Source organism: Rattus norvegicus, chromosome 17 (genome assembly GCF_021556685.1).
Source record: "Rattus norvegicus strain SHRSP/BbbUtx chromosome 17, alternate assembly SHRSP_T2T, whole genome shotgun sequence".
Taxonomy (NCBI): Eukaryota; Metazoa; Chordata; class Mammalia; order Rodentia; family Muridae; genus Rattus; species Rattus norvegicus.
The window spans coordinates 2,767,590-2,839,678 of NC_141550.1; the positions used below are offsets into that span (position 1 = coordinate 2,767,590).

At 40.5% G+C, this 72,089-nt stretch overlaps 1 protein-coding gene and 1 pseudogene across 5 annotated transcripts; one reads left to right on the plus strand and one right to left on the minus strand.

Moving 5' to 3' along the window:
- The first annotated feature begins 2,609 nt into the window (after positions 1-2,609).
- Positions 2,610-39,723, plus strand: Znf431l2 (zinc finger protein 431 like 2). 5 transcript variants are annotated; one of them, XM_087589635.1, is made up of 6 exons: positions 2,632-2,751; positions 3,079-3,148; positions 16,006-16,087; positions 25,178-25,304; positions 25,500-25,560; positions 26,806-29,456. In XM_087589635.1, the coding sequence occupies exons 4-6, from the start codon at positions 25,271-25,273 to the stop codon at positions 28,907-28,909; spliced, it is 2,199 nt and encodes a 732-aa protein (XP_087445761.1). In that variant the 5' UTR covers positions 2,632-2,751; positions 3,079-3,148; positions 16,006-16,087; positions 25,178-25,270; the 3' UTR covers positions 28,910-29,456.
- A 27,190-nt stretch (positions 39,724-66,913) lies between these two features.
- Positions 66,914-67,757, minus strand: LOC134482658 (zinc finger protein 120-like; annotated as a pseudogene).
- Positions 67,758-72,089: the final 4,332 nt, after the last annotated feature.

Genomic DNA, 72,089 nt, shown 5'->3' on the forward strand with positions numbered 1-72,089 from the left:
TTCTAATTAGGAGCAATATTGTTTTCCTTTATCATGTCTGTTATAAGTCACCAAAGGACTAGGGCAGAGTTCTGTCCTTTTCTGCAGATGGTGAAACCCAGACACAGAATTTTCTGTCATTACTGCATAGATACTTAAGTTTGGGAGCCCAAACTTAAAAGAGACTTATGGATGACAGCACACGTGGAAGTCAAAACCTGTCCTAGGCTGCCTCTTCTTTAGGCATCAGCCAGAGGGGAATGAGTGATCTCTCCCTGGGAAAGGATGTTAATTCTACACCAGCTGTACATCCAGCCTTTTAGAACATTGTTTCTGAGACAAGCGTTCCCATGGCGAGTCACAGAGCCCTCATTCCACTATGTTATTTCCCACGTCAGTAACATTGCTGTCCTACTGATAACACCAGCTGAATCTTAAGTTAACATCTGTACCATCACTGTGTTTTAAAAGTTCACATTTGAGTCATATAATCAACTGTTTATTGCATCCAGAGGGAAAGGATTTGCATGAGGGGCATAGCCTCTGCATTCAGACCAGAATAGGAGGAAGTTTATTGGGTACACTACTGGGGCGGTGGGCACAATCAGCTACTGGAGTAGCCATTTAAAAAAAGGACCTGATCATGGCAGGGTGGTGATTTAGTAATTTTACAGAATGTATTAATTCCTGTTGGGTGAATGAAAACAGACTAGATCCGTGGGTGTAGGATTTGTGATGTCAGTGAAGCCCATGAGTATTCAAATTGCTCTTAGGTTACTGTCCTGGGGAGATATGTGCAGTCAGCATTGACATAGAGAAGTCAACTCAGAAATGTGAAACACAGGCCTTCATTGCCCGTAGTTGTTTGTGCCAAGTTCCAGGTCCCAGCAGCCAACACTCCAGATAGAGACAAGGTCAAACGGTATTTGATAAATGCTTTTCCAGGAAAAGGGCCGCTCTTTTTCTAAGTCAGAATGCCTATGTGTTTTTCAATTCTATTTATGTTTGTGAAAAGTCCTCCACTGGTTCCCTTTAATGCAGCACTGCTCTGAACTCTTACTTGTTTGCATTCTGTGATGTGTCCCAGGCACAAGAATTTCTTTCCCCTTTTTACAAGTTCTGCTTAGGACAAGGTCTGCTGAAGCCCAGGCTGAGTCATGCTACGTAATAGAGAATTGCTTTGAAGCTTTAGTCCTGTCTCTAAGGTCACATGATGGGAGGACAGTCCTGCATCTCTTCCAGGCTTGGCTCTGAAGGTGAAAATTTTCCTGTATTGGCAGTACTTGACATTAGCAATGAGTAGTGACGTCATCCATTTCCCTTGGTCGATAATCACCCTGACTGACCATTACTCTGGTCCACAGACCAGGCAATGAAGAATCTGGAAAGTGTATTGCCAGGGCGTTAAGTTTGGAATCGATGTGTGGGGGTGGGAGCATCCTCATAGAAGCAAGGGTAGGGGGCAGGGGTATAGGAGAGGGGGAAAAGGAGATAACATTTGAAATGTAAATACATAAAATATCTAAGAAAATAAATAAAGTAGAAACAAATGTAAAGAAAGAAGAATATGGACAAAGACCTGAACTTACTGTGAACTGTTGTTGACACTAATGCAGCTAGTTCAAATTACTCTAGTTACACGAGTTCAGTTCCCTAAAACCAAACAGATGGGCACTCTGAGGGATTGTTATTATTTGCAATATTCAAGATGGGAAATCTCTTCTTTAATCTGGAGGTATTGATTGACAAGAAAAAATTAGTCTAGGCCATAGCTTGTGGTGGGCGCTTCCATGTATAAAGGATATTGAGGTTGGTAGTTCTTTCTCTTCTTCCCCTACACTGGCTAGAAAGATCATTTTATTTTTCTGGCATTAGCATCTCCTTCTCTTTAATTCTGGCATATGGTAAAGACGAGCTGAGACACACAGCTACTGCTGTATTCTTCAAATTTCTTCCAATACAGTTTTTGTTTTACTAGTTGGACCACATTCTGCGAGCCATTCTTATATATCCACTCCATGCACACATAGACAGATCCACTGTATTAGTTCTGTTTATCTGGAAAACCTTTACTAACACAGATATGATGTTTCACCTTCCCACTGAGGAAGATGTGCTTCTAACATTAGTGCTCCGTAGCGGTCGGCATCCATTCCCTGCTTTTATCCCAGGGTTGTTTGCAGTCTCACATGTAGCAGTTGAATATTAGCTGCAATTTTCCTGATGTCAGCGTCCAATGAGAGAAACAAATATCACACTTTGTGTCCTAAAGTCTCTCTTTAATTGTTACTATCCTTGGAACCTATACTTCACTCTGCTCCAAGCTGAATACTGTACCTTGCAAGTTATCCCTCTTGATTGAGGAGCAGCAACAGCAGCAAGAGCAGGAAGAAGAAACTCCTGCTGAGTGCTGGAAGTCAAAAAGGTAGGTTATTGGAAGACACGCTAAAGAGATACTGAAATAAAAATCTTGCAGCTCTGAGAAGGGTAAGCTCCTGGACTAGAATCCTGGGCCAGGAAACGCTATGCTGTGTGCTTTCAGCGCACTCTAATCCTACGGGATGGGTTCACGTCACTCAAGATTCACTGGCCAATCAGGGCCTCCATGCAGGGCGTCCACTAGTAGAAGAGGGTTGTACTTCCTGGTGCCCTGTTTCCAGCAGCGGATTTACCGGAGTTGCTTGGCGGTCTTGAATGATTGGCCTGATGTGTTTTGATGTCGGCTGCCGGGTGTCTTATGGACGTGCTGGCAATCTACTAAGTCGGGACATGGTGAGTAGGTGACCGCTGCCCAAAACGAGAAGGAGTGGGCGGCTCAGCCGCAGGACTCGGTGTGGTGGGATGCAGGGGGCCAACCCTGGCTGTTCTTTCTTTTTGGTTTCTTTTGAGGCAGCGGAGGGGAAGAATGTCCGCGGGGGCAAGACTTGGTCTTGCGAGATATTTAGGGTTGCCGTTTTACCTATTTTAAGTCTACGGCGTTTTGCAGCTGTAGCTGACTTTCCTGAGTTCCTCAGAGGCCAGACTGTAAAGTGCAATCTCTGGTGTGTAGCCCCTCACCTTAAAACATCAGGGGTAACGTAGCCTTTCTTCTATCTCCAGGGAACTGGGCTGCTCTAACTTCCAGCCTGGTAGTTGAAGTCACAGGGAGAAAAGTGACACACTTTGAAAGGTGACGTTAATGTTTGTTTCCAAGTTTTTCTCAAACGTTGTCTACTAAAAGGGAATCGGGTAATTGAGTAAAGGATTGATTGCTAGATCCTTTCCCTCAAGTACAGATGCACTCACTTGATAGGCTTGGGGGAAGTTTGGAGAATAAACTTCTATGAGCCAGGAGAAGAGAGACACCCTCAGAGAAGAAAGACTTTTATACAGGCAAATATGGATAAACTCACCTAAGTTCTATACAAAATCATGTTTTGGGGAGGTTGGCTTGATCAATGCATATTGAATTTCCAACTGGAGGGTACCCCTTTGCAGCTGTGTCCAATCCACGTGCACAATTACTTCAGCTTAGTGGGTTGAGAAGAATGCCGTATGTTCCAGCTGTGTGTTATGTTACATATCTAGCACCTAACATTGCACATAGGGTCCAGGTCAAAGCCATTCTCTCTGCCAGGGAATGGCCCTTACTTATTCAAAATTGGTTCGCATATGTGGGGATTTTCTCATTATTAATAATGTTTTTCTTTTGAAAGAGTCAACGATTGATTTCACATTTTATACTTCATTTCTTATTAATTCGTTCATTTTTATTGGTTATTTGATTTATTTACATTTCAAATGTTATCCCTCTTCCTGGTTTCCCCTCTGCAAACCCCCTATGATATCCCTCCCCCGTACCCCCACCAACTCCTGCCTCACCTCCCTAGGAGTCCTCTACCTAGGGGCAGCGTCTCCACAGGACCAAGGGCCTTCCCTGCTCCCATTGATGGCAGATAAGGCCATCCTCTGCTATGTGAACAGCTGGGGCCATGGATCCCTCCAGGTGTTCTCTTTGGTTGGTGGTTTATCCCTGGTAGCTCTAGGGGAATCTGGTTGGTGATAATGTTGTTCTTGCTATGGGGTTGCAAACCCCTTCAGCTTCTTCAGTCTTTCCCCTAAGTCCTCTCTGCTGTCCTAGTGCTCACTCAGTCCGATGGTTGTCTTTGAGCATCCACATCTGTATTGATCAGGCTCTGGCCGAGCCCCTCAGGGAGCAGCCGTAGCAGGTTCCTGTCAGCGCATGCTTCTTGGCATCAGCAATAGTGTCTGGGTTTGGTGTCTGCAGATAACATGGATCAGCATGGGGGGGGGGCAGTCTCTGGATGGCCTTTCCTTCAGTCTCTGCTCCATTCTCTGTCCCTGCATTTCCCTTAGACAGGAACAATTGTGTGTTAATATTTTTGAGATGTGTGTGTGGCCCCATCCCTCAACTGGGTCTGCATATGGTCTCTACAGGTTCTCTTTCCCCTTTGTTGGGTATTTCAGCCAATGCCATCCCAGTTGTGTGCTGGGAGCCTCTTGCTTTCCTAGCATCTAGGGCTTTCTAGTGGCTACTCCCAGTTCCTCATTCCCCACTGCTACACACTCCCCTTCCATTTCCTGACTCTCTGTACTTCTTCCTGTCTCTCCCCACAACTAATGCTCTCCCACCCCCACTGCCCGCCCACCCTTTCCCTCTCCCTCTTTCTGCCTCCTGTAATTATTTTATTCCCTCTTCTAAGTAGGACTGAAGCATCCACATTGGTCTTCCTTCTTGCATTTCATATGGTCTGTGAGTTGTATCGTATGTATTCTGAGCTTTTTGTCTAACCTCTAGTTATCAATGAGTACATACCATATTTATTCTTTTGTGACTGGGTTACCTCACTCAGGAAGATATTTTCTTCTTTCCTTCTTTTTTTTTCGGAGCTGGGGATCGAACCCAGGGCCTTGCGCTTGCTAGGCAAGCGCTCTACCACTGAGCTAAATCCCCAACCCCCAGGAAGATATTTTCTACTTCCATCCATTTGCCTGTGAGTTTCATGATGTCATTGTTTTTAATAGCTGAGTAGTACTCCATTGTGTAGATGTACCACATTTTCTGTATCCATTCCTCTGCTGAGGGACATCTGGGTTCTTTCCAGCTTCTGGTATTATCAATAAGGCTGCTATGAACATAGTGGAGCATGTACCTTTGTTATATGTTGCAACATCTTTTCGGTATATGCCCAGGAGTGATATACCTAGGTCTACAAGGACGACTATGTCCAATTTTCTGAAGAACAGTCAGAATGATTTCCAGAGTGTTTGTACCGGCTTGCAAACCCACCATCAACTGAGGAGTGTTTCTCTTCTCCACATCCTTACCAGCATGTGCTGTCACATGAGGTTTTGATCTTAGCCATTCTGACTGGTGTGAGGTAGAATCTCATGGTCATTTTGATTTTCATTTCTCTGATGACTAAGAATGTTGAACATTTTTTTAAATGAAATTTCCCTCTCTCTTTTTAAAATTTTTTAAAAGATTTTACTATATATCAGTACACTGTAACTGTCTTCAGGCACACCAGAAGAGGGCGTCTGCTCTTATTTTAGATGGTTTTGCGCCACCAGGTGGTTGCTGGAATTTGAACTTGGGACCTCTGGAAGAGCAGTCAGTGCTCTTAAGCACTGAGCCATCTCTCCAGCCCCAGTGTTTGGATTGTTAGTACTTAAATGACAGATTTGGTTTGAGGCTCTCACAATTTTCTCATATATTCTTGTCTCTGCCTCCTAATTTGCTCATTGTCAGCAATTCAGACCATATGATCATTTGATGGAGGCAATTTAGGGGTTGCCTCCGAGCCATTCGAGATTCATCATTTGAGAATCCTTTGTTTAGCTGTATACCCCCAAAGAAGTTGATAACATTGCTGTTGTGACAGTATTTAATATTAGGGATGAACAGTGCCTTTGTTATAAAGTCAAAAGACAATTTCTAAGAAATGATAGTCTGGTTCCTAGGACTTGTGAACACTGCATATTGTTTTGCCTGCTACATTTTACTAATTGTTTAGAAACTGATAGACAGGCGGTGATGGGAAGCACTCTTGAGAGAAATATCAGTAGCCACTGACGGTAAGAAATAAACAGATTAGAGGGCAGTTTGAGGTATTTTTGTGGTGGCTGTGAAGTCTGTGTTCTTTTTAAATTTTTCACACATACAATCATAGGTAATAATGGTCAAGTTGACATTATTCCTGGCAGAGTCTCCTTAAGTGTTTGATGAAAGCCTGACTATATTTTGTGCTTTTGTTCATGGCTTTTTCTCTCCGTTCCCTCATTATATCAGCAAGACTGCACACAGTCTTGATTATTGTATCTTTGTGTCTTACTGTGTCTGTGTGTTTTCTATTTCTTTATTATCCCATTGATAACTCTGTGTTCTATAAGATGGCACATACCCTGGGATCAGCTTCCCCATCATAAATTGTTGGAATGTTTCTAAAAATACATTTTTTAAAAGAATTATTTATTTTATGTGTATGCATACACTGTAGCTGTCTTCAGATAAACCAGTAGAGGGCATCAGATCCCAATACAGATGGTAGTGAGCCACCCTGTGGTAGCTGGGAATTGAATTCAGTCTACCTGGAAAAGCAGTCAGTGCTCTTAACCACCGAACCATCTTACCAGTGCCAATTGTTTGATATTTTAATTTATAGTTTTTTTAAAATCTGAGTTGCTGACTCCATCCTGCCTGAGATTCAACCAGTGAGCTCTTTGGTCTTCTTGTCGCCATGTGCCTCCATTGCTGTCATGGACTCTAATCCTTTAGAAGTGCAAGTCCAATTCAATGCTTTCAATACTGATTCCTCTTGGCCATGACCTATTTTATGATATCAGTGAAAATTAACCATACAGTATGGTTGTGTGGATGATTGGAACACAGTAAATTTCCCCTTCCAACTACACAAACCAGGGAGGACTTTCTTCTACATTAGCTGTAGAGCAGTTAGCATCAGTGCAAATCCTTTAAGGGTTGGAGTGATCCCAAGATTGACAAGTTTAGGCTGCCGTGAGGAATAATCCTGTTAAGAACATTCTCCTTTACTAATAATGAGACCAACGTCAGGTGACTTCTCAGCTCTCTCTTCTGTAGAAGATTCCGATGCTAGGAATATTTGTTGAAAGGCGCTTGCTTAAACACAGACTGCTATCTACTATACTTTTAATATGTGTTATACATTATAGTGTGCTCATCAAATCAAAGTCAGCTGGGGTTCTAAATCAGACCCTGTCTCAAACAAAGGAAATAATCAGAACTTTATTTGTGATAGGCTAGCATATTTCGGTTTTTCTTTCCTTTACTAATTAATCTTAATGGTAAAATTTGATTCCAAGGTAAATGTTACCTTTTTTTTTTTGACTTGTTCTTCATGTACATTCTTGTGATTTCCACATCATACATGGTTTCCAGTGTTCCTGGTATGTTCTGTTAACTGGGTGATAGTGAACTAAGTTACTAACTGAAAAGAGATTCTACTTCTGTAAGCACATGCTATGTACTTAGGCCTTGAGCTTGAGTATAAAAGCCATTCCCTGCATTTTAATAAACTGATTTATTTCTTTTATGTATTCAGTTTACATTCTGCACACTGCCCTCCTCCCAGTTACACCCTCCCATAATTCTTCCCCCAGCTGCCTCTCCTTTTCTCCTCTGAGTCGATGGGCCACATTGCATTATGCAGATCTTCTATTTCGTAGGACTAGTGTAACTACAGTATCGGTTTCATGCTAAGTTCAATGTTTTATTCAGATTCTTGATAGCCTGGTGTGTAGACCCAAAAATGGGCCAGTCAGACGCTCATCAATCATCTAAAATTGATTACCTTAGTGTTCATTTGTAATATTAAGTATTGTCAAAGAAGGGAAATTATCAACTTCCTTTTATTATGTCCCTTTCTGGACTGTGACTTTACCACTTTCAAAGTTCCTGGAGTAGACATTTATATTAAGCTGTGATGAAAAGAGTACAGAATCTTTGATGTAAAGGATTTTCCAATGCCTGGGAAATAGTGAATCACACTGAGTAGAGTTTACCTCAGGGAGAGACTGCCTCCCTCAGGTACGTAGCATGGTAACCAAGCATCTTACAGATTAGGATGCTAGGATGCACATGGTTGTTCACCCGGATTGTCAGAAAATATGGCTTCAGAAGGTAAAACAGGAGACAGCCATGATTAACCAACAGCCAGTAGGCCCATCCCCAGATCACAGAGCAGCCCTTTAACAAGCAGCTTCATGGACCATTGCAGGGTCACAACCACCACTAAGGCCTGGTGTGCCATAAAGGACCGCTTTTCTTCTTGAGAAAAGCATAGTTCCGTCAGGTGGGCAGGACATCAGGTGACACCATTTGAAAAGGAAAAACACTGTTGTGGTGAGGACTGGCCTGACTGAGCAAGGCTTTCCATGAGGACTTCATGGATAGAGAATTACATTGCTCCTTCTCAAACTCAGCCACATCTTAGAACCTGTAAGGGCCTGGGGCCTAGGGCCTGGGGCCTTTCCCAAAGGCCTTGAGGTATATATTAAAAAAGCAGAGCTTCTTCTCTAAAACCAGGCATATGCTTTTGAGATCTGTTAATGGTCTGGGGCCACGTCCTTTGGAGAGGGGTTGTCTCTGATGCTGAGATTCCAAAAATTTCTACCACTTGGGGCTGAAGACATGAGTTCCAAAGTAGTGGAGGCATGGTCTTTAATGTTAATGAGATGGCCCTTTACTCAGTGAGCAACATTGTTAGATCAGACAGATCACTCCTTAATTTGTCCATTGTATGGTTGATTCTGCTGACTTCATGGAAGTCTCCCATTTCTTTCCATTTTCCTTGTAGGTAGTATAAATGCTGCTATTGTTCTGAAGAAGGTTCCTTAGCAGAAGCCTTAGCTCCTTGCTACCCCACCCCAGCTTTCATACTTTCTATCTCTTACTTTTTCTATCTTTTGCATCCTCTGAAGCCTTCCACTTAGGATTCTGTCCCTGAAGAATGGCCCGCTCTTTCAGAGTATTGGTGTAGTTAAGAAATGATTGGTGAAATATATTTGCTATGTAAATCTCCTAACTTCCAAGTGGCTAAAACAAGTAGTCACCACTCTATCCTTAAATTGTTCAGAATCAACCTTAGGGTGTCTCTGAATTGTTGTCTTTATGCAGGTGAGGCCTAAATGAGTCCATTTGTGCATTTGGGAAAGTGAGTCTTTTGTTTATTCGCTGGGTAGTATAACTTTACCCTTGAGTGTGCCACTGCCCTTCCTCTTCTAAGCAATTTGGGCCCTTTCTTCTGCTGTATATTCTAAATGAGCCCATCCTTTAGTCTAATCCCGGTTCCCAGCAGGTGTCTCTTGCTGGCCCAAAACTGGGATAGTCCCTTGCATAACCATTTCTGGAGCCACCTGATCTGCCTGGTTATTGTCCAGTGCCATTGAGTCTCTTTCCATCTGATGTCTTGGGTAATGAATGCTCATAGTTGTTACCTTCATCATGACATCCAAGAGACCCAAGATTTTGGCTTTGAAAGACCCCCAGAGCAGGGAGACCCTCACTCAAGTCTTGGGATGATGCGACCCCCCAAGAAGTCACGTGAGACTGTCCTTGCTGTAATAAACATGAGGTTTATTGATAGGAACCAGTGCACTGGGGTCGAGACTCATATCCCATGCAGGGGCAGTGGAGTTCAACCCTGAGATGCTGGGAGAAAGGATATTTAAACGGAGAAACCACAACCCAAGGGGGCAGGGGTAGTGTCATTGGAAAATCACAAGAAGCTTCCTGTCAAAATTGCTTAAATTTTTGTTCCCTTTAGTTCCTAGGAGAAGCTTCCGGCTTCTCAAGGTTGTTTGTTCTTTTAAGATTTTAATCTAACTTAATGGTCAGCTAGTTCCTGGAAGAAGCTTCCTCTTATCTTTACTAGGTTGGGATCACCTATCTAAGGGACTTATCTTAAACCCTTTTATCTGGATCCTGGGAGAACAGGCTCAAGAAATGGGATCCTTTACTTACTTACAGGTAGAGGGCAGGGTCTGGAATTTGAGGTATTTAGCACTTCTTAGGGGTGAGATTCTATTTTTAAACTTCTGATTTTTGGCTATTTTTTATTCTTTGAGCTTCTTTTTCTACCTTGGTATATAGCCCGGTGGACGGGAGCTGTGGCAAAGGCATCTGTGCTGATGTGCTGAGGGATAAAATGCTAAAGAATGGAAAGTTCCTCCCTATTTGAAGGCAGATTGCTTGGGTGGGATCTTGTGGTCTTTTCTGGATGTCTTGAGGCAAAGTCAGAAGTTGAAAAGAACCCAGATGTCTTCAACAGAGGAATGGATGCAGAAAATGTGGTACATTTACACAATTGAGTATAACTCAGTTATTAAAACAATGACTTCGTGAAATACTTAGGCAAATGGATGGAAGTAGAAAATATCATCCTGAGTGAGGTAACCAAACCACAAAGGAACACACATGGTATGCACAACTGATAAGTGGATATTAGCCCAAAAGCTCAGAATACCCAGAATACAATTCACTGACTATCTGAAGCTCAAGAAGGAGGAAGACCAAAGTGTGGATGCTTCAGTCTTTCTTAGAAGGAGGAACAAAATACACACGGAAGGAAATAAGGAGACAAAGTGTGGAGCAGAGACTGAAGGAAAGGCCATCCAGAGACTGACCCACCTGGGGATCCATCCCATATACAGTCACCAGACTCAGACACTATTGCAGATGCCATGAAGTGCCTGCCGACAGGAGCCTGATACAGCTTTCTCCTGAGAGGCTCGGCCATAGCTTGACAAATATAGAGTTGGAGGCTCACAGCCAACTACTGGACTGGGTCCGGGGTCCGCAATGGAGGAGTTAAAGAAAGATTTGGAGGAGCTGAAGGGGTTTGCATCCCCACAGGAAGAACAACAATATCAATGGAGCAGACCCCCCCAGAGCTCCCAGGGACTAAACAACCAACAAAAGAGTACACATGGAGTGACCCTTTGCTTCAGCTACATATGTAGCAGAGAATGGCCTTGTTGGACATCAGTGGGAGGAGTGGCACTTGGGCCTGCGAAGGCTTGATGATTCAGTGTAGGGTAATACCAGGAAGGCAGGTGAGAGTGGGTGGGTTTTTCAGAGCACCCTCAGAGAAGCAGGGGAGGGGCTATGTGATAGGGTGTTTCTGAAGGGGAAAACAGGAAAGGTGATAACATATGAAGTGTAAATAAAGTGAATATCAAGTAAAAGAAGGGAAAAGAAAAAAAAAAAAGAAAAGGAATTTTCTACAGAAGATTCCTTGAGACACAGAGCATTCAGGATGAGGATAAATGCACTTCAGGTCAAATGACTGCAGTCAGTTCCTTAAACTGAAACAGGTGTGCACTCTGAGGGATTTTTCTTATTGGAATATTTACTATGGGAACCCATCCCCCTTTTTTTGAAGCTCATGAGTTGATAAGAAAAATCTTTATCTAGGCCATATCTTCTGGTGGAAGCTTACATATGTAAGGATGATGAAGATGGGAACTCTTTTTCTTTTTCTTCCACCATACTCTGGCAAGAGAGATCACTATTTTTCTAGCATTAGAGGTTCCGTGTTAGGAATTCTGTAATATGCTGAAGACCAGCTGAGACATATAGACACGACTGTATTCTTCAACTTGCCATTGTTAGAGTCATTGTCTTACTCGTGGACAACATTCCATGAGACATTTCTCTATATCCACTTCATCCATACATAGAGAGAGCCATGCTTTGGGTTCTGTTCATCTGGAAAACCTCTGCTAATGCAGATATGTGTTTTCACCTCCCACTAAGGAATATGTGCTGGCTACCAATAGTGCTCCACTGTGATTGGCATCCACTTCCTGCTTTTCTCCCAGGGTTGTCTAGAGTCTCATATTGAAACGGCAAGATAAATGCCATTTCTGGAGAATCATTTTGAAGAGAAAGATAAACCCCATTTATCTCCACTGAGGCAACTCTTTTGTATCCATTTGTAAGACCAGGCCTAATTTAAAAAACAGCCATAAAGCACCAGCTTAAGAAGTAGAGCCTAATTAATATAGAGAAAGTCCTGAGACACCAGCTCTAGGAACAGACCATAAAATCTAGAACAAATTCATAAAACCATACCCCCAGAGACCAGCCAGGGGATAACCACAAAAGATGGGAAATATTCTTTCTCAGGATAGGTTATCTGCACTGGGCAGCCCTATTTCATTATATGGTTAGAAGTTCATGAGGAAGGCATGCAAACCAATGACAACCTGTGGCTCCAGAGCGTCATTTGTCTGGGGTTGCTATTTCAAATTATGATTGACCCCTGAATGATGATTGTTTCTGCACAATAACCCTCTTTGTATAGTATCAGAGTCTGGGGTCTTCAACAATTTTCAGACCCTTACATTGTATAGCAGATGAATATTAGCTACAATTTTCCTTATGCAAATGTGAAATAACAGAAACAAACATCATATTTTGTGTCCTAAAAGCTCTCTTTAATTATTAATATCCTTGGAACCATTCTGCCAAGGGGTCATGTAGTGAAAATTGGACTTTAGAAGCTATCCATCTTGATTCAAGGGGGTTTAGCATGAGTGGAGGAGGAGGGGCAGAAAGAGGGTGGCAGAAAAGAAGAGGAAGGGGAAAAAGAACAAGAAGAGGAACAAAAATGACAAGGAGTAGGAGAAAAAGAAGATGAGGAAGAGGAGGAGAAGAAATACACCAGGAAGAGGAGGAGCAGCACTAGGAAGAGGAAGATGAGGACAAGGAGTAGAAGAAGGAGGGGAATAAATTTCTGCTTAGTGCTGGAAGACAGAAAGGTCGGCTATTGGAGGACAGACAAATGGGATACTGAAACACAAATCTTGCAAATCCAAAAAGGGTCATCTCCTAGAGTACAATGATGGGCCAGAAAACTTGCTACTCTGTGCCTTTACTGCACTCTAATCCTAATAGAGGTGCTCATATCAGTCAAGATTCACTGGCCATTCAGGGCGTTTTTAACGACCCTCCAATCAGGAGAAAAGGAGTGTTGTTCCGGGTTCTTTTTTTCCTGCTGCAAGTTCTACTCTATTACGGAGCAGGCTTGAATGGTTGGTGGGACATTCTTTGAACTCTGCTGCTGAATGCCTTACCGCAGTGCCAACCCTGAACTACCAAGTCCAATCATGGTGAGCATGTGACCACTGCCCCTAACCTGAATTAGCAGTGGACTGAGAAGGGGGAGGCAGGGAGGTGGTCCTCCCATGCATGGGCTTGGTGGGAACTAGCAGCCATCTTGTAGATTCCGTGTGGTCCTAGTCATTAGGTGTTCTCATGTGTTCCGTTTGGGAGCTGCATCTGTGCAAAGCCTTTGGAGCAAGGGGTTTCTGTCAGAAACATCATGGGCAGGATGCCAAATGCGGAGACCTAGCTTCTCAGTGTCCTCCAGAACTTGTCCCTTGCCATTTAAAATCAATTTGGAGTGAATTTTGTGGGTGTTATTAACCACACCTCAAAGGCTGGGTAGTACTGGAATGTAATCTGTTAAGGGAACAGGAGAATCTATGATGTAGGATCTTCCAGTGCTTAGGAAATAGAGGCACTGTGGATTGCTCTGGTGCTGTTTGTAGTTTGATGTTAATTCCACTTTTCCCAGAGGGGCTGCCTAGCATGAGGAGTATTCACATATTCAGGTGACTTCGTTGGATACTTGTCCCCATTTTAACATGTAAAATATAGGCTACAGCAGGTTATTGGGCTGGGGAGGGGAAGGTGGAGCTGAAAAGCTTTAGGGAGGAGAGACATGAGGGAAGATGGGGAAGGAAAATGGAAGTGAAGCAGGTGGCCTACAGCATGTGTATTGGTCCCCAGAGCAATGGCCTTCCTTCCTCTTGATTTAAGTTTCTAAATTCTTAAGGTAAAGGGCAGTACCACAACCGAGTTTTAAAATTACCTATTTGAGTCATGTACTGTACTGTGCATTGCAGTAACAGGGAAAGGATTTGTATGTGGAGCAGGACTTCTGTCCTCAGAACAGTGCAGGAGGACCAGTGTCCTGTGTACAGTGCAGAGTGAAACAGGGTAGGCAACAGCTAGATCACAGACTAATTGAAGTTTAAAGCCTTCATCTGCAAGGCTCACCTTTATGAATAAAGTCCTGCCTGACTTAGGGTGTGTGATTTTGTAATTTCCTAACGAGTGTTAATTCATACCTTTTAATGTAAACACACAAGATTGGTGGGTGAGACTCTGGGACCCACTCCTGAAAGACAGTCTTACAACACCTTCCAAGATGTTCCAAGAGTGGACAGTAGGAAGGAGAAAGGACCTTTCATTAGTGTTCTCTGAGGTCTCTGTCCTTGGCGTGGGGGGGGGGGTAACTACAAACAAAGAGGATCCTGTGTATGAATTGACTTCACTGACAACTTCGTGTGGAAGTGTGGATTACAGGAGACCTGTTTTCTCTCAGTTGCTTGACCAGCATAGCTCCAGTAGGGGAGATGCTAGGTTCCTAAGACTTAGCTGTGTGGTTCAAGCTAATGAGGGATATGAGGAGGCTGAGCAGTCAGACACACCAGTGGGAGACAGCAAGCAGTGTGTTCTAGGATTCCCCTTAGACACATCCATTAGGAAATCTGAGGGAGATCACAGTCCCACCGTGATGAGTGTGAGGACTCCAGACCCCAGACCCCAGACGTGGAAGAGTACACTGGTGGATCTATCAGAGTCTAATGTGTTAGTCTAGGATGAGCTGTGATCCACACTGTTTTGTTGGTATATGTGTGGGTCTGGGGAGATGCACTGGGCTTTCTTTCCTCAGTGAGAGGGCATTCCTTGAGGAGGGGAGAATCTGGATTTCTAGCCATTGCTGTGTTGCTGCCATTCTCTCTATGCAGTGCACACACTGAAGCTTATACTGTGTGGTACACAGACCTGTAGGGAATATTGAGTTCCAGTTTGTAGAAGTTCCAAATGAAATAACTCGACAAGTTCTGTAGGAGTGAAATCAAATTTGTGGCTTATCCAGAACAAAATTAGTTTCAAATGACCATCAAGTGCTGAAAGGAAAGCATAAATTGAAATGCAAGGAGATTATCACCTTTAAGCAGAAGATCCTTTCTATGGACTTGAAATCTTAGAAGATGCCATGAGAGTAACACGCTTTCCTACTAACCCTCCAATTAATGGAAGGAGTAGGCAAAGTGATTCTTAGTCCCAGTAAAAGATTCTACAACTGTTATTCATCTGTGATGGGGTCCAGCCCAGTTTAGAAGCCAGACTCAACAAGACCACTTATTTCTTGTGGGTTGGAAACAAGGATGCAAAGGTCATGGATGCTTGCTCTGTGGTTCCAATTCAGCACTCTTCCAGCCATCTGTGTTCTGCAGAGTCAGAGCCCCATAGATGAGCCTGTTGAGTTCATTACTTGAGGTCATGAGGATGAAGCTTCAGTTGTATTTCCTGACCACATGACGTTGAGATACAAAACATGAGACATCTGCTATGGAGAGCTGCATACACAATGTAGAAGTAACTAAAACAACAGCTATGTTACAAGTTGCCCCTTAAAATGTAAGCCACATATGTCTGAGACAGAGCCATAGGACTTGCCTTTGACCTGCAGGTTTCTTGCTCCATCTACTGATGTACCCATCCCTGTTTATTGCAATGGGAAGTGATATTCTGTGCCATTTTTTTCTTTTATTGGATACTTTTTTGTTTACATTTCAAATGTTATTCCCTTTCCCAGATTCCCGGACGTAAGCCCCCTATGCTATCCCCCTCTCCTTCATTATAAGGGTGTTCCCCACCCCAACCACCCTCCCTTCCCACCCTCCTGAATTTCCCTTATACTGGGGGGGTTCACCCTTGGTAGGACCAAGGGATTTTCCTGCTATTGTTGCCCAGCAAGGCCATCCTCTGGTACATTATCAAGCTGGAGCCATGGGTTAGTTCATGTATAGTCTTTGGTAGTGGTTCAGTTCCTGGGAGCTCTGTTGTTTTTATGAGGTGGAAAGCCCCTTCAGCATTTTCAGTTTTTTCTCTAATTCCTCCAACAGGGATCCCATTTCAGTTCTGTGGTTTGCTGCCTGCATTTGCCTCTGTATTGGACATGCTCTTTCTGTGCCTCTGAGGAGACAGGTATATTTGGCTCCTGTCAGCATGCAGTTCTTAGCTTCATTAATCTTAGTTTTGTTGGATATATATGGCTCTGAATGGCTGTTCCTTCTGTCTCTTCTTCAAGCTTTTCTTCCATATACCCTCCTTTTAAGAAGGAGTTAAGCATCCACACTTTGCTTGTCCTCCTTGAACATCATGTGGTCTGTGGATTGCATCTTGGGTAATTTGAGCTTTTAGGCTAATATCCACTTATCAGTGAGTGCATACCATGTGTATTTTTCTGTGATTGGGTTACTTCACTCAGGATGATATTTCCTAGTTCAATCTATTTGCCTACAATTTTCATGAAGTCAATATTTTGATAGCTGAGTGGTACTCCATGGTGTAGATATACCACAGTTTCTGTATCCATTCCTCTGTTGAAGGGCATCTGATTTCATTCCAGCATTTGCTATTATAAATAAGACTGCTATCAACATAGTACAGTATGTCTTTTTTGTATGTTGTAGTATCTCTACTGAACATGCCCAGGAGAGGTATACTGGGTCCTCATGTAGTGGAATGACCAATTTTCTGAGGACCTTTCAGATTGATTTCGAGCGTGGTTGTACCAGTTTGCAATCCCACCAACAATGGAGGACTGTTCCTGTTTCTCCACATCCTCGCCAGCATTTGTGGTCTTAGCCATTAGGTTTTGATCTTAGCCATTCTGAGTGGTGTGAAGTGGAATCTTAGGGTTGTTTTGATTTTGTTTTCCATTATGAGTAAGGATTCCAATGTCACTAAGCTGAGTATTCTTTATTCAGCTCTGTACTCCATCTTTAATAGGGTTATTTGACTCCCTGGGGTCTAATTTCTTGAATGCTCTGTATATTTTGGATTTTAGCCTTCTATCAGATGTAGGATTGGCAAAGATCTTTTCCCAATCTCTTCGTTGCTGTTTTGTACTATTGACAGTGTCCTCTGCCTTACATAAGCTCTACAATTTTATGAGCCCTATTTGTTGATTCTTGAACTTGGAGCTTAAGCCATTGGTGTTTTGTTTAGGAAAATTTCCCCAGTGCCCATGTGATCGAGACTCTTCCTCACCTTTTACCTATTACTATATCTGGCTTCATGTGGCGGTCCTTGATCCACTTGAACTTAAGCTATGGACAGGGTGATAAGAATGGTTCCATTTGGTTGGGGATTTAGCTCAGTGGTAGAGCGCTTGCCTAGCAAGCACAAGGCCCTGGGTTCAGTCCCCAGCTCCGGGGGAAAAAAAAAAAAGAATGGTTCCATTTGCATTCCTGTACATGCTGACCTCCAGCTGAACTGGCACAAATTGTTAGAAATGGTATCTTTTTTCTATTGAATGTTTTTAGCTTTTTATCCAAAGATCGAGTGACCATAGGTCTGTGGGTTCATTTCTGTGTCTTCAATTCTGTTCTACTGATCTACCTACCTGTCTCTGTACCAATTCTATACAGTTTTTATCACTATTTTTCTGTAATACTGTTTGAGGTCAGAGATGATGATTCCCACAGAAGTTCTCTTATTGTTAAGGATAGTTTTCACTTTCCTCGGTTTTTTGTTATTCCAAATGAATTTGCAAATTGCTCTTTCTAACTCTATAAAGAATTGAGTTGGAATTTTGATGGGGATTGCATTCCGTCTGTAGATTGCTTTTAGGAAGATGGCCATTTTTAACCTATTAATCTTTCCAATCCATGAACATAGGAGATCTTTCCATCTTTTGAGATTTTCCACAATTTCTTTCTTCAGAGACTTGAAGAGACTTTCACTTGCTTGGATAGAGTCACACCAAGGTATTTTATGTTATTTGGGACTATTGTGAAGGAATGCCTTTTCTCTAATTTCTTTCTCAGCCTGTTTATCCTTTGAGTAGAGGAAGGCTACTGATTTGTTTGAGTTACTTTTATACCACGCCACTTTGCTGAAGTTGTATATCAGGCTTACTAGTTCTCTGGTGAAACTTTTGGGGTCACTACAGTATATTATCATATCATCTGCACATACTGATATTTTGACCTCTTCCTTTCCAATTTGCATTCCTTTGACCACCTTTTGTTGTCCGATTGCTCTGGCTAGGACTTCGAGTAGTATATTGAAGAGGTAGGGAGAGATTGGGCAGCCTTGTCTAGTTCCCGATTTTAGTGGGATTGCTTCAAGTTTCTCTCCATTTAGTTTACTGTTGGCTACTGGTTTCCTGTGTATTGCTTTTACTATGTTTATGTATGGGCCTTAAATTCCAGGTATTTACAGGACTTTTATTGTAAAGGGGTGTTGAATTTTCACAAATGCTTTCTGAGCATCTAATGAAATGATCATGTAGTTTTTTTCTTTGAGTTTGTTTATATAGTGGATTACGTTGATGGTTTTCTGTATGTTGAAACATCCCTGCATCCCTGGGATGAAGCCTACTTTATCATGATGGATGATCATTTTGATGTGTTCTTGGATTAGGTTTGCAAGAATTTTATTGAATTATTTTGTGTCAATATTCACAAAGGAAATTTGTCTGAAGTTCTCTTTCTTTGTTGGGTTTTTGTGTGGTTTGTGTCTGTTTGTATTTTGTGGAATAGTTTGGACAGTACTGGTATGATATCTTCTATGAAGGTCTGAGAGAATTCTGCAAAAAACCCATGTGGTCCTGGGCTCTTTTTGGTTGGGAGACTTTTAATACCTGCTGCTGTTTCTTTAGGAGGGATAGGATTGTTTAGATGGTTTAGCTGATGATGATTTAACTTTGGTATCTGGTACTTGTCTAGAAAATTGTCCATTTCCCCCAGATTTTCCAGTTTTATTGAATATAGGCTTTTGTAATGGGATCTGATGATTATTTTAATTTCCTCAGATTCTGTTGTTATATCTCCCTTTTCATTTCTGATGTTGTGAATTTGGATATACTGTCTGTGCCCTCTGGTTAGTCTGGCTAAGTGATAATCTATCTTGTTGATTTTCTCAAAGAAGCAGTTCCTGATTCTGGGGATTCTTTGTATGGTCCTTTTTGTTTCTACTTGGTTGATTTCAGCCCTGAGTTTGATCATTTTCTGCCTTCTACTCCTCTTGGATGTATTTGCTTTCGTTTGTTCTAGAACTTTTCTGTGTGCTGTTAAGCTGCTGATTGATGTATGCTCTCTCCTATTCCTTTTTGGAGGCACTCAGAGCTATGAGTTTTCCTCTTAGAACTGCTTTCATAGTGTCCCATAAGTTTGAATATATTGTGCCTTCTTTTTCATTAATTTCTAAAAGGTCTTTAATTTCTTTCTTTCTTTGTTTCTTCCTTGTTATCATTGAGTAGAGCTTTGTTCAACTTCCATGTATATGTGGGCTTTCTGTCATTTTTGTTGTTATTGAAGACCAGTCTTAGTCTATGGTGATCTGATTGGATGCATGGGATTATTTTAATCTTTTTATATCTGTTGAAGTCTGTTTTGTGACTGATTATATGGTCAATTTTGGAGAAGGTACCAGGAGGTGCTGAGATGAAGGTTTTAGGATGAAATGTTCTATAAATATTTCTTCAGTCCATTTGGTTCATAACTTCTGTTACTTCCTCTATGTCTCTGTTTAACTTTATTTCCATGATCTATTTATTGATGAGAGTGGGGTTCTCCTACTATTATTATTGTGTGAGGTGCAATGTATGCTTTGAGCTTCAGTAAGTTTTTTTTTTTTGTTTTTTGTTTTTTAATATGAATGTAGGTGCCATTGCATTTGGAGCATAGATATTTAGGATTGAGAGTTTGTCTTGGTGGATTTTTCCTTTGATGAGTATGAAGTTTTCTTCCTTATTTTCTTTGATAACTTTTGGTTGCAAGTTGATTTTACTCGATATTACAATGGTAGTCCAGCTTGTTTTTTCGAATCAATTGCTTGGAAAGTTGTTTTCCAGCCTTTTACTCTGAAGTAGTGTCTGTCTTTGTCTCTGAATTGTGTTTCCTGTATGCAGCAAAATGCTGGGTCCTCTTTACATATCCAGTCTGTTAGTCTACATCTTTTTATCGGGGAGTCCAGTCCATTGATGTTAAACTATATTAAGGAATAGTGATTTATGTTTCCTGTTAGTTTTGTTGTTAGAGGTGGAATTATGTTTGTTTGGTTCTCTGCTTTTGGGTTCATTGCATGAGATTTTTCTAGGATTTAGTTATCTTCCTTGTGTTGGAGTTTTCCACATATTGTCCTTTGTAGGGCTGGCTTTTTAGAAAGAAATTGTGTAAATTTCATTTTGTAATAGAATATCTTGGTTTCTCCATCTATATTAATTGAGAGTTTTGCTGGATACAGTAGCATCTGCTAGCATTTGTGTTCTCCTAGTGTTTGTATTACATCTGCCCAGGATCTTCTGGCTTTCATAGTCTCTGGTGAGAAGTCTGGTGTAATCCTTATAGGTCTGCCTTTATATGTGACTTGACCTTTTTTCCTTACTGCTTTTAATATTCTTTCTTTGTTGTGTGCATTTGGCCTTTTAAGTATAATGTGACAGGAGCAATTTCTTTTCTGGTCCATCCTATTTGGAGTTTTGTAGTCTTCTTGTATATTTATGAGCATCTCTTTCTTTACATTAGGGACGTTTTCTTCTATAATTGTGTTGAAGATATTTACTGGCCCTTTAAGTTAGGAGTCTTCACTTTCTTCTATACCTGCTGTCCTTAGGTTTAATCTTCTCATTCTGTCCTAGATTTCCTGGGTGTTTTGGACTAGGAGATTTTTGCATTTTACATTATATTTGATGGTTGTGTCAGTGTTTTCTATGGTACCTTCTGTCCCTGAGATTCTCTCTTCTATCTATTGTATTCCGTTGGTGACACTTGCACCTATGACTCCTGAACTCTTTCCTAGGTTTTCTATCTCCAGGGTTATCTCGCTTTGTGCTTTCTATGTTTCTATTTCCATTTTTAAATCATGCAGGGTTTGATTCAATTCCTTTACCTGCATGATTGTATTTTCCTGTAATTCTTGAAGGGATTTTTGTGTTTCCTCTTTAAGGGCTTCTACTTGTTTACTTGTTCTGGCCTGTGTTTCTTTCTTTTTTTTTTTTTTTAAAGATTTATTCATTTTTCATTTTTATTCATTATTATATAAGTACACTGTAGCTGTCTTCAGACACACCAGAAGAGGGCATCAGATTTCATTACAGATGGTTGTGAACCACAATGTGGTTGCTGGGAATTGAACTCAGGACCTCTGGAAGAGCAGTCGGTGCTCTTAACCGCTGAGCCATCTCTCGAGCCCCCCGTATTTCTTTAAGGGAGTTATTTATGTTCTCCATCATCATCGTAAAATGTGATTTTAAATCCAAATCTTGCTTTTCCAGTGTGTTTGGAAATACAGAGTTTGTTTTGCTCAGAGAACTGGGCTCTGATGATGCCAAATAGTCTTGGTTCCTGTTGTTTAGGATTCTGTGCTGGTTGTCTCTGGTGTTAGCTTGTGTTGCTGTCTCTGACAGTGGCTTGACCCTCCTGCAGGCCTGTTTTCTTTCAGCTGAATCTGGGAACAGAGACCTACTCCTGGGTTTGTTTGACCTGAAGCCTCTAGGCGGGTTGCTGGCACAGAAGTGTTGGTCTTACCTCTGCTCATGGTGTGTAGGCTATCCTGGTGACTGGCTTTCAGCTTTTGGCACAAGCAGAAACCAGAAGGTTCCTGCCCCTGACTGCTTCTAGGTCCCTGTGCCCAAAGGGCACAGATGGCTCTAAGCAATTTCCTCTTGTGTGAAGAATGTGGTTGGAAAGTAGTTGGTTCCCCTGAGTTCTAAGGATTGTTTGCACTTCTGAGGGTCCAGTTTTCTCCCCTACAGGTTTTGGGTAGAGGGAACTGTGGGACCAGTTCAGTTCAGTTCCAGGCTCCAGCAGAGCCTACTAGCAGGTTCCTGCCACTGACAGCAGCTCTATTCCTATATCCAGAGGCTACTATGCAAGTTCCCCTTGGGCCAGGAATGTGATGAAAAGTGGACAGAAGTGGCGGCCTGTCCTAAGGTCTCAGATTTTTCCTCATTTCTGGGAATTTAGCTCTCTCCCCTATGGGATTTGGGTGCTGGGACCTGTGGGATTCATTCAGTTCAGTTCTGGGCACAGCCAGAAACCAGAAGTGTCCTGTCCCAGAAGTCTTCTGCCTTGTGTGTCCTGAGACCACCAGACGGGTTGATTGGAGCAGAAAAGTTGATCTCACCTCTGCTCTCAGGTGTGACTCCTTGTGACTGCCTTTCAGCTCTCAGCACAGGCAGAAACTCGAAGGGTCCTGTCCCTGACTGCTCCTAGGTCCCTGTGCCCAGGGGGCACAGATGTCACTAGGAGGTTTAATCTTTGGTCAGATAGGTGTGCAGTAAGTAGTTGTCTCCTGTGAGTTCTCGGGATTGTCCACACTTCTGAGGGTCCAACTGTCCCACCCACAAGATGTGGGTGGAGGGAGCTCTGGTACTGGTTCAGTTCAGTTCCACTTCAGTTCAGGAATCAGCAGGTTCCTGCCAGTGACCACTCCTGTATTCCTGTATCCAGGGGACACTATGCAGGTTCCTTTTGGTTGAGGAATGTGAACAGAAGTGGGCAGAAGTGGCGGTCTCCCCTGAGGTCTCAGGATTGTCCACACTTCTGGGAATTCAGCTCTCTACCCCATGGGATTTGCCATTTTATGTGATAAAGATATAACTTGCTTTCAGACTTTAGAGTATGTGACAGTCTAAAGATTGTCTTGAGGGTGACAGGAGACTTTGGACATTTGAACACTGTACATGCTGTAACAGACTTTAAGGGTCCTTGATGTTAGATTAAATGCATTTTTGTTATGGAATGACCATGAGCCTATAGAGAGCATGGTCTAGCGTAGTTAGGTGGATGGAAGAGCATCCAGATAGTATATTGACTTTAAACATTTGTCTCTTATTGGTGGACTTGTTGGTGAGAATATGTGGAGAAGGACTCCTACAAGAGGCAATTCCTTATTGGGATAGGATTTGAGTGTCTATAGACTTAATCAATATCCATTTATTTCTGTTATTCTGTTTTCCTTGAAATTCATCCTTCAGCTTACTCCTCGTGTCCTTCCTTCCTGTCGTGCCTTCCTTTTAATAGACTCTGTCCTTAAATCATATGAGATACAGAAGAAGCAATGCTAAGCTATTTTGCTTAACTAATGTTTTCATATTTTTCAAATTTGCTTTTGTTTTGTTTCTCTTTGTGGCCATGGGTATCCTCAAAGTAGGCCTATATGCTAGCAAGGCCTTGAATGTAGGGATCAAATTGATTCTGGGTTCTGGTGCTGGAATCAAATGTGGGCCAACATGCCTGGCATTTCTCTTTTATTGATATAAATTGGCCTGGAATGATTGTGTATTTATATGTCAAGCATATGCTTTTGTGCTGAACTTACCCCACATTTTGATTTTTGAAATTTCTTAGTCATTATCATTCTATTTCCTAGGGTACCATGTACTCATGATGTTAATACTTCTGAGTCTTCTCAGTCATTGCAGGGCATTCACTGACCTTCTTTCTACCTGTCATGTTTGTTGTGACTTTATGTTAGAAAGACTATGAGTCTTTTGGCTATATGCATGAATATATCCCTCAGGTGTGTCTAGTCCTCAGAGTAGCCAGACAATGGTCTGACACCTGCTGCAAGTAGAATAATGGATGGCTGTGATCCTGCTGTAAATACAAGCAATTCACCTCACTTATTTGTAGGACCTGCAAGAGCTCTTCCTGAAGCATGTAACCTTTTCACTACCCGGCCTTAAGTTCCTGACAGGTACACTTCCAGTTCCTGCCCTGGTTCCCTTGTATCGGGGAACAGTGTCACACAATAGAACACACACACACACACACACACACACACACACACTGTTTATCCTAACTTATGTCTCATCCAAGCTTCCCACAGCTAGTGTGTCCTCTCCATTACTCTTTTCTCGACGCTCTATATCTGCCCTTAGCTTAGTTGCCCAGTTACCTTTTCATTGCTCACCACCATAAAACTACTCTCAGCCTAATTGCATCTCTAATCTCCAACCTGGGATTGCGGCCAATGAACACTCCTCTGGACATCTTACATGGTTTTCAGCTCTCTCTCCAAAGCAAGACAAATCTCTCTTTCCTGTCTCCTGCTTCTCTTTCCTCACCTTTGGGAACCTGGATTTCTCACCTTTTCTACCCTTTCCATTGGCTGCTGTCAATGGATCTTGATCGATCAAAATCCAATTAGAGACAAGGAACTGCATAATTTACATGCAGAATCCCAGTCAAAGCATGAGATCCATGCCCTGTACTTCACTGCTGAGCCCTCCATCCTGCACTGTGTTGTTTACATCTAATCAATTTTCATATAGCTAAGATTTTCTTCTGCCTAATTGTAAAGTTCTTTTTTTTCCCCCGGAGCTGAGGACCCGAACCCAGGGCCTTGCACTTGCTAGGCAAGTGCTCTACCACTGAGATAAATCACCACCCTCCTGCCTAATTGTAAATGTTTAAACATATATTCCCTGTTGGCAATATCTTGTTAATGTTATAATTTGTACCTGTGGACCTCACGTTTCTGGAAGATGACTACAGAACTGGATTTTATGTATAATTCTCTCAGGAATTTAAGGAAAAACCTGAGGTTTTTCTATATTTCTGGTTTGGTTAGTCAATTCTGGTAGAGGATACAGGGTCTTACTATGTACCTTTGGCTGTTCTAGAACTCATTGTATACCCCACACTGGCATCCGATTCAATGTGATAATTCTGCTTTTGTCTCCTGACTGCAGTGTTAAAGGCACAGGACAATAGACCCAGCTTTTAACTGATTTTTACAGTTAGTAATGGTTAGTGTTAATATAATTTCTTCGGTGTGTGGTAAGCACTATTGATCTTGCAGAGCTTGTGTCCTCTTTACATATGTAGGTGACATTTCACTAGAAAGGGTACATCCTATTGAACAGGCTGTGACATGACAGGGTTGAACCTCATTAATACATTTCCTTCAAGTATGTATTGGTAGTTACAGTAGAACTTCAGAGTCAAGAAATAAGTCTGATAGTCCCCATAATTATATGAACACATTGTCTATGAAGAATACATTCCCAATGTTGTCTCTATCATGCTTTCTTTTGTACCCATGTATGGGATATTCAAGAAGACAGTGACTTATGAGGATGTGCATGTGAACTTCACGCGGGAAGAGTGGGCTTTGCTGGATCCCTTCCAGAAGAAGCTCTACAAAGATGTCATGCTGGAGACCTACAGGAACCTCAATGCTATAGGTAAGAGTATAAATTCCCTTTCCTGTTTTAAAATTGGAGAAAACACTTTATTTCTTTTGAAGCACTTGTGTAATTTCAATTGAGATGGGTAGAGAATTTGGTGAGTAAAGGATGCATGACTTTAAGATTTACTGAACATTGTCACTTACATTTTTCATAATTTCCATTCATCGTTTTTCTCTTACTCTATTTCAGGCTTTAATTGGGAAGACCAAAATATTGAGGAACACTGTCAAAGATCTAGAAGACAGAGAAGGTACTTCTTAAATGCAAGCTCATACAAATATGCCTCTGAAGAAATTTTAATGTGTTTTGAAAGTTTGAAAGTAAAGCAACAGTGTAAATAAGAACTGCTTTAAGTATATTGGTGATCAATACATTCTAACAAAACCATGGTATTCCATGTGCTTTTATCTTATTTGTTTTCAATGCAATTTTTTTAATAAAGTGGACTTTTAAACAGTGCCTTAGTGTATATCAGCATTTGAAACACAGCCCTATTACAACTACTCTGTACAACTGGCAGTAAATTTCTGTTAATTTTTTAAAAGCTCCACATGTTGAATAGTTGACAAATACATGTTGAAAAGCTTCTAATAAGCTTATTCAGATATTAGTAATGACATTGTAAAAAAAATAGTGACATTGGTAGATTTAGTGAAATGGGCAGATTATTTGTTGTAAGAAGGATGTTGGCCATTAACCTCAATCCCTATATCACTTGTCTATAAGAAGAAAATGTTAAATTATGTGAATGCAATGTGTTTGTCTTCCTTTCATAGATATGTCATATATCTTGATGAATGCAAACCATGTATATAAAAGGGATATTGAAGGAAACAGTGTACCTCTCTCTCTGTTTATCTCTGTCCATCTATGTATCTATCTTTATCTATCATATCTATCCATCCATCCATCCTTCCATCTATTTATCTTTCTACCTATCTTTCTATCTATGTATCTCAATCTTTTTCTGACACTCTCTCTCCCATAACAATGAGAAGACATATAGTGGGTGACTGTTATACTAGACTGTTTCAACACAATAAATGTTTACAATCAATTATTTTTCCAACTTCATTGGCAATACATATGGAACCTCGATTTGTAATAAATTCTCTTGAGTACTAGGAATGGAGAAATGCTTCTGTTTCTCCTGGATTACTTCCCAAATATAGTATGAACAACACTACATAAATATTGGAAAACACTTAGTGTGTTAAAGCTCTGAGCTCTTTTGCTTTTCTTCAAATTTGGAAAACCTTTTATAGAAAAAGGATATGTAAATCTGAGCTATGTTATAAATGGTCATGCCATTTCAGGTATGTTCCAACCTGCAAAACAGCCAATAGTGAAGGGGAAAGCTTGAACGTGAACAAAATGAAAAAAATTTGAGGCCAGATGCCTCTTTATTATTTAGAGAAACAATAACATTAAATTATCCAGATGAAAGTGTTCATCAGTGTGGTAAACCTTTCACATGTGCATATTATCTTCTCAGGCATGAAAGAAGTCAGAGTGCAGAGATTCCCTCCGAATATACTCACTGTGGAAAACCCTTTGCTTTACATGCTCACAGTCATCCTCAAAGGAATGAAGAGATTCATTCAGAAAAGAAGCCCTCTGAAGTTATTCAGTGTGTTGAAGCCATTGCTCCTTACACAAGTCTCCAAATATATAAAAGAACACAAGCTAGACAGAAACCTTATGAATGTAGTCAATGTGGTAAAGTTTTTGCAAATCACAGTAAACTTAAAAAGCATGAAAGACTTCATACTGAAAAGAAACACTACAAATGTCATGAATGTGATAAAGCTTTTTCACAACCCATTAGACTCCAGAAGCATCAAAGAGTTCACACTGGAGAGAAACCCTATAAATGCAATGAATGTGATAAACCCTTTTCACGACATAGTAGACTCCAGAAGCATCAAAGAGTTAATACTGGAGAGAAACGCTACAAATGTCATGAATGTGATAAAGCCTTTTCACGATGCAGTAGCCTCCAGAAGCATAAAAGAGTTCACACTGGAGAGAAACGCTACAGATGTCATGAATGTGATAAAGCCTTTTCACAACCCAGTATACTCTATAGGCATAAAAGAGTTCACACTGGAGAGAAACCCTACAAATGTAGGGAATGTGATAAAGCGTTTTCACGACCCAGTGGACTCCAGATGCATAATAGAGTTCATACTGGAGAGAAACCCTACAAATGCAATGAATGTGATAAAGCCTTTTCACGACCCAGTAACCTCCAGACGCATAAAAGAGTTCATACTGGAGAGAAACCCTACAAATGTAATGAATGTGATAAAGCCTTTTCACGACACAGTAGCCTCCAGAAGCATAATGGAGTTCACACTGGAGAAAAACCCTACAAATGTAATGAATGTGATAAAGCCTTTTCAGAACCCAGTAGCCTCCAGATGCATAAAAGAGTTCACACTGGAGAGAAACCGTACAAATGTAATGAATGTGATAAAGCCTTTTCAGTACACAGTAACCTCCAGATGCATAAAAGTGTTCATACTGGAAAGAAACCCTACAAATGTAATGAATGTGATAAAGCCTTTTCACGACCCAGTAGCCTCCAGAAGCATAAAAGAGTTCACACTGGAGAGAAACCCTACAAATGTATTGAATGTGATAAAGCCTTTTCACAATCCAGTATACTCTACAGCCATAAAAGAACTCATACAGGAGAGAAACCCTACAAATGTAATGAATGTGATAAAGCCTTTGCAGACCACAGTAGCCTATGGAAGCATAAAAGAGTTCACACTGGAGAGAAACCCTACAAATGTAATGAATGTGATAAAGCCTTTTCACGACCCAGTAACCTCCAGACGCATAAAAGAGTTCACACTGGAGAGAAACCCTACAAATGTAATGAATGTGATAAAGCCTTTTCAGACCACAGTAGCCTCCGGATGCATAAAAGAGTTCACACTGGAGAGAAACCGTACCAATGTAGGGAATGTGATAAAGACTTTTCAGGACCCAGTAGCCTCCAAAAGCATAAAAGAGTTCACACTGGAGAGAAACCCTACAAATGTATTGAATGTGATAAAGCCTTTTCACAACCCAGTATACTCTACAGCCATAAAAGAATTCATACTGGAGAGAAACCCTACAAATGTAATGAATGTGATAAAGCCTTTGCAAACCACAGTAGGCTACGGAAGCATAAAAGAATTCACACTGGAGAGAAACCCTACAAATGTAATGAATGTGATAAAGCCTTTTCAGAACACAGTAACCTCCAGACGCATAAAAGAGTTCACACTGGAGAGAAACCCTACAAATGTAAGGAATGTGATAAAGCCTTTTCAGACCACAGTAGCCTCAGGACGCATAAAAGAGTTCACACTGGAGAGAAACCCTACCAATGCAGGGAATGTGATAAAGACTTTTCAGGACCCAGTGGACTCCAGATGCATAATAGAGTTCATACTGGAGAGAAACCCTACAAATGTAATGAATGTGATAAAACCTTTTCACAACACAGTAGCCTCTGGAGGCATAATAGAATTCATATCAGAGAGAAACCCAGAAATGTAATGAATGTGATAAATCCTTTTCAGACCACAGCAGCCTACTGAGGCATAAAAGAATCCACACTGAAGACAAACCCTACAAATGTAGTGACTGTGGTGAAGCCTTTTCACAACACAATAGACTCCTGATGCATAGAAGGATTCATACTGGAGAGAAACCCTACAAATGTAAGGAATGTGATAAAGCCTTTTCACAACACAGTAGACTCCAGATGCATAGAAGAATTCATACAGGAGCAAAACCCATCAAATGTAATGAATGTGTTAAACCCTTTTCACAACAAAGTAGTCTCTAGACACAGAGTTCATACTGGAGAGAAACCCTACAAACGTAAGCAATGTGATAAAGCCTTTCACAACACTGTAATCTCCAAATACATTAAAAAACACACACAGGAGAGATACCCTCCAAATGTAACCAATGTGACAAAGCCTTTTCCCAACATAATAGTCTCCAAATACATAGAAAAATACATACTGGAGAGAAACCCTACAAGTTAACAATGGTGATAAAAGTTTTCCAATCCACATTCATCTTTTTTTGTTTGTTTGTTTTCTTCTGTTAAGAATTAAAGACAGATTTTATTTTAAACTCTGTGATTTACCAAATTAGCTTTTCCTACCAACTCTCAGAGCAGAGACTTACACAGGATTCACAATCTTTTGTTTATTGACTGGGTTTATGGGTGCCTTGGCAGCCAACATTGCTGTCTTTGATACCCGCTTAGCCTTTTTTTGTTTTCTTCTCAGGCCTTTTAGTCTGCTCTCAATGAGCCTTCCTGACTCCGGGTTTCTGATTCTTCTTAGCATTATATCAGCAGGAGACACCCAGGGATGACTCCCTGGAACATGACTGTACTGAGGGTTCTTTTCTTTTGAATTTCTTCAGCCTGTGTTTCGTGTTTGTGTGTGTGTGTGTGTGTGTGTGTGTGTGTGTGTGTGTGTGTGTGTGTGTGTGTTTCTGTAAAGGACAGTCTAGTTCATCTGCCTAGGATTCCTTTTGGAAAGGAATGCAGACTCACTTTTGCCAGTAAGAAAAATGGAAAACTTTCCAGTCTGTCTTGGCATAATGCTACCCATGTCCCAGGTAGATCTTGTACCCACTGAAACTGAACAGCTCAGCCTTCATGGTGAGAGATGCTCACCTGCCAGGGAGAGACAGCAAAGAGCACAGTCATCTTAAAAGGCTTGGGTGAGTGTGTGATGTCATTAAGCAAGTGAAGACAGGTACAAGATACAACGAGGCCTGTCATTGGATGAGAGGGAAGGATGAAAGGCAGAAAAGTTTGAGGGAAGAGGATCTTATCAATTGGATCAGAGGTTATTGTGTGTTGTTTCTTGTGGGGAATTAAGTTTAATAGAGTATGTATCAGCTGGGACTCTAAGCCACCATGGAATTGAGAGGTATATTTCTGGCATTGTGAAAGCCTGCCTTGGGGACTGCATTGGTAGACAGATTGTTGCCAGGCTCAGAGAGAGGCCATAGGCAGTGTTATAGGGGCTAGAGCAAAGCAGGTGAGAGGCTTTGCTGATTGAGATTAAGATATCTACCAGATATCTTGGGACACTGTGGTGCCGACCAAGTGGGCGTAAAAGACAGCATTCCATTTTTTTATAATTTTACAGCAACACATACACCTGGAGAGAAGCCATTGGTATTTTGTTCAGTAAATTTTCCCCTTTTCCCATGTATTTGAGGCTCATCCCCAAGTTTTCTTCTATTAGTTTGAGTATCTGGTTTTATGTGGAGTTCCTTGATCCACTTGAATTTAAGCTTTGTCCCGGGTGATAAGAATGGGTCAATTTGCATTCTTCTACATCTTAACCTCCAGGTGAACAAGCACCATTTGTTGAAATGTTATCTTTTTTCCACCTGATGCTTTTAGTTCCTTTGTCAAACATCAGTTGACCACATGAGTGTGGGTTCATTTCTTGGCCTTCAATGCGGTTCCACTGATCTGCCTGTCTCTGTACCAATACCATACACTTTTTATCCTCATTGCTCTGTATTACTGCTTGGGAATGATGATTTCCACAGAAGTTCTTTTATTGGTGAGTATTTTGTATGCTATTCTGGTTTTTTTTTTTGTTATTCCAAATGAATGTGCAAATTCCTCTAAGTCATTGAATAATTGAGTTGGAAATTTGGTGGAGATTTCATTGAATCTGTAGATTTCTTTTGGCCAAATGGCCATTTTTGCAATATTAATCTTGCCAATCCCTGAGCATGGGAGATCTTTCCATCTTCTGAGATCTTCAATTTTTCTTCAGAGCCTTAAAGTTCTTGTCATGCAGACATTTCACTTGCTTGGTTAATGTCACAACAATGTATTTTATATGTTTGTGACTACTGTCAAGGGTGTCATTTCCCAAGGACACATGCTGCTCTATGTTTATCGAAGCCTTATTTAAAAGAACTCAGATGGCCTCGAACACAGGAACGGATACAGAAAATGTGGTAAGTTTACACAATGGAGTACTACATGGCCATTAAATACAATGACTGCATAAAATTCTTAGGCAAATCGTTGAACTATAAAATATCATAGTAACTGAGGTAACTCAGTCACAAACAAACACACATGATATCCACAAACTGATAAATGGATATTATCCCAAAAGCTCAGATTACCCACAATAAAATTAACACATCCTATGAAACCCATGAAGAAGGAAGACCAAAGTGTGGATGCTTCAGTCCGTAGAAGGGGAAACAAAATACCCACAGAAGGAAATAAGGAGACAAAGTATGGAGTAGAGACTGAAGGGAAGACATCAAGAGAATACTCCACCGGGTGTTCACCCCACATACAGTCACCAAACAGATACTATTGCAGATGCCAAGAAATGCTTGCTGACTGGAGCCTGATAAAGCTGTCTCGTGAAAGGCTCAGCTAGAGCCTGGCAAATACAGAGGTGGATTTTTAAAGCAAACCATTGGGCTGAGTACGGGGTCCCCAATGGAGGAGTTAGAAACAGGATTGGAGGACCTAAAGAGGTTTCCAACCCCATAGGAAGAATCCCACAGAGCTGATCCCACAGAGCTTCCAGGCACTAAACGCTCAACAAAAGAGCCACCCATGACTCCAGTTACATATGTAGCAGAGGATGGCCCTATTGGAAATCAGTGGGAGGAGAGACCCTTGGTCCTGTCAAGCTGCAATGCTTCAGTGTAGTGGAATGCCAGGAAGGCAAGCAAGAGTGGGTGGGTTTGTGAGAGCACCCTCAGAGAAGCAGGGGAGAGGCTATGTGATAGTGGGTTTCTGGAGTAGAATCTGGGAAAGGGGATAACGTTTGAAGTGTAAATAAAGAAAATATCCTTTGACAGAAAAGGAGAAAAAGAAATGGAGTCTTCTTTAGAATGTCACAGCCTTCAGACACACAGCACTCAGGATGAGGTAAAATGCCTTTCACGTCAAATTACTGCAGTCAACTACCTAATCTGAAACAGGTGGTTAATGTGAGGTCTTTCTCTTATTTGGAATATATAACATGGCAAAGCACTTCTTTTTTTTCTGGAGCTTTTGAGTTGACAAGAAAAATCTTTATCTAGGCCATATCTTCTGGTAGAAGTTTACATATGTAAGGATGATGAAGATGGGAACTCTTTCTTTTTCTTCCTGCCATACTCTGGTAAGAGAGATCACTATTTTTCCAGCATTAGAGGTTTCCTGTTAAGAATTCTGGAATATGCTGAAGACCAGCTAAGACATACAGACACGACTGTATTCTTCAACTTGCCATTGTTACACAGTCATTGTTTTACTCGTGGACAATATTCAAAGAGACTTTTCTCTATATCCACTTCATCCATACATAGAGAGATCCATGCTTTGGGTTCCGTCCATCTGGAAAACCTCCTCTAATGCAGATATGTGTTTTCACCTCCCACTGAGGAAGATGTGCTGGCTACCAATAGTGTTCCACTGTGATTGGCATCCACTTCCTGCTTTTCTCCCAGGGTTGTCTGGATTCTCTTATTGAAAGAACAAGATAAACCCCATTTCTGGAGAATTATTTTGAAAGTGAAGGATAAACCCCTTTTATCTCCACTGAAACAACCCTTGTATCCATTTTGGAACACCAGGCCTGTTTGAAAAAACAGCCATAAAGCACCAGCTTCAGGATAGACCACAATTAACAGAGGAAGTCATGAGACACCAGCTCTAGGAACAGGCAATAAAATCTAGAAAAAAATTCATAAGCACACACCCCCAGAGACCAGTCCAGGGATAACTATAAATATGGGAAATAACTTTTCTCTGAATGTGCCATCTGCACTGGGCAGCCCTATTTCATTACATGGTTAAAAGTTCTTGACATAGGGATGCAGAACACTGACAACCTGTGACCTCATAGCATCCACCAAAGAAATATTTTATTATGCTAGAGATTTTACCTGGTTCCCTATAAAATGATTTTGTGGTTTTCCTGGGGTTGGTATTTCAAAGAATGGTTGACCTCTGTATGAAGACCATCTCTGCACAATAAGCCCTCTTTGTTTTTGCATACTATGTAAGTCTGGGCTCTTCAGCGATATTCAGACCCTTACATTATATAGCAGATGAATATTAGCTACAGTGTGAAGTTACAGAAACAAACATATTTTGTGTTCAAAAAGCTCTTTTAAATTGGGAAGACCCAATCTTTCAAGGGTCATATAGTGAATCATGGACTTTAGAAGCTATCCATCTTGATTCAAGGAGGTATAGTTTGAGTGGAGGAGGAGGGGGAGGAAAAAGGGGTGGTAGAAAAGAAAAGGAAGAGGAAGAGTGAAAAGAAGAACAAGAAGAGGAACAAGACAAGAAGAAGAACAAGATGAGGAAGGAGGAGGAAGAGGCAGAGCAGAAGAAACTGAACAGGAAGAGGAGGAGGAACAGCATGAGAAGGAAAAGCAGGAGCAGTATATATGGAAGAGGATGGTGAGGACAAGAATAAGGAGTGGGAGGAGGAGGGGGAAGAAATTCCTGCTGGAAGATAGAAAGGTAGGATAACGGAGGACAGGCATATTTGATACTGAAACACAAATTTGCAGATCATAAAAGGGTCAACTCCTGGATTAGAATGGTGGCCCAGGAAACCTTAAGCTGATGTGTCCCTTCAGCACAATCTAGCCCTAAGAGAGGTGCTTATGTCACTCAGGATTCGCTGGCCAATCAGGGCCTCCAGGAAGACCCTCCAAGCAGAAGAAGAGGGTTCTTCTTGGTGCTTTGTTCCCTGCTGCTGGTTCAGCTCTATTGCTGAGCAGGCATTTAAGGTTGGTGTAATGTGTTTTGACATCTCCAGTGAGTGCTTTCCGGAGTGCCAGCCCTGAGCTACTAAGTCTCATCATGGTGAGCATGTGACCACTGCCCCTAACCTGAATTATCAGAGGACTGAGGATGGGGAGGTGGCCCTCCGTGGGCTGGGTGGAAATTAGCAGCCATTTTGGAGGTTCCTTATGGTCCTAGCCACTAGGTGTTTTCATGCGTTTCAAATGAATAACTTCAGTATGGGAGCTGCATCTGCACAAAGCATTTGGTACAAGGGATTTCGCATAGACCCGTCTTTGACAAGATTCCAAATTCGGAGATCTAGTTCTTTAGTATCCTGTAGACATTATTCCTTGCCATTTAAGATCTATGTGGAGTTAATTTTGTGTGTGTGGATAGAGGGGGTGTTGAAAACCACATCTCACAGGTTGGTTAGCACACGAAATTTAATCTGCGGTGGGAAGAGTAGAATCTTTGATGTAAAGGATTTTGCACTGCTTAGGAAATAGTAAGAGGCACTGTGGATTGCTCTAATGCTGTTTGTATTTTGATGCTAATTCCACTTCACCAAGAGGGGCTGCCTAGAATGAGGACTATTTCACATACTCAAGTGACTTTATTGGAATCTTCTCCACATTTTAACTTGTAAAATAAAGGCTAGTGCAGGTGATTGGAAAGGTAGAGCTGAAAAGCTTTTGGGAGAAGGAGAGAAGTGAGGGAAGGTGAGAATTCAGGAAGGAAAATGGAGCTGAAGCGCCTGGCCTAGAGAAACCTCCATTTTAAGGGATCTCAGCTGGGGACTATAGTAATGTAATGGTAGATCTGCCCAATCGAGACATGTAACTTGTATTCATATGTTATGTTTCCTTTGCATGGGCTTATTTGGTTTGCACTATTCACAGTGCACAAGTTGAATTTAGCTGAGGAAATTTGATTGCCTCTAAAACAGACACAGGTAAGTAGCATGGTACCCCAGCTTGTTAGAGATTAGGGTGGTAGGATACACATAGTTGTTCACCAGAATTGTGGGGAAATAAGACTCCAGGTCACAACAAAAGAGACAGTAGTTATTAACAAACAGCCACTAGGCTCATCTCCAGATATAGGTCCCTGTTTGAAAAATACTAAGGCCTCACAGTATTCAGACAATTGTTTGAAACCTCCTGAAAGAGGATTAAAGGAAATGTGTGATCCTCCTGTAAATACAGGCAATCGAGATCACTTATTTGTAGGACCAGCAGAGCTCTTCCTATAGTATGTATCCTATTAACTACCCTGCCTTAAGCTCCTGACAGGCACACTTCCAGTCCTTGCTCTGGTTCCCATATATGTGGGACCAAAGTCACACAATACAACACACACACACATACATACACACACACACACACACACACACACACACACACACACACATTAATATGTTTACCCTGACTTATGTCTCACTCACTGTGCTTTTCCAAGCCTCCCACAGCTAGTGTGTCTTTCCCATTACTCTTTGCCTTCCCTCTGTTCCTAGGAGAGCTCTAAAAAGTTTTTCTCTTTTGAGTCTGTAGCTTCACAGGAATGCCATCTGCGTGAAGCTGCTGTGGACTGGGGAACTCTGCCCTGGTTATGTAGATCTCAGACATGGTTCCATTGCCTGCTGGTTGTTCCAGGGAAGAATGGCTGATCCTGAACTGTCCTGGAAAAGATCTCGTTTTCGCTACTATTGTAGCAGCCATTACTGCTGCAGCCATTGTGTCTACAGTGGCTGGAGTTACCCTCCCCCCATTCTTTTGTTAGGCAAGCATAGTGGGTGAACTTTCTGGAGTAGTTGCTAACAATTGGGAATTCTAAATTTTATTACAAGAGCAGGTTGACTGTGGCCCTTGATGCTATGGCCCTCCGAGTTTGACCCTAAGGCCCTTGTGCTTCTTTTCACATGCTGAGGAGAACCAGTAAGGCAATGTACTTGATTAGGTGGCCACTACATATCGGGAGAGGCTCAACTTCCACAATCTCCTAAATTATTATCAACTGGCTCCTACTTTTTCGCCCCTGGGCTCAAGTAAGAGGAATGAGAAGATGACCCGATGTAGTTTCCTCAGCGACGGGCAACTTCCTCTGACCCTTGACCAATCTAGACACGAACCCTTGAGGGCAACAAGGTGATCCTATGTCAGATAGGCTGGGGTTCGAGAGGTCGATCCTCAGACAGAGGTGACTACGCCCCTTTTAAACGTATGGGCCGGTCAAATGCTCCTCTGCCCAGTTTCTCCCTCCTTAAACACACACGTATATCCCAGAACGGTGTGTTACAACATAATTTCATTCCTAACCATTGATGTACAGTCCTAACTGCAAGAGTGGCTCACCATGGCCGAGCTGGGCACTCTGTGAGGCATGTCTGATCTCTCTCAGACCACTACTTCCACCTAATGGTCTTTTATAAAAGAAATATGGAGGAGTTGTGGGAGCCGAATTGGATTTGGGCCTAGTTGCCTTGTCACTGTTTGGCTTTAGTCTTTGATTGTAGGATCAAATGCCTCTCCCTGTAATTTTCGGCACAAGAAGTTTGCATTCACGGAATGTTTCCAGCCGGAACAAGACCCTTCCGGGTCTCCAGCAAGGTTTGACCCCTGCTGAGCCCTGCCCTTGCATGTGGAAGCTTTTTGTCCCCAACTGGGAACAGTCTGGCCAGGTACTTCTCACCTGACTCAAAGAATTAGGTTGGCCTTCCTGGTTATTTTCCTAATTTATTCAGGTCACATAGCCGGTCCTTTGTTACCAAAGTCTCAGCCAGGGTTCCCCACTGTGCTTGGCAGATACCTGCTAAGTGGTGTTCTGTGGATATATAGTTTGGTCAATAAAGAAACCAGAGGCTCTCTTCCTCTTCTGGCTTGACACGAATAACCTGTGTGTGTGTGTTTCTTTCATCCCACAGGCTTTTTCCCGATTCTTGGTACCCTGTTGGTACAGGCGCCGACAGTGATTATTGCTTCCTGTTATATTCATATTTGGATGTGAGGTTATGTTTGTGTGCTTTTCTTCTCTTTGTTTTGTTGCCAAGACGATTAGTTTCTTGGTTTTTCTAGGGTGTAGCTTGCCTCCTTATGTTGGGCTTTACCATTTATTATCCTTTGTAGGGCTGGATTTATAGAAAGATATTGCATAAATTTGGTTTTGTCATGGAATATCTTGGTTTCTCCATCTATGTTAATTGAGAGTTTTGCAGGATACAGTAACCTGGGCTGGCATTTGTGCTCTCTTAGGGTCTGTATGACATCTGTCCAGGATCTTCTGGCTTTCATAGTCTCTGGCGAGAAGTCTGGTGTGATTCTGGTAGGTCTGCCTTTATATGTTACTTGACCTTTTCCCCTTACTGCTCTTAATATTCTTTCTTTATTTTGTGCATTTGGTGTTTTGACTATTATGTGACGGGAGGAGTTTCTTTTAGGTCCAATCTATTTGGAATTCTGTAGGCTTCTTGTATGTTTATGGGCATCTCTTTCTTTAGGTTAGGGAACTTTTCTTCTATGATTTTGTTGAAGATATTTACTGGTCCTTTGAGCTGGGAGTCTTCACTCTCTTCTATACCTATTATTCTTAGGTTTGATCTTCTCATTGATTTCCTGTATGTTTTGGACCAGTACATTTTTCCGTTTTACATTATCTTTGACAGTTGTGTTGATGATTTCTATGGAATCTTCTGCTCCTGAGATTCTCTCTTCTCTCTTGTATTCTGTTGGTGATGCTTATGTCTATGGCTCCTTGTCTCTTCCTTTGGTTTTCTATATCCAGGGTTGTTTCCCTGTGCTCTTTCTTCATTGCTTCTATTTCCATTTTTAATTCCTTCAACTGTTTGATTATGTTTTCCTGGAATTCTTTCAGGGATTTTTGTGATTCTTCTCTATAGGCTTCTACTTGTTTATTTATGTTTTCCTGCGTTTCTCTAAAGGAGTTCTTCATGTCTTTCTTGAAGTCCTCCAGCATCATGATCAAATATGATTTTAAATCTAGATCTTGCTTTTCTGGTGTGTTTGGATATTCAGTGTTTGCTTTGTTAGGAGAATTGGGCTCCGACGATGCCATGTAGTCGTGGTTTCTGTTGGTTGAGTTCCTGCGCTTGCCTCTCGCCATCAGATTATCTCTGGTGTTACTTTGTTCTGCTATCACTGACAGTGGCTAGACTGTCCTATAGGCCTGTGTGTCAGGAGTGCTGTAGACCTGTTTTCCTGTTTTCTTTTAGCCAGTTATGGGAACAGAGTGTTCTGCTTTCGGGCGTGTAGTCTTTCCTGTCTATAGGTCTTCAGCTGTCCCTGTGGGCCTGTGTCCTGAGTTCACCAGGCAGGTCGGTTGGAGCAGAAAAGTTGGTCTTACCTGTGGTCCTGTGACTCAGGTTTGCTCGTGGGCTGTTGCTTTTGAGCTCTTCCTGAAGGCACTGCGCTGCCTTTTCCGGGAGCACCCGTGCACCGGGGTCCCAGATGGCGTAAGGTGTTTTCCTCTGGAGTCAGAAATGTGGGCAGAGTGTAGTCTCTTCTGGCCTCCCAGGTGTGTCTGCCTCTGTGAAGGTTTAGCTCTCCCTCCCACAGGATTTGGGTAAAGTGAACTGCTGATCCGGTCTCTTCAGGTCCCAGTGGTGTCTTCTATCCATATTTTTTCTGTTACTCTAATTTCGGCTGTAATTGAGAAGACCAAAATATTGAGGAACATTGTCAAATATCTAGAAGACAAAGAAGGTAATTCTTGTGTGCAAGCTTGTACAACTATGACTCTGAAGAAATTTAAATGTGTGCTGAAAATTTTAAAGTAAAGCAACAATGTAAATAAGCACAACTCTAAGTGTATTGATGGTTGATACATTCTAAAAAAACCATGGTCCTCAGTGTCCCGTATCTAATTGTTTTTCCAAGGCATTCCTTTAAGTAAGAGGACTTGGAAACAATGCCTTAGTGTATATCACCATTTGAAACACAACCCTTTTTGAATTACACTGTTCAACTGACAAAATGTTTCTGCTATAAAAGCTACACACATTAAATAATTGACAAATATATTTCTCAAAGCTTCTAATAAGCAAATAGTCTATAGTAAAGCTAGTGTTACTCATATATTAGTAGTGACTTCATTATATTTAGCGAGATGGGCAGATTATTGGTGTTAAGAAGGATGTCGTGCAGTAATCCCTGTATGTGTTAATCCCTCTCTCACATGTCTATGAAGAACAAAATGGTAAACTATGTGAGTGCACTGTGTTAGTCTTCCTTTCATAGGTATATCAGATATCATAGTGAATACAAACCATATTATATACATGTAAAAGGGATATTGAAAAAACCAATGTACATATCTGGCTCTCTCTGTATCTATCGAATTCAATCTTTTTCTCTCACTCTCTTTCCCATAACAATGTGAAGATATATAGTGGGTAGCAGTTATAGTGGGATATTTCAGCATGATACACATTTTCAAATAATTGGTTTTCCAACTTTATTGTCAACACATAAGCAACCTCATTCCATAGAAAATTCTCTTGAGTACCAGAAAGGTAGAAATGCTTCTATTTCTCATGGATCACTTTGCAAATATAGTATGACCAGTTCAATAAAAAGTTTATAGTGTGTAAAACTCTGAACTCTTTATTTTCTTCAAATTTGGGAAAAGCCTTTTATAGAAAAAGGATATGTAAAGCTGAGCTATGTAATAAATGCTCTGCTATCTGAGGCATCTTGGAAGATGCAAAACAATCCACAGTCAAGGGAAAGCTTGAATGTGAACCAAATGGTAAAATCTTAAGGTCAGATGCCTCTTTATCTTTAGACAAATAGTAACATTAAATCATCCAGATGAAAGTGTTCATCAGTGTGGTAAAGCTTTCACATGTGCATATTATCTTCTCAGGCATGAAAGATGTCAGAGTGCAGAGATTCCCTCCGAATATACTCACTGTGGAAAACCCTTTGCTTTGCATGCTCACAGTCATCCTCAAAGGAATGAAAGGATCCATTCAGAAAAGAAGCCCTCTGAAGTTATTCAGTGTGTTGAAGCCTTTGCTCCTTACACAGTTCTCCAAATATATAAAAGAACAGAAGCTAGACAGAAACCTTATGAATGTAGTCAATGTGGGAAAGCTTTTGCAAATCACAGTAATCTTAAAAGACATAAAAAAATCATACTGGAGAGAAACCCTACAAATGTAATGAATGTGATAAAGCCTTTTCACTACACAGTATCCTCCATAAGCATGAAAGAATTCATACTAGAGAGAAACCCTACAAATGTAATGAATGTGATAAGATCTTTTCACACTGCTATAGACTCCAGACACATAAAGGAATTCATAGTGGAGAGAAACCATACAAATGTAATGAATGTGATAAAGCCTTTTCAGATCATAGTAACCTCCTGATGCATAATAGAATTCATACTGGAGAGAAACCCTACAAATGGAATTAAAAATACTCAAGTTAATAAAGATAAAAAAATAATAAAATTATGGGCGAAGTAAAACCCCATCTTCCTAATTCCATTCTCCCTGCTAGGGTCTGCCCTGCTCCTTCTCCAAATCAGTACTGATATGTGGGGACTTTTCAGTGATGTTTCTTTTTTTAAAGAGTCATGAACTGATTTCAGTGTTCAAATTTCAATTCCTTTAAAGGAATCTCTGTTATTGTTTCTTAAATGCTTTCATTCTCCACTGCTTCTAATTTCTTTCCATTTAATTTGATGTTGGCTTCTCGCGGTATTCCTGCTCATTCTAGTTGCTTCCACCGGTGTCTGTCAATTCAGTGCATCCTGAATTGGTAGAATCTACTAGCCTGGCACCTTGGGGTCCTTCAGACAATGAACCACTAGCAAAAGAATGAGCATAAGCTGGACCTAGCTGTGCTCCTTGTCCACCCCTGCAACCAGCACATATATACCAGAAGTACAGCTTGGTCCTCATGTGGGTCCACTAAGAAATGGAATGGCGACTGTTCCTGAATATGTTGACTGCCTGTAGATCCAATTCCTCCAACTGGGCAGCATTATCTGGACTCAGTGAGAGGGTGTTTCTTTTTTTCTTTTTTTTTTTTTTCCCGGGGCTGGGGACCGAACTCAGGAGAGAGGGTGTTTCTAGTCCTGCATTGACTGATGTGTGTGGATTTAGAGATTAGGGGTATGGGAGGAGGTTGATGGGGTAGTTGGGGGTCATACCCTGGGATGGCTACCCCTTCTCTGAGAAGGGGGGGGGGAAATAAGGGAAGTAGTTGGGGAAGAGGGGAGCTAATATTGGAATGGAAAGAGAATAAATAAATTACTTTTAAAAAGTGAAATAAATTACTTTTAAAGTGACTCTTTAAAAAAGATAAATATCATTGGAAAAAACGCACATAGCTAGACTCTCTTTGGAAAAGAGCAAGTCACTTTTTGGCAGAGAGAATGGCATAAGAAGATACTGTTTGACCTTGCCCATATGTGTAATATTAGCTGCTGAGTTGTGTAAGCTAACAAAGAGCTAAAACCAATGGATCAATCCTTTGAGCTGAAGAAACTGTACAAGTAAATTGGGCTTATATGGAAAAGTGCCCTCTTATTGGAAATTCAATATTCACTGGATTAAGCTAATTTCTCTAAAATTTATTCCTACAAATCTGGTCTGATTTCATTCACATGACCTGAATTATTACATGCTGGGAAATTTTAAAGTCCCTCACCCTGCCACAATCAGGTATTTCTTCATAACAGTAAGTCTAGCAGGTGATTGCTTACCCAAATTCGTCCTGTGAATTACACAATAACCTTGTCCTCCTGTTCTGGTCTAAAGGTTAAAAAAAAAAGTCATACTCCACATGCAAATCTTTTTCCTCTTACTGCAATATAAAATTGACAACATGACTCAAATCGGTAATTTTAAAACTGAGTGGTTATGGGGTTGGGGATTTGACTCAGTGGTAGAGCGCTTGCCTAGCAAGCGCAAGGCCCTGGGTTCAATCCCCAGCTCAAAAAACAAAAAAAAAAAAAAAAACAAAAAACTGAGTGGTTATACAGCCAGTTAATCTCAGAACTCAGCTCCCTTAATCAAAATAACATGTTATTGCCCTGTGGAGCAATAATTGGGATCAAGGTCACCTGGGTCAACATAGAAGAGCTTGTCTGAGAAACATCTTTCTAGCCTGGGAGTAACTGTTCGAGAACTCACATGCCTCTCTGGGAAGAAATTACTCCACACAATTAAATGATTATTTTAAAAATCTTTTTGGGGTTGGGAATTTAGCTCAGTGGTAGAGCGCTTGCCTAGGAAGCGCAAGGTCCTGGGTTCGGTCCCCAGCTCCGAAAAAAAAAAGAACCAAAAAAAAAAAAAAAATCTTTTTAACAACAGCCTACATTCAGCTCTGGCTAATGCTCAGAGAAAAGCCAAGCCAGAACTTATTATGCATTCCACCTATGCTGTCATTCTGAAGTTTCTTTACTTTTCAAGACCTGGTTATCCTTTACATTAAACAGGGATATGAGCCTTCAAGTTCCACTACAGAAGCAGATGGAGATAAAAGATGGGTTTAAAAGATGTATCAAAGCCACAACCCTCCACATGCAAAAAACGAAGAACACAAATACAGGAAACATCAAAGAAAAATCACCTAACAACACTGTTGTTACTGTTCTTACATGAACAGCTTTGCTGAGGTATTGTAACCTCAGAATAAGGCTGCTTTTCTTGCTGGGCAAGGTGTTTCTGGGGAAGGCCACAGTTGTTTTCATGCTGGACCAGAAAGGAGTTTCATTTTAACTAGCCCTGACTACGACTATATGTCTCAAGGCATATTGTAGAGAATTTCATTTTTACTTGTGTTTATTTTAGGTGTATGGTTGTTTTGCCTGTATTTGTTGTGTACAATATCCCCAGAGGCCAGAGGGGGCATGAGATTCCTCATGGAGATAGTTAGCAACCCAATGGTTTCTGGCCATCTCTCCAGCCCCTTGTCTTTTCTTTATGCATTCCCAAATTCTTCTTTCCAATTTCCTCCTTGTTAAGCATGTGTGAAAAAGTATGCCCAAATATATGAATATAAGTATGCATTTCTGTTGGGTGTATATATGGTTTCAGGGATGAACACTTTGCATGGGATATGCCATTAGGGAGCTCATTCCTGCCTGAGGATAATTTTCCTACTTGCTGTAGAGTCTGATGGAGAAGTAACCTAGGATCTCTTAGACAGGTAACAGAAAACTTGGAGTGTGGGCTGGAGTACTGATTGCTCTTCTAGAGGTCATGAGTTCAATTCCCAGCAACCACATGGTGGCTCACAACCATATGTAATGGGATATGATGCCCTCTTCTGGTGCATCTGAAGACAGCTATAGTGTACTCATACATTCATAAATCTTTAAAAAGAAAAAAGAAAGCTTGGAATGGTAAGTACCTCAGCTCACACTTAACTGGTGTCATTACCCTGAACTTCTGGAGCTGCAGGGAATAAATTGTATATTGGTCTGAGCCAATCACAGTCTGCCTTGGCTCTCTGGGCCTACCATCATACCCCATCTGTAGAATAAGGACAGAACTCTGCCCTAGTCTTTTGGTGACTTATAACAGACATTATGATAAAGCAAATCAATACTGTTCTCAATTTGAAGACAGTGGATTGTAAGACAGAGGGCTGCATATGATGGGAGACTTCTTTTGTTAATATTGGGACAAAAGCCCATATGTTGGCTACCCTACTCAACTATTCTTAGTCACTCATCCTCATTAAGCCAATTATTTTATTTTATTTATATAAGTATACTGTTGCTATCTTCAGACCCACCAGAAGCGGGCATCGAATTCCATACAGATGGTTGTCAGTCATTATGTGGTTGTTGGGAATTGAACTCAGGACCTGTGGAAGAGCAGTCAGTACTCCTAACTGCCAAGTCATGACTCCAGCCCCCATTAAGTCAATTAAAAGAACTGAGTTATCTAGCTGTGACATGCCAATCTATAATGCAGGGACTCTCTAGGCAAGGTGGGCAGATTTCTCTGATGTACCAACACAGTATAGTCTATATACTGAGATTCCAGGCCAGCCAGCCAGTGACACTGAAACTATCCTTTAAAATAAAACAAGGGCTGGAGATATGGCTCAGTGGTTAAGAGCACTGACTGCTCTCCCAGAGGTCCTGAGTTCAATTCCCAGCAACCACATGGTGGCTCACAACCATCTGTAATGGGACCTGATAACCCTTTTTTGGCGTATCTGAAGAGAGCAACAGTGTATTCACATACATGAAATAAATAAATCTTAAAAAAATAAAATAAAACAAGAAGGAAAAAACACAAATGGTTAATGAAAATTGAAAACACATTAACATTGTTTCAGTGTGACTAATTTGGAACTGTGATGAATAAGATAACTAAACCATCCTTGTGGTCCTAACATGCTTACATGTTGTGACTATATGTAAACTGACCAATCCCTATAGATTTTCTCCCAGCTGTAAATCCCTTCCCAGGTTTTAGCTTCTTTATGTATTGTATTCAGATGATGAGTAAATATTTATTCGGCAGAAACGTTCTCATATGGAGGAATCAGGTTTTTGCCAGAATGAGATTCCAGGTCAAAATTCTAATTTCACAAGGTCCATCATATCACTAGATGTTAGCTACAAGGAAAGATATTTCTCTTTAGAATATCCAATTCCTACTGGGCAGGCAGGTAACAGTGTAAGTTGGGGAGTGAGTACTTTTAAGGTCCAATTGGAGTCTGCTACATGATGCCTGCAGGATGCAATCACTGACAGCTCCATGTAGTTGCCAAGAAATAAGAGTGGAAGACCTGGACGGTGCCCACCCACCACAGCTAAGTATAGTTAGGAGCCAGCTGGTTCTCAGGTACACCCTAAACACTACACTCTGTTTCACCCTCTTCCTTTCAGATCCAGCGCTCCTACCTAATAGTTCATCAATAGCCCATGGCTCTTTGTAAATGTCTGATTTCCCCAGTTTCAGAGTGACTTCTGTTTGAGGTTAGGGTTCTTCCTGACAACACCTAGAGAAATTAATCACCACTCAGAACTCCTAACTGAATATTTTGCTGGCATCAGGGAAGCAGAACATGGTTCCAATCAGACGGGTCAGTCTTTTCTCTCCTTACAGGAATTGTAAATTACAGCAGGGCACTTCTGTCATTCTGGCTGCAATGCTGCCAAAGAGGTTCAGAGTCTAGTCAAATTATACTAGGAAAACTTCTATAATACAAGACATCCTCTTACTTCTGAGAATTTTTTTTTTGAGAGAGTATCTCTATATAACAAAGATGTCCAGAAACTCAATGTGTGCACCAAGCTGGCCTCAAACTCAGAAAGATTGGTAGGCCACTGTCCTCAGTGTGGTGGGATTACTGACATGCACCTCTCAGCCTGCTGAGATGTATATAAATGAATTATCTCTGAATAGGAGAATGTAAGGATAAGGAAGAATCAAAAAGGAACCATCATGGTTTTGATGAACAATAATATTTATTGAGTTTTTTATAGTAGTAAACTGGTAAATCATTTCATATGTTCTCAATAATTTAGATATTTTCTGTGCTTTATTAATTTCCTATATTAAAACATGTTTGAAATGTGTTTTGTGGGTACAACTGCGCCATGATGTTAATGTGACAGTGACTGAACACCTTCAGGCATCCATAATCTACTTCTGCTACGCGAGTTCTAGAAATAAAGCCCAAGAAGCATCTGGCTACATTGACCTCATTATTCCATATTTGGGTTTACAAATATTAATGTAACTGCTGGTCTGTCAACATATGTATGACGGGGCCTAAGTGTAGAAATAAGAGAACATTTTGTAGATAATATGGGTCTCTCAGAGACTGAACTCAGGTTATCATGCTTAGCAATAACCAAATTTACCCAACGAACCAATTCTCTGGCATTCACTTGTGGTTCTGGCATAAATGTTACAAAGAAATGTTTCTTCCTAAGAATGAACTAACACATTCCAAGGGGCGGGGAGAGGGAGGGAGGGAAGAAGAGAGAGAGAGGAGAGGTTTATTTGCAAATAGGATTTATTATTCAACTTGTTCTGTTTTCCTCCATCCTTAGATAACAATGTTTACAAACATTACAAACAGATTGTTTTCAAAATCTGAAAAGACAGCATTTACTTATGTGATGTCTTAACTAATCTTATTTGAGCATCAGTGAGAAGGCTCAGTGAGAAACATCTATGGTGTGTGAAGCTGGCAACCTGACCTTGATCACCAAGTAAAGATGGCCAAAAGTAGACATGCCAAAATCCTTTCAGTTTCCATATATGTGGTCGCCTAAAAACCACCATTCCATTACAAACACAAACAACAGAAAAAAATTAAAATGAAATAAATCATTGATCTTACATAATAAAGCATCTATAGATAATTGCTGTAGAAGGCAGAACTTCAAGATGAATTGCAAAAATGGTAACTATTGGGGACATGAAGAAGTAAGGATCATGAAATGTATATATGCATCCATAGCACATGGAGAAATATTGTGAGATATATATTTGATTGTGGATTATCCTATGTTATGACATCTCTACAGTAGTCATGAAAATGACGCTTTGGGTACACACAAGAGGTATTTAATATTTTTCTATATTTCCTTCTATGAAGCATTTTAACATTACTATTATTAGGATGTTCGGATAAAACAGCACATGTTGGATTGTACTCAGGAGGCTGACACATGAGAGTCAAGACTTAAAAAGTAACCCTGACTAATGACTGACACCCAAGCCAGGCTTAACAAACAACATCTCAAAGAAATTTGTGAAAATATGAAAACCAAAACAAGGAACAAGAGCCTATCATCCATTTACAGGCGCCCTTACTTGAAAAGTGTGATCACACACACAGCCTGGTATTTAAATAAACAATGGATCATTAGATATTGGGCATCGCATTCTATTCATTGCAGCAAAAACCTACCCATCACTAAGTAACATACAGTAGAGGATGAACAGTAGCCACAGAAGAATACAAGAACAGCATAAGGAACGTCTGTAAATTGATTCTTCCCCACACATAGCAGGCTTCCATACCTACTCCCAGCGTGTCAAAATATAAACCACTATTATTTTTATTGGATAATTTACATATTTACATGTCAAATGTTATCCCCTTTCCCAGCTCCCTCCCCATTTCCCAGTGCCCCTCCCCCTGCTTCTATGAGGGTGCTCCCCTCCCACACACCCACTCCCACCTCAACACCCTGGCATCCCCTACACTGGGGAAATGAGCCTTCACAGGACCAAGGGCTTCTCCTCCTATTGGTGCCAGACAATGCCCTCCTCTGCTACATATGAAGCTGGAACCATGGGTCCCCTCATGTGTATTCTTTGGCTTAAACCACCTCTATAATTGGTGATTTTTTTCAAAAGACTTGAGTAATTTGATAAACAATTTACTTCTTTCAAGGTTGTGAGGAAGAAGAGATGAAAAAGGTTATTTTCTTGAAATTGAAGACAATGGTGATATGTCTGTTGTCTGGTATTTACATGGATAGGGGTTTTTGCCTTTTATGAGTTTTTTTTCCTATTTCTTGACATCAAGATGATATTAAAAAAAAAACCTTAAAATATTTACAGGGTGCTTAGTCAGGGTTTCCTGCACAAAACATCATGACCAAAAAGCAAATTGGGGTGGGGGAGTTATTCATCTTACATTGTATATTAAATGTATACATTAAATATATCCACAGGCTTTTTTTACATTATGAATTCTTTTATGCCTTTGAAGATGACTATAACATGCAAACGTTTTACCACATTGACTACATCCATAGGGTTTCTCTCCTGTATGTGTTCTTTCATGCATTCTGAGATGACTGTGTTGTGAAAAGGTTTTATCACATTGATTACATTTGTAAGGTTTTTCTCCAGTATGAGTTCTTTTATGCAGTTGAAGATTACTGTGCCGTGAGAAGGCTTTATCACATTGATTGCATAGGTAGGGTTTCTCTCCGGTATGAATTCTTTCATGCATTTGAAGACTCCTGTGGTATGAAAAGGCTTTGTCACATTGGTTACATTCATATGGTTTCTCTCCAGTATGTGTTCTTTTATGCATTAGGAGATTATAGTGTTGTGAAAAGGTTTTACCACACTGGTTACATTCATAGGGTTTCTCTCCACTATGTGTTCTTTTATGTCTTAGGAGACCAGTGTGATTTGTAAAGGCTTTATCACATTGATTACATTTGTAGGGTTTCTCTCCAGTATGAATTCTTTCATGTATTTGAAGACTCCTGTGGTATGGGAAGGACTGCCCACATTGGTTACATTCATATGGTTTCTCTCCAGTATGAATGACTTCATGCCTTTGAAGATGACTGTGATTTACAAAGACTTTACCACACTGATTACATTCATAGAATTTCTCTCTATTATGAATTCTTTCATGGCTTTTAAGATTACTGTAATTTGCAAAGGCTTTACCACATCGATTACATGAATAGGGATTCTGGACAGGTTGTGTTCTTTCACGTATTTGCAGACTACTGTGATGTGCAAAGGCTTCAACACACTGAATAACTTCAAAGGCTTTCTTTTCAATATGAATGCTTTCATGCCTTTGACCATGACGGTGATATGTAAAGGCTTTACATGGATAATATTTAGAGGCTTTCTCTCCAGTATGACTTCTTTCATGCCTGTGAAGATAATTAGCACATGTGAAAGCTTTACCATTCATTACACTGATGAATCTTTTCATCAATATGAAATAATTTTACAATTTGTCTAAGTATAGAAAGGGAACAGCACGTAACGTTTTATCACTTTGTTTAAATTCATGGGATTCCCCTTCGTTATGGGTAGTTTTTCAACTTTGAAGATACTTATGATGGTAAGAGCATGTATTGTATGCCTCAAATTTATGCATTTTCTTCTAAGGAGAGTTTTTCAAATATTTTAAGGGAATTGGAAGAATGAAAAGCCACTCTGATGGCATTCACAAATTTTCCTGTGGTTAGTACCAACCGTTTGCAAAGTGAACCAGGACAATTAGAAGGATTTCCATATTCCTAGCACTCAAGATTATTTTCTGTAGTATGAGCTTGTTGATGTATTCTCAACAAAGTAGGAAAAACAATTAATTGTAATCTTGTTTCAAACCCAATAAATGTACTCTAACTGAGGACTACTATGAATCTTGTAATTGTTCTGGGAGAAAAAGACATATATTGCTTCGGCCATATCCCTTATGAAAAGAAGACTAAAAAATAAAAGAATTCCACTTTAAATTCACACAGTTTGACTTTCTGTTGTCATAACACATGTGATATGAGGAAAGGTTACTCCACAACAACCTTATTCCCTTTCATAAACTGCCCTCTAACTAAACTTAGCAACATCACTACAAGTATGTGAGTAACACCAACTTTACTATACACTATTTGCTTATTAGAAGTTCTCGGCCATGTGTTTTTCACCTATTCAATACGTACAGCTTTTACAGTATCAGGTTACTATAAAAAGGGTGCCCAATGGATGGGCACCTTTAAAGTGTAGCTCTAAAAGGTCTATGATTCAAGAGTGATATATGATAAGGCATTGTTTCCATGTCTCCTTTCTTAAAGAAAATTCATATAGCTGCAGTTGAATTACATGGTTTTGTGAGAATTTAATAATCATCAATACACTTAACAGTATTCTGATTTACATGTTTGCTTTTCCTTAAACCTTCCAGGAAATAACAAAATTTCTTCAGAGGCATGCTTATTTGGGCTTGCACATGAAAATTACCTTCCATGTCTTTTAGAACTCTGACGATGGTCTTCAATACTGTGGTCTTCCCAATTAAAGCCTAAAATATAGTGCCAGAAAGTGTATGATATGATATTGGAAATTATGCAAAACTTAAGTTACTATATTTAGTGAAACTTAGGGCCATGCCTGATTTATTTTCCTCATTTCTCTTCTTCCTCTTTTGTAGTCAAAGCTACAAAAGACCATCAAAAGAAACAGTTGTCCCATATTTCAAAAAGGGAAAGAAAATTCAGTCTTACCTATAGTACTGAGGTTCCTGTAGGTGTCCAGCATGACATCTTTGTAGAGCTTCTTCTGGGAAGGATTTAGCAAAGCCCACTCTTCCCGAGTGAAGTTCACAATTACATCCTCATAAGTTACTGTATTCTAAAATATTCCAGATATGTTTTTGGAAAGCATGTCAATGATAACATCCAACATGCATACCTCATTGGTAGTATGTTCATATAATTCTGGTGCTTCCCCGACTCATTTTCTAACACAGAAGTTCTAATGAAACTACCAAGTAATTTTGGAAAGAAACTAAAAATGAGGTTAACCCATCATTTCTTTGCTCTTGGAATGGGATATAACATCGGAAGGTACGTGCCCATTAACATAAAGAGAAGGGGAGAAGCAATGACATCAATAATACTGAATACACATCCGAGAAATTATAAGAACAATTTCCAGCTACAATCAATAATCAGCAAGGTGGGTCTAATGGTTCAGGCCCTTCATCCCTGCATTTAGGAGATATAGACAGAAGGATCTCATTTAGTTGGATGCCAGCATGGTGTATACAATGAGTTCTATGACAGCCAGAGGTGCGTAGTAAGATCCTGTCTCCCCTGCAGAATCAAGCACACAAACCAAACAGATAGAAAGAACTCAGACATTTTTTTACTTAAGCTCTTGAAAGAATGATACATCCACTCCACTTCTGTATATATCTTTCAGAAACCTGAGGCGTCTCAATTCAAATGTGTAGAGGACCAGAGTACTACCATGAGAGCAGTGTGTATAACCAAGGCCAGAGAGCAGTCCATGTAACCAAGGTCAGAGAACGGTCTGTATCAGAGAGCAGCCAAGAGGAACTCTTTTCTATGTTTAGTCTGTAACATAGAAACAAGTAGAGCTTTGTTTGCTGAAGTGCCTATGAATTGGACCTGGAGAAATAAACTTTGAGGCTTGACCACAATCAGGCAGCCAATCAGAAATTGAACCATGTAACTTCCCCTGCACCCACCAATGAAGTTTTAGATTACCTAGCCTTTGCTATAATCCCCCTGACTTCTTATAAAAGGCTTGGGTACCTTTGTCTGGAGTCACTATTTTGATAACTATGGTTGACCCCTGCATGCTTGTAATTTCTGCAGAATAAACAATCTTTGCCATTACATGTTATTTGAGTCTGAAGTAGTCCTTCAGTGATTCTTGGACCCTACCAATAAGGCATAAGCACTTTTGAAAACAAGTCTATTCTCATTTTCATGTGTATATTTGTGTGTGAGCTAGAGAAGATCTTCTGTGTGTATACAATTGTCATACCAGGGAAGAGAGAGTCTGATCACCTGGTTGTAGACTAGCAGGTTTTTGTGAGCCTCCCAGCATGGGTGTTGGTATCTGAAGCTCGGTCAACCCCAATAAGAATACTTCCTGAGTGACCTGCACAGCCCACTTAGTCCTTTTTTTTTTTTTTTTCCGGAGCTGGGGACCGAACCCAGGGCCTTGCGCTTGCTAGGCAAGTGCTCTACCGCTGAACTAAATCCCCAACCCTCCCCCCTTTTTTTTAAGATTTATTTTATTTCTTTCATGTATATGAGTGCACTGTTGCTGTCTTCAGACACACCAGAAGAGGGCATCAGATCCCATTACAGATGGTTGTGAACTACCATATGGTTGCTGGGAATTAAACTCAGGACCTCTGGAAGAGCAGTCAGTGAGTGCTCTTAACCCCTGAGTCATCTCTCCAGACCCCACTTAGTCCTTTTTCCCCAAAAAAGGAAAGGCCTTTCACAGATTAACAACAACAAAAATCTAAATAAAGAAATGAAGAAAATGTTCTTGGGAACCTGAAGCATCAGTATTTAAATGTTGGGTATGGGACAAGGTTGGAGGCCTGTGGACCCTTCCCACTCTTTGTTATCTGAGACCCACTACTCAGGTTGACCCTAGTGCTACATCTTCCTCTTCTGTCATCTATACCCCTATAGAAATCACCAACCTTTGTCCCATGTGCTTTTCTCTTTCTGCCCCATCTCTGTGTCCAGGCCCTCAACTCTAGGCAGATACCCTCAGCTCAACCAACCTCATGTCATGCCTGATGAAAGACCAGGCAGAGTGTCTACCAATCTACCACATTATTTGTTATCCCAGACATATTCTTCATATTTTCTCCCCTTTCACTGGAGAACACCAGAGGCAACTTCCCATCTCTACTGCTCTACCTCCTGAGGATCCTTAACGTTAACTCTTTCTTGTGTTCCTTTCCCCAAGTCTCCAACACTAGCAAGCATTACTCTGTGGACACAAAAGCCCAGCATGATAGTAAAAAAGGCAATCCTCACCCAATACACTCTTTGAAATACAGACAACAAACAGAAATCCAATGTAAAACTCTTATCCAAACCAGTCAAACCCAGAAATCGGCACCTAGATCTGTAACACACAGGCATAAATGTCAGCTAGAGACATAATCAATAACAGCTGAGAAATATGTCACCAACAGAGCACCCTACAACAGTAGGTCCTGAATATACAACATAGCTGAAGAACAAGAAGAAATCCGTAAAAACCAAGTACATAAAGATGATAGTAGTCCTTAAAGAGGAAATAAACAAATCTCTTAAAGCAACACATGAAAGCACAAACAATTGGAGAAAATTAATAAATAGCTCCAAGAAATTCAAGAAAGCACAAACAGAGGAGACCAACAAATATTTTAAATAAAGGTGAAAAAACAAACAGTTGAAGCAAACAAACAGAACTTTTCAAGACGTGAACTAGGAAAAGAACCGGAAAAAAAAAAATCACACATTAGTTGAAGGAATCTTGCAACTGAAAATTTAGGACTGCAAAAACAAACTATAGGGCAAGGTTCACCCAAGGAATTTAGATGGGAGAGACTCTCAGGGATCGAAGACTTTAATCAAGGAAAATGGTAAATCTAAAAATTTCTTGGCACAAATTATCCAGGAAATCTGGGACATTATAAGAAGACCATCTTAAATAGACATACAACCCCTAGTAAAATGGAAGAATTCATAGCAAGACACAGAACCAAAAAAGGGATGGTTTTAGTGCAGAATTCAATCAGATTTTCAAAACATACAAAACAACAACAAAAAAAACCTTAAATGTCAATATTGCTCAAAGTATTCTACAAAATACAAACAAAAGAAACCTTACACAATCTGTTTATAAATCAGAAATTAACCACTATACCTAAAGCATATGAAGACTTAACAAAAAAGATCAATTTCCTTCAAGAACATAAACGCATTATTACCATATAAACAACCTGATAGAAATAAACCACAGAATCATCTTATTAGATACCAAATAAGCCTACATGGAAATCCAACATTGTTTCACGATGAAAGTCTTAGAGAGATAGGGATACAAGCGACTTATCTAAATATAATACAAGAAATTGACAGCAATTCTATAGCTAACATCAAATTAAATGCAGAGAAAAGACCAATCAGATTCAATAAATCATAAACAGAAAAAAATGTCTACTCTCTCCATATCTATTCAATATAGTACTTTAAGCTCTAGCCAGAATAAGAAGACAACTGAAAGCAATCAAGAGAATATAATTTGGAAAGGAAGAAGTCAGAGTATCCTAATTGGCAGATGAGATATTATATATAAATGACCAAAACAAATTCTATCAATCCCCTACAGATTCAAGAAAGTGACTGGATACAAGATTAATTCAAATAATATCAGTAGCCTACCTATATACCTCCTATGAAAAATGATAGACTGAGAAAGAAATCATGAAAACAACACCCTTCACAGAAGCCTCAACAAATATAAAATATGTTGGAGTAACTAAAAAAAAAAAAAAAAAAAAAAAAGCAAGTGAAAAAGCAATGTATAGATTCAACACAATCTCCATTAAATTTCCAAAAGAATAGTTTACGGACCTTGAATAGATAATTCCCAGCTTCATATGGAGTCATATAAAGCCAAGATAACTAAAATAATATTCTAGAAATAAGTTCAGTTCTTTACTCAAATTCTAAATTGCCATGGTGAGTGAATGAATCTCCCATAAATGGCCAGTTTTAACTTTTAGTGATCATCTAAAATTGATTACCTCACTACTCATTGCCAATGCAATTACTGTCAAAGCAGGAAAACCATCAACTTCCTTCCTCCCTCTCCCTAGTGTTGTGACTAAGCCAGCTTCACAGGTTGTCCATGAAGTCATTTCTTACACAGATTCCTCTTTATTTGTAATTACCCCCAAAAGGACAGGGACGTCAGAAAACAATCATGCATTGGTCTTTTTTTTTTCTTTCCCACAGACTAATCAGGGCATGGCCTAGAAGGTGTTACAGGACTATCTTCCCAGGAACTCGGTGGCAGAGGCAAGATTGAGTGTTCAAGATAATTCTAAAGTATACAGGATAAGGCCAGACTAAGCTAGAGAAGATATTTCTATGAATGCAGGCAAATAATCAAAGTACTTGGGAAAAAGTGAGACTCTTAATGATCAGGAAACACTGGGGAATTGAAGCAAATAAGGGATTAAGCAGTGATGCATTAAAAGACGAAATTTAAAAAGCAGGTCATTTCCTGCAGAGGGAATAGCATTAATAAGATACTTTTTGACCTTGAGCCTTTGTGGATTGTTAGCTGTTGAGTTCTGTAACCGGACACACATAGCTGCACCCAATTGCCTGTGTCTCAAATACCTGAGCTGACTTAAGTATGCCAATGAGGACAGCACATATCTATACAGGACAGTGCCCTAATGGGAAACTCAATACTCATTGGATCAACCTGATCTCTCCATAGTGTACACCCACTAATCTTGTGTATTTACATTAAAATGTATGAATTAACACTTGATAGGAAATTACAAAATCACTAACCCTGTGTCAATCAAGTCCTTCTTAACAGTGAGCCCTGTGGCTGAGTGCTTTAAACTTTAGTTAGTCTGTGAGCTAGCTGTTGCCTACCCTGTTTCACTGGGCACTGTAGACTATTCCTCCTATTCTGGTCTGAAGGCAGAAGCCATGCTCCACATGCAAATTCTTTCCCTGTTACTGCAATGCACAGTTCATTCCATGACTCAAATGGGAACTTTGAAAACTCTGTTGTGGTACTGCCTTTTAACTTAAGAACTTAGAAACTTTAATCTAGAGGAAAGCAAGGTTTTTGCCCTGGGGAGCAACACACTGGGATCATGGCCCTGTGAGGCAACATAGCTTGTGTTTCATAATGAGCTGAAAATCCGGGCTGTTGTTTCTAGAATTAGTATGCCTTCCCAGGCAAGAAATCACTCAACAAGCCATTAAAACATCTATTTAAAATAATCTCTGTAACAATAGCACTCATCTAGCTCTGGTTAAGGCTGAAAGAGAAGCCAGGCTAGAAGATATTTTGCATTACATATATGCTGACATCCTCATGTCAATTTTAGGTTCTCACCTAATGTTTTACTGTGAACAAGTTAAGGATGGAGTGGAGACTACTCCTACTTTAATCACTTAGGCAGATGGGAAATTCACACAGCAAAGATATTCCAGGAATTATTTCTTAAGTACACAAGAGCCCGGAAATAGCAGGCCATTCAGCAATAAGAGTCCTAAGTGGAAGGTCTCAGAGGATGCAAAGATAGGAAAAGTAAGTAGACAGTAGAAAATATAAAAGCCGGAATGGGGTGGCCAGGAGCTAAGGCTTATGCTAAGGAAGCTTTCAAAGAACAGCAACGTTTATACTACCTACAGGGGCGGGTTGAGGTGTGGTGTGGTGGATAGAAACAGGAGACTTTCCATTAAGAAACTACCATCTAATAGGAAAAACTCCAGAGGAATGTAATCAAACAGGGCTGGGAAGGGAAACACAGGATACCTCAACACTGCTGGTCATGTCTACAGTGGTCCTGGAACTGATAGGAAGTGCTAGTTTCTCAGATTCGAAGCAACTCTACCAAGAGTCTGGGCCCAGACCATTCCCAGCACTCCCAATCATATGCCTGGTTTTAGAAAAGAAGGTCTGTGTTTTTACCAATACCTCGTGGTCTTAAGGACAGCCTGCTAGGATGATAGCTTCTTAGACACCCGGTCTTTGATCTAGGGAAGGGCCCAGTGGCTGGTGGTTAATCAGGATTGCCTCTTTTGTTTTGATCTGGAGCCACATTTCTGGACAATCCTGGTGAAAAAACACGGGTATCCTAGCATCCCAGTCTCTAAGAGGCCTGGTTACCATACTACTTACTGTAACGTATTTTAGAGGCAAACGTCCCTCAGGTAAATTCTTTGTGGTGTGACTTACTATTTCTTAAGCATTGAAAAATCCCTTACATCATTGATTCTACTCTTCTCATCACAGCCTTAATATCGGAGTGCTGCTACCCAATCTGACATGGGGTTTATAACCACCACAAAATTAACTTCAAATGGATCTTACATTTAATGTTAAATGTCAAGGGCACAACAACTTGAAGAACATACCAGAGAATCTAGCCTTCTCCTAATTCGGTATCCTGGCAAGGATATTTCTACACACAAGCCCTTGCTCCAAATGCTTTGTGCAGATGCAGCTCCCATAAAGAATTATTCAGATGCCACCACCAAGTGTATCAAGTGGCTGCATCTGGCCACTGTTTCCCACCCAGCACAGGGTAGGTTTCCCACTGCCCCAGCTCCGGCTGCTAATCCCTCTGGTCTATCTAGTTATAGGCAGCAGCCATATGCTCACCATGTTGTGACTCAGGAACTTGTGCTGCAACAGAGGACAGAGCACACACGTCAGCAATTCAAGCCTGCTCAGCAATGGAGCTGAACCTGAAGCATGGCACAAGGCACCCGGAAGAACCCTCCTCCTCTCCTGAGCAGAGGGCCGGCCTGGAGGCTCTGATTGGCCAGTGATTCTTGAATGACATGAACGACTTCCTTAGTGTTAAGAGTGTTGAAGGCACACACTATATTTTCAGTGCCCTGGATTCTACCAGGAGCTGACCCTTCCTAGATCCACAAAGATTTGTTTCAGTAGCACTTGTGCCTGTTCTCCCATAGCCTATCTTTCTGTCTTCTAGCACTCAGCAGGTATTTCCTCTTCTTCCTCATGGAATCAAGGTCGATAGCTTGCTCAGCCCATTATTCAACTTGCAGCTGAGTGAACTATCAACACAGAACTATCACGGGCAGAACCTTTTAACAATTAAAGAGAGACTTTAGGACACAAAATATATTTGTTTCTGTGACTTCACACTGGTATCAGGAGAACTACTCTTCACCTGCTACCTATGAGACTCCAAACAGCACTGGGAGAAAAGCAGGAAACAGATGAAAATTACTCTGTAGTACTACTGATAGCCAGCACATCTTGATCAGTGGGAAGAAACTCAGCTGTACTTGTTAAAATTCTCTATATGAACAGAACTGACAGCATGGATCTCTGTGTATGCAGAAAATGGATACATAAAAATGGCTCACAGGATGTGGTCCAACTGGTCAAACAATGGCTACCTACCAACGCAAATTTGAACAACCGAGTAGTGGTTCAGTTCTTGTGCCTGGATGTCTCAACTAGTCTTCAGTAGTTATCAGAATCCCAAAGAAGTAACCTCTTAGGCCAGAAAAATAAAAGGACCTTGCTAGTTAGACTAGGACAAGCAGAAAAAGAAAAAACCAACCATGTTCAATGTTCTTTAAATATATAGTCTGCAACCAGAATCTGTGGCCTAAAATAAAGTTGGATCTTATCAACTCAAAAGATCTAGACTAAAGAAAGGTTTTCCCATTTCCAAAACTGTAAATATGAAAAATCCCCTACAATACCCAGCTTTTTGGCATTTATTTAATTGAACTAGTGTAACTACAGTAATATGAAGTATTCAAATTAATGTAAACTGTGGTTTACATTACGGTTGACAATAAGCACAGTTCTTTATCCAGATTCTTGATTGCCTGATATGTGGACCTGAGAAATGGCCAGTCAAGGCAATTATTGATCATGTAAAATTGATAACCTCACTACTCATTGTTGCTGTCAGGTACTGCCAAAGCTCAAAAGCTTGCACACTCCTTTTAACTTCTTTCTGAGCTGTGCCCACACCTTCTTTAATATTAGACAGTGACCTTAACTCATACACAGGTCACTCTTCATTTGTAAGTATCCAGTAAAAGCCAGAGAGTTTGGAGGAGAATCATTCACTGGTCTAATTTTCCTTTTCTCTGACACCCAAAGCCCATCTTGGACAAGTTGCAGGACATGGCAATAGAGGCAGAACTGGATGTTCAAAGAAATTCTCAACTAGATGGAATGAGCTGGCCTGTGTTATGGGACACACTGCACTAAACAGAAATAAACAATCAACAGCACTTGTGAAAAATGAAAAGAAATTCTTAATGACTGTGAAACACTGGAAAATGGAGACAAGAGATCAAACAGTGCTGCATTTAAGGAAATACAAATTGAAAAAGGAAACCAATAACTGACATTTTACAAACATAAAATAATTGAAAAACTGCTAGCTGTTCAGAAATCACCTTCCATCTATAACTTTTACCTAGCTAGGTTAGCTTTCTCTTGAGTTCATCAAAACCCATGTGTACTTCCTTGCTCTCTTTCCTCAAAACCATTTTCATCTGTGTCCTACTATTTCTTACCCCTCTTTTTCCATGATGCTATTCTAAGCCATGAGAAGAGATAGAGTACAAACAGAAAGCCCACCAAGAGAGCTTTCAAAGGTCCAATGGCAATAAAAGAAGGCTCCTCCATAACAGGTTAGGCAGACTGAACTAAGTTATTGTCTTGGTGGGGGTTACTGTAAGTTAAATCAGTAGCTAGCAGGGGAGAACCATTTACTTTTACAATGGGGCATGGCAAGGCCATCCAAATGACTTTGCCTCCAGATATAGAACAAAGAACACAAGACTTCTCCCAAGCAATTTACCTAAAATAAGCAGGAACTCCCATTCATTAGCATTCTTGTCTATTAAGACTTTGTCTTTCAGAGGCACTCCCAAACTACATCTTTTTATAACACGTGAACTGCTTCTGACAAAGGCAATGCCTTTATAAGCTTGTATATTTTGCTACCAATTAGGTTTTCTATGAACCATAATCTAATATCCTACAACAATTTACCCACTTCTCTGTCATTTCTTTACCCCAAATATTTCCCCACAAATCTCCTCTTTCTTATGTATGTGTGAATATGACAGCTCAAATATATGAATAAAATTTGTTGAGTGCATTTATAATGGTTGTGTGTATATGGTACCAGGGCTGATCCTGTTGCATTAGATGGCCAAATAGGGAAATCATCCTTGTCTCTGGCTCCTTCTACCATTTGCAGGAGAGTTCCACTCTCTAATAAGCAATAGGATATTGGCAGCATGAATCATCCATAAATCACTAAGAAAATAAGGGCAGGAGTGAGGATAGGGAGTGAGTTCAGGGTCAGGTATGAGGAGGGGCAGAGGGTATGGCCAGATAGATGACCATGAGAAGGAATGAAAATTTGCAACCAACTAGGAGTGGGAATGGGGCTTCTCTAGGAAGAGAGGGAGACCTGAGATAGGGGAGGCACCCATGGAATCAATAAGGGGGGAATCTTGCTGTGACTCATAGCATTAGGGATATGGAGCCTGGAGAAGCTGCCTCCTGGAACCAGAGTGGAGGGGATAAAGAAAGCAACCCACCCAAAAAAACTTTCCACCTAAAATTCATCCTGTATAAAGAAATGCATGGATTGGGGATAAAGCAAGGATTGAGAAAATTGCCAACCAATAAAAGAGCCCAGCTTAAGATCCATCCCATTTCCTAGCATCAGTCCCTATTAATTAATGATGCTGTTATGCTTCCAGAAAGGAGACTCCACCCACCAACTGACTCTGAGAGAGGCTTACATTCACAGCCAGTGGGTGGAAGTTGAGGACACTTATAGAAGAAGAATAGGGAAAAATGCAGCCCCTAAAGGGATAAGAACTCCATAGGAAGTCCAACAGAATCAACTAACCTGGACCCTTGGGGCTCTCAGAGACTGAACCATACACCAAAAAACACACATGGGCTAGACCTAGAGTGTGGAGGTCTCAGTACTTCTTAGAACAGGGAACGAAGTGTGGAGCAGAGAATGAAGGCCATTCAGAGACTGCCACACATGAGGATCCATCCCACATGCAGTCACCATACCCAATCACTATTGGGCATGCCAAGAAATGCAAGTTGACAGGAGCCTGATATAGCTGTCTCCTGAGAGGCTCTGCCAGAGACTGAGAAATACAGAAGCAGATGCTTACAGCCAACCATTGGACTGAGAACGGGCTCCCTAATGGAAGAGTTAGAAAAAGGACTGAGGAAACTGAGGGGGTTTGCAACCCCATAGGAAGAACAACAATATTAACCAACCAAACACCCCAGAGTTCCCAGGTAGTAAACCACCAACCAAATACACATCAAGCAACCCATGGCTCCAGTCTCATATGTAGCAGAGGATGGGCCTTGTCAGGCATCAACAGGAGGAGAGGCCCTTGTTCCTGTGAAGACTCGATGCCCAAGTATAGGGAAATGCCAGGTCAGGAAGCTGGGAAGGACTGGGTGGGTGGATGGGTGGGTGGGGGAGCACCCTCATGGAGGTAGGGGTCAGGGTATGGGGGCAGTTTCCTTAGGGGAAACCAGGAAAGGGGAAAACATTTGAAATGTAAATAAAGAAAAAATCCAACAAAAGAAAAGAAATCAGTTGAAAAACAGCCTACATTCAGCTCTAGTTAATGCTAAAAAAAAAAAGCCAGCATGAAACAGATTTTGCATTTCACATATGCTGTCATTCTATAATCTCTTTTAATTTCAGGCCCCAGGTTATCCTTTGAAATATTTCAACAGGAACAGGAGACTGACATTTGAGCCACTGAGGCAGATGGTGATTTTAAAAAAAAGTCTAGACCATACTGTATGAGTTAAAAGATAGTTTTAAAAGACACATCAGTGCCATAACTCTTGCACATACAACGAACAGAGAACATAAATAAATACAAAAACATTAAGGAAAAAGCACCTAACAGCACTGTGGTTACACTTAAATAAACATTTTAAGCATTCTTTTCTTTTTTTTTTAATTTGATATGTTTTATTTACATTTCCTGGTTTCCCACCCATAAATCCCCCTTTTCCCTCTCCCTTCCCCCTGCTTCTATGAGGGTGTTCTCCCACCGAACCAACCCATATGAGCCTGATACAGCTGTCTCCTAAGAAGCTGTGCCACAGCATGACAAATACAACTGAGAATGGGGTCCCCATTGGAGGAGTTAGAGAACAGATTGAAGAAGCGGAAGGTGTTCGCAACCCCATAAGAACAACAATACCAACCAACCAGAACTCCCAGGGACTAAACCACCAACCAAAGAGTATACATCGGTACACCTATGGTCACTTGATCTTTTACAAAAGAACTAAAACCAACCAGTGGGAAAAAGATAGCATTTTCAATAAATGGTGCTGGCTCAACTGGAGGTCAGCATGTAGAAGAATGCAATTCGATCCATTCTCATTGCCCTGTACAAAGCTCAAGTTGAAGTGGATCAACGACCTCCACATAAAAGCAGATACACTCAAACTAATAGAAGAAACACTTGGAAGAGCCGTGAACACATGGGCACTGGGGAAATTTTCCTGAACACAACACCGAAGGCTTATGGTCTAAGATCAAGAATTGACAAATGGGACCTCATAAAATTGCAAAGACTCTGTAAGGCAAAGGACGCTGTCATTAGAACAGAATAGCAAACCAACATACTGGGAAAAAATCTTTACCAATCTTACATCCGATAGAGGGATAATATCCAAAATATACAAAGAACTCAAGAAGTTAGACTCCAAAGAGCCAAATAACCCTATTAAAAATGGAGTATGGAGCTAAACAAAAATTCCTCAGTGGAGGAATATTGAATGGCTAAGAAGTACCTAAAAATATGTTCAATATCCTTAGTCATTAGGTAAATGCAAATCAAAACAATCCTGAGAAACCATCTCACACCAGTCAGAATGGCTAAGATAAAAAATCTCAGGCAATAGCAGATGCTGGCAAGGATGTGGAGAAAGAGGAACACTCCATTCTTAATGGGATTGCAACCTGGTAAAACTACTCTGCAAATAAGTGTGGTGGTTTCTCAGAAAATTTAACATAGTCTTACCTAAGGACTCAGCTATACCACTCCTGAGCATATACCCAAAAGATGCTCCAACATATAACAAAGACACATGTTGCAGTATTTTCATAGCAGCCATATTTATAATACCCAGAAGCTGGAAAGAAGGTAGATGTCCTTCAACAGAGGAATGGATACAGAACTGTAGTACATCTACACAATGGAGTACTACTCAACTATCAAAAACAATGATTTCATGTAATTCATAGGCAAATGGATGGAACTAGAAAATATCATCCTGAGTGAGGTAACCCAATCAGAAAATAAAACCCACATTATGTACATACTGATAAGTGGATATTAACCAAAAGCTCAGATTACCCAAGATATAATCCACAAACCACATGAAGTTCTAGAAAAAGGACTACCAAAGTACAGATGTTTCAGTCCTTTTAAAAGGGGCAACAAAAATACTCATAGGAGGATATGGAGACAAATTTGGAGCAGAGACTGAAGGAATGGCCATTCAGAGCCTGCCCCACCTGGGGATCCAGCCTGTATACATACAGCCACCAAACCCAGACAATATCACTGATGCCAAGAAATGCATGGTGACAGAAGCCTGATGTAGCTGTCTCCTGAGAGGCTCTGCCAGAGCATGACATTGGCAAATGCTGGCATCCAACCATTGACATGATAATGGGGTCCCCATTGGAGGAGTTAGAGACAGGATTGAAGGAGCTGAAAGGGCTTGCAGTCCCATAGGAACAACAATACCAATCAACCAAGATATCCCAGGGACTAAACCACTACCCAAGGAGTGCACATGGACTGACCCATGGCTCCAGCTGCATATGTAGCAGAGGATGGTCTTGTTGAGCACCAATGGGACGAGAAGCCCTTGGTCCTGCCAAGGCTGGAACCCCCAGTGTAGGGGAATGACAAGGCAGGGAGGCAAGAAGGGGTGGGTGGGTAAAGGAACACCCTCATAGAAGCAGCGGGAGGGACAGCAGGATAGCAGGGTTTATGGATAGGAAACTGGGAAAGGGGTTAACATTTGAAATGTAAATGAAAAATATCCAATTCAAAAATGTAGAAAATAAAAACAAAAAAGAAAGACAATTGACAGTGCAAAAAAAAAAGAATTTGTATTAAAGAACTGCTAAGATGGATAAAGAGTAGGGCAATTACTGACATAATGACTGAGTTCATCCCTGGAAGACAATGGAGAGAATAGACTGTAGAAGTTGTCCTCTTTCACACACACATACACACACACATACACACACACACACACACACACACACACACACACACACACACACACAATCCTAACACATCCATCATACATACGACAAGAGCAAATAAAAAAGGTAATTGTTGTTTACATTACCTGAAAAGAAATGTTCAAACAGGCTTTATGAACATATGCTCCAGAGACTAGGGATTTGTATTAGAGCACACCAAGTAATATTCACACCTATTCTCTCAGCATGATCATCTTAAAAGTTGAAAAAAAAAAAAGAGTATGGTAAGGCAAGGGCCCCATCATTTTACCCAGACCTTCTATTTTGTAGAACTAGTGTAATTACAGTAATTTTGTCTCATGATAAGTTCTACTTTTTAATCCAGATTCTTGAATGCTTGAGCTGGGGATTGGAGAAATGGTCAGATAGGGACATTTTTCGATCATTAAAAAATGTTAACTTCTCTCCTCACTCCTAATATTAACTACTGCAGAAATAATGCCAGTATTCCTGAAACAATTGCACAAAAAATAAACAGAAGGAACAATGTGAAACTCATTTTATGAACCTACAGGCCCATTAATACCTAAAATACACAAAGACTCAACAAAGGAAAATTTCAAACCAATTTCCATTATGAATATCAATGCAATAATACTCAATAACACTCTTGCAAACTGAATCCAAAAAGACATCAAAACTATCATTCACCACGATCAAGCAGGTTTCATCCCAGGGATGCAGGGATGGTTCAATACACAGAAGTCCAGCAAACATAATCCACTATATAAACAAATTCAATGAAAACACACACACACACACACACACACACACACACACACACACACACACACACGAACATCTCACTAAATGATGAAAAAGCCTTCGACAAAATACAACTCCCCTTCATGTTAAAAGTATTGGAGAAATGGAGAATTCAAGGTCCATAACTAAACACAATAAAAGCAATATTCAGCAAATCAATAGCCAACATCAAACTAATGGAGAGAAACTTGAAGCAATCCCATTAAAATCAGGAACAAGACAAAACTGTCCACTATCCTGCTATCTGTTCAATATAGTACTTGAAGGTCTAGCCAGAGCATTTAGACAACAAAAGGAAGTCAAAGGGATACAAATTGAAAAGGAGGAAGTCAAGATATCACTAGTTGAGGATGATATAATAGTACATATAAGTGACCCAAAAAGATCTATGAGAGAACTCCTACAGCTGAAAAATAACTTCAGCAAAGTGGCTGTAAACAAAATTAACTCAACCAAATCAGTAGCCTTCCTTTACTCAAAGGATATTCAGGCTGAGAAAGAAATCAGGGAAACGACACCCTTCACAATAGTCACAAATAATATAAAATATCTTGTGGTGACTCTAACTAAGCAAGTGAAAGATCCGTATGACAAGAACTTCAAGCTTCTGAAGAAAGAAATCGAAGACCTTAGAACATGAAAAGATACCCCTTGCTCATGGATTGGCAGGACTGACATAGTAAAAATGACTATTTTACCAAAAGCAATCTATAAATTCAATGCAATCCCCATCAAAATTCCAACTCAATTCTTTGCAGATATAGAAAGAGCAAGTCTCAAATTTATCTGGAATAAAAAAAAAAATTCAGGATAGCAAAAACCATTCTCAAAAATAAAAGAATTTCTGGAGGAATCGGATCCCTGACCTCAAGCTAGACTCCAGAGCAATAGTCATAAAAACTACATGGTATTGGTAAAGAGACAGCAGGTAAACCGGTGGGATAGAATTAAAGACCCCAAAATGAACCACACACCTATGGTCACTGGATCTTTTACAAAGAAGCCAAAACCATCCAGTGGTAAGAAGACAGTATTTTCAACAAATAGTGCTGGTTCAACTTGTGATCAGCAGGTAGAAGATGCAAATTGGTCCATTCTTATCTCTTCGTACAAAGTTCAAGTGGATCAAGAACCTCCACATAGAACCAGATATGCTGAATCTAATAGAAGGGAATGTGGGTAAGAACCTTGAACACATTCGCATAGGGGAAAATTTCCTGAACAGAACACCAATGGCTTATGGTCTAAGATCAACAATTGACAAACAAGACCTGATAAAATTGAAAAACTTCTGTAAGGCAAAAGACACAGTCAATAGGAAAATAAATGATAACCCACAGATTGGGAAAACGTCTTTACCAACTCTACACCCAACACAGGGATCCAAAATATACAAAGAACTCAAGAGAACCAAATAACCCTATTAAAAAGTGGGGTATGGGGCTAAACAGAGAATTTTCAACTGAGGAATCTCAAATGGCTGGGAAGCTCTTAAAGAAATGTTCAACATCCTTAGTTATTAGGGAAATGCGAATCAAAACGGCCCTGAGATTCCACATCATGCCACTCAGAATGGCTAAGAGTAAAAACGTGGGTGACAGCAGATGTTGGTGAGGATGTGTAGAAAGAAGACTCCTCCATTGCTGGTGGGATTGCAAGTCACTTTACAACCACTTTGCAAATCATTTTGGCAGTTCCTGAGAAAATTGGAAATAGTTCTACCTAAGGACCCAGATACACCACTCCTGGGCACACACCCAAAAGATGCTCCAACATATAACAAGAACACATGCTCCACTGTGTTCATAGCAGCTTTATTTATAACAGCCAAAAGCTGGAAACAACCCAGATGTCCCTCAACAGAAGAATAGATACAGAAAATGTGTTACATTTATGCAATGGGGTACTTACCCAACTATTAAAACCAATGACTTCATTAAATTCGTAGGCAAATGGATGGAACTATAAAATATCTGACTGAGATAAACCAGTCAAAAGAAAACACATATTTGTTCTCAATGGTAAGTAGATATTAGCCAAAACAAAAGCTTGAAATACCCAACAAAATGAGATAGAACCAGTGGATAGGCCCAGCTCTCTGATGAGGATGGGGTCACCAACCCACCTCAAAAATATTAATCCAGAATTCTTCCTGTCAAAAGGAAATGCAGGAGCAAAGAGTGGGGCATAGACTGAAGGAAAGTCCATCCAGAGACTGCCCCACCTAAGGATTCATTCCATCTGCTGACACTAAAACCAGAAACTATTACTGATGCCAAGAAGCACTCGCTGACAGGAGACTGGTGTAGCTGTTCCCTGAGAGGCTCTGCCAGATCCTGACCAGCACAGATATGGATGCATGCTGCCAAACATTGGACTGTGCATGGTGACCACAATGGAGAAATTAGGGCAAGGACTGAAGGAGCTGAAGAGGTTTCCAAACCCATAGGAGGAACAACAATATCAACCAACCAGATACCCCACAACTTGAAGACTCTGGTAATAAGAAAATGCTCTGTCACATAGATTACATTTGTAAGGTTTCTCCCTAGTATGAGTTCTTTTTTTTTTTTTTTCTTTTTATCGGAGCTGGGGACCAAACCCAGGGCCTTGCGCTTGCTAGCCAAGCACTCTGTCACTGAACTAAATCTTCAACCCGGGTTATGAGTTCTTTTATGCTTTTGTAAATCACTGCATTGTGAAAAGGCTTTGTCACATTGATTACATTTGTAGGGTTTCACTCTAGTATGTGTTGTACTATGATACTGGAAACTACTGTGTTGGGAATGGGCTTTATAACATTGATTACATTTGTATGGTTTCTCTCTATCATGAACTCTTTTATGGTTCTGAAGACTCTTGTGATACAAAAAGGCTTTGTCACATTGAGTACATTGGTGTGGTTTCTCTCTGGTATGAACTTTTTCGTGCATTTGAAGACTCTGGTAATAAGAAAATGCTTTGTCACATAGATTACACGTGTAGGGTTTCTCTCCAGTATGAATTCTTCCATGACATTTAATATGCCTGTGATTTGTAAAGGCTTTACCACATTGATTACATTTGTAAGGTTTCTCTCCAGTATGAATTCTTTCATGGCTTTTAAGATGATTGTGATTTGTGCAGGCCTTACTACATCTTTTACATTCATAGGGTTTCTCTCCAGTGTGTAATCTTTCATGCATTTTAAGGTGATTGTTCCTTCCAAAGGCTTTACTGCACTGATTACATTCATAGGGTTTCTGTCCAGATTGTGTTCTTTTATGTATTTGGAGATTAGTGTAAGGTGCAAAATCTTCAACACACTGAATAACTTCACAGGGCTTCCTTTCTGAATGAATCCTTCCATCCCTTTGAGCATGACTATGAATATGTAAAGCAAAGGCTTTAACCACAGTGAGTATATTCAGAGGAATTCTCTGCACTCTGACTTCTTTCATTCCTGTGGAGATAATCAGCACAGATGAAAACTTGACCACATTGATGAATATTCATCTGTATGAACTGATTTTACACTGTGTAAATGTAAAGAGGAATCAGATCTTAAGAGGTTTTCACTTTGTGCCCATTCGTGTTGTTCCCCTTTATTGTGGGTTGTTTTTCATCTTCAAGGCACCTGTGATATAAGAGCACTTACTATATGATTCAGTTTACCCATCCTGTTTCTATAAAAAATGTTTTCACATATTTGAAGAAAACTGGGAGAATTTGGAGCTTCTTCCCAATGACTACACTCAAAAGTTTTCCTATAGTATGTCTCCTACTACATTTGTAATTTGCAAGGTGATCCAGGAGAAATAATAGCATTTCCAAATTCCTAGTTCACAAGAGAATTTTCTACAGAATGAGGTTGCTGAAGTATTGCCAATAAGGTCAGAAAACCAATTAATTGTGAACTGTATCTCATTCAAAAATTTCTCTCTAACCACAAACCACTACATATCTTCTAATTGTATGGGAGAGAGAGAGAGAGAGAGAGAGAGAGAGAGAGAGAGAGAGAGAGAGAGACATTGCTTCCCTCAATATCCCTTTTATATACATGGTTTATATCCTTTATGATATATGATATACCTATGAAAAGAAGACTAAGAAATAAAATGTTTGAACACTGCATTCACAGAGTTTGACTTTCTTTCCTCATTGACATGTGACATATGGATTAAGATGACGCCACAACATCCATGTAACTACAGATAAGTTGCTCATCTCACTAACTGTACCAATGGCACTACTGATATATGAGTGACACTGGCTGTACTATAGAGTATTTTCTCATTAAAAGCTTTTGGGCATACTTTATACCTTGTTCACCTTCTGCAACATAAGATTCTACAGATTCCCAGTTCCACTGGATAGCTCTAATATTTCAAATTGTGGTATGAACTAAGGCATTGTTTCCATGTCCTCTTTCTTAAAGGAATGCCTTGCAAAACTAACTCAGACACTGCACATTGAGGACCATGGTTTTGCTAGACTGTAACAATCATCAAGACACTTAAAGCCGTGCTCATGTACAGTGTTGTTTTCCTTAAAAATTTTAGGGTACATTAAAATTTTTTCACAGACAATTTGTATGAAGAAGGGGTAGAGGGAGGTGAATGGAAGAGCAATAGAAGGTGGGGGGGGGACATGACATCGCCTAAGTATAGTGGAGTAGAAAGTTTATTAGAGATAAGGAGAGCACAGCCAGAAGCAGGGACATCTGAGGCCAGGTGAGGAGACAGAGTAGAGGGCAGAGCAAGAGCAAGACGACAGAAGGGTAAATGATAGATGAGAATGACAGTTAACATGCTCACATTGCATGAGGAAGAGCAGCTGGGAGAATGGCACCCCACCCCATGAGCTAAAAGTTAAGTTATGCCAGGAATTCCCTGTAACAGGCAGGGACCGAGGGATGCTGGGAGAACCTGGCAACTATGCCTGCTTTGGGTTCTTAAACAGGCACCTCAACCATTTGTCTCAGGGTTGGAGACTTAACAGTAGGAAGCAAAAAAAAAGTTCCTGATGATTTAATTATGAATTTGTTTTAAACAGTTAAAACAGGCTTTTGGGCCAATAGGCTCCAGGTGGAAACATGTGCGCTAGGTCATGGTAAGTACTACTCACCCCTTGTCTCTCAGGGTGTGCATTTTCAGACAGGAAAAGTAGCATTCCTGTTAGACACAGTCACACAAGGTTGGAAGTTAATCTGTCATTTGATTCCTAGAAATACATTCAGTTCCTTACTCAGTTTCTATGTCTGTGAACCCTGCAAAATAGCCAGTTCTGACGTACATTGATCATCTAAAATGAGTAACTGACTACTTGTTGTCAATGCCAACTACTGTCACACAGGAAAGTCCTCACATTCCTTCCCCCACTCCCTTCGCCAGCTTCAAAGGTTGTCAGTGAAATCATTTCTTACACAGGTTCCTCTATTACTTGTAATTACCACCGCCACAAAAGGACAAAGACCACTGTGTCCAGAAAGCACTGAAACCCTGGTCTTTTTTCCTTCCCTGAGTAGTCACGGCACAGCCTGGAAGGAACTGGGTGGCAAGGGAAAGATTGTGTGTTCAAAGTAATTCTCAATTATATAGGATCAGGAAAGGGTGAGCTACAGAAGAAATTGCTATGAATAGAGACAAATAAAAGCACTTGGGAAAACAAAGAAAGTCTTAAAGACCAGAAAACTTTGGAGAATTGAAACAAATAAGGGATTAAGCAGTTATGCATTAAAAAATGAATGCCAATCATGTGAGATGTCCAGAGGAGTTGTCATTGGCTGCTTCCCTAGGTTGGAGATTAGAAATGCAATTAAGCTGAGAGTAGTTTTATGATGTTGAGCAATGAAAAGGTAACTGGGCAACTAAGCTAAGGGCAGATATAGAACTTCGAGCAAAGAGTAATGGGAAGGACACACTATCTGTGGGATGCTTGGAAAAGTACAGCCAGTGAGGGTAGTGTGTGTGTGTGTGTGTGTGTGTGTGTGTGTGTGTGTGTGTGTGTGTGTGTTGTATTGTGTGACTTTTATCCCCAGATACAAAGGAACCAGGGCAAGGACTGGAAGTGTGCCTGTCAGGAACTTAAGGTGGGTAGTTAAAAGGCTACATGCTACAGGAAGGGCTCTTCCTGGTCCGACACATAAGTGAGCCTAGTTTCCTGTATTTACAGCAAGATCACAGCTATCCATTATTCCACTTTCAAGAGGTGTCAGACCATTGTCTGGCTACTCTGAGGACTGGAAATAGCTGAGGTGTATATTCATACATATAGGCAAAAGACTCATAGTCTTTCTAACATAAAGTCATAACAAACACGATAGATAGAAAGAAGGTCAGTGCCTGCCCTGCAATGACTGAGAAGACTCAGCAGTGTTAACATCATGAGAATGTGGTACCCTAGGAAATAGAATGATAATAACTAAGAAATTTCAAAAATCAAGATGTGGGGTAAGCTCGGCACAAAATGATCTGTTTGACATATAAAGACACACACATTCCAAGCCTATCTCTAAAAAAAACGAAAAAAAAAAAAAAAAAGCCAAGCTTGTTGGCCCACATTTGGTCCTACCGCTGGAAGCCAGAATCAAATTGATCTCTACATTCAATGCCTGACTAGCATACAGGCCTACTTTGAGGACAGCCAGGACCACAAAGATAAACATTGTCTTTAAAAACAAAAAACAAAAACGTAAACATTAATTAAGCAAAATAGTTTAGCACTGAATAGCTAGCTATTGCTTCTCCTGTATAATATGTGATTTAAAGACAGAGTCTATTAAAGGGAATGCATGACAGGAAGGAAGGACATGAGAAGAAAACTAAGGAATGAATTAAAAGCAAAACGGAAAACCAGAAACAGCAGATATGAACAGCAGAACAGCAGTCTATGGACACTCAAATCCCATCCCAATACAGTATTGCATCTAGTAGGGCTTCTTCTACAAAAGCTTCCATATTCTCACCAAGGAAGTCCACCAAGAAGAGAAAAGTGAACATACTATCTGAACTCTCTTTCATTCACCTAACCATGCCGGACCACGATGACCATAGGCTCATGGACATTCCATGATGCAAATGCATTTATTCTAACTTGAAGGACTCTTAAAGTCTGCAACAGACTAGTCAGTGTTCAAATTTCCAAAGAGTCCTGTGAATCTCAAGACAATCTTTGTAATTTCACATATTCTAATGTCTGAAAGCAAGTTATATTTTTATAACATAAAATGGCACAGAATATTGCTTCCCATTCCAGTTGACAGGAATGTGTACATCAGTAGATGGAGCAAGGCAAAAAGCCTGAGGTCAGAATGCAAGTCCTGTGGCTCTATCTCAGACATTTGTGGCTTAAATTTTAAGAAACAACTTCTCACACATCTGATGGTTTGGTTACTTCTCTGAATAGCAGATGTCTCATATGTTGTGTACCTCAACATCCTGTTGTCAGGAAATGCAACTGAGGCTTCATCCTCATAGTTTTGAATAATGAACTTACCCAGGCTCACCACTGGGCTGACTCTGCAGAACATAGATGGCTGGAAGAGTGCTGAATTGAAACCAAAGAGCAAGCTTCCATGACCTTAAATTTTGCATCCTTCCTGTTTCTAGAACAAGAGGTCCTACGGAATTTGGCTTCTAAACTGGGATACATCCCATTGCAAGTAAGTAACAGTTGTAGCATTTTTTACTGGGACTAGGAGTCACTTTGCCTACTTTGTCATTAATTGGAGAATTAGCAGGAAAGAATGTTGCTATTACGCCACCTTCTAACATTTCAAGTCCATAGGAAGGATCTTCTTTTTAATGGTGACAATCTCCTTGCATTTCGATCCATGCATTTTTTTTT

Bases quoted from the DNA above. Each gene is read 5' to 3' on its own strand.
- Znf431l2 (XM_087589632.1), top strand. From the start codon at position 2,674: ATGATTGGCCTGATGTGTTTTGATGTCGGCTGCCGGGTGTCTTATGGA. The intron at 2,752-25,180 runs GTGAGTAGGTGA...ATATTCAAGAAG, and splicing joins ATCTACTAAGTCGGGACATG to ACAGTGACTTATGAGGATGT. The intron at 25,305-25,499 runs GTAAGAGTATAA...ACTCTATTTCAG, and splicing joins CAGGAACCTCAATGCTATAG to GCTTTAATTGGGAAGACCAA.